A 71,217-nucleotide genomic window follows, 5' to 3' on the forward strand; every position below is an offset into this window, starting at 1 on the left:
TGTTTGTATGGATTGTCACTACATCCTCATAGAATATAAGCCAGAGAACAGAAATCAGGTTAGATTTAATCATGGTGTTAGCCCTAGTTGGTGCCTTGTGATTGGTCCTCAATAAATACCTGTAATTGAATGTTCCCCTTCCTCCTCACTCTTTCCTCTAAGTCTCAACAGGCCGGTCTAACATGAGGAGTGTTATGGGTTGCAGTATGCCTTTGGAAAATGTGTATGTTGAGGTCCTAATCCCCGTATCTCAGTGTGTGACCTCATTTGGAATTAGGGCCTTTGCAGATGAAATTAGTTAAGTCAGCATGACGTCATACTACAGTAGGATAGGCTCTACTCCTACTTGACTGGCATCCTTATGAAAAGGTGACATGAGATAGGCAGAGAGGGAAGACAATGTGCAGATACAGGGAGAAGACCGCCATCTCCAAGCAAAGGAGAGAGGCCTGGAGCATATCCTTCCCTCACAGCCCTCAGAAGGAACCACCCTGCTGGCACCTTGATTTCACACTTCCAGCTCCGAAACTGTGAGACAACAAACTTCTGTTGTTTAAGTCACCAGTCTGTGGTACTTTGTCACGGCAGCTTTAGGAAACTAATACAAAGAATGTTAGATGATTTTCAATTTCTCCCCTTTGAGCTCCCACTGCCTGCTCTTTCCTGGTTCCACAGGAAGGGCTCTTTCCACCATTCCCTTGGGGGAGGGCATATGGCAAACAGAGCTGGCTTAATTAACATTCTTCAACAACTGAACGAACTCGCTTCCCTCAGGTGGTATTAAATTCTTTGGCTGGACAGAACCCTAATTTCTCCACGTTGTTGCTTAAATAATATTTGTTCTACCATTTCCTACAAACAATTTTGCTGACGGAGTTTATGACATGGCTTAAAAGAGGAAGCATTTACTTCCTCTCTCAAACCGCTGTTGCAAGAACTTCTCCAGGGAACTGTGAGTTCTTGCTCCAGCACCAGGGCAGTAACAAGCCCCTCCAGGGCTCCCCTTGACAACCCCAATGGCCCAACTTGGTTTCTGCTTTGGCCCCAGTCCATCCATGATGATCTTCCAGCCAGCACCCGTCATGTCAGAATACATAAGCCCTGGTTAAATCACAACTCAATCTTCATTCATATTTTTCAAGTTTTTCCAAAACGGGAAAACTATAGTGCTCAGGAGACTCGCTGAACAACTTGAGGTTTCTGGCAAACACAAATATGTGCAGATGTGTTTTTCAAAACAAGAGCAGGGCCTCACAAGCCAGTTCACATAGGTCTTCTCTACAGGAAAAAGGGAAAGCAGTAGTTCTGGCACATATACCTGAGAAAGTGTTGCATTCTACATGTTTAGATCTGAGAAAAGGACCTCCAGTTTCAGCTCAAGAAATGTAGAGAGCTGAAAAGATATCATCTTTATAACAAGAAAAAAGCTAGGCAAATTGCAAATTAATGACATTTCTTGAAGTAAGACCATCAGAGAGTTGAGGGCACAAGTCAAACAACTAGCCCCAAATCTGGGGAGAGACAGATATGCAAGGAGAAACAGGATTTGAGTGTTTGCTTACCTGGTACAGACACCACCAGGAGCCATATAAGCTGGTAAGAAGATTCAACTCAAAAATTGTAATGAATTAATAAATGCCACATCTGGGCTAGCATGAGTAAGTGAAATCCCTGGGGAGGAGGAAGTAACTGGAGTTTGGGGGATGTTGGCAGCCTTTTGCAGGATTTTCCTCCACGAAACCCACCAGGCCCTCAGAGGGAAGATTCAGAGAATCCTGAAATAGTCTCACATGGTGATGCTGGATAGGGAAGGGGAACAGCAGCCTTAGTCTGCGGAGCAAGAGCAACACACATTGCAATCTAGGGCACTGGTGGAAACCCATTGCAGCTGGGGGAAGGAAACAACAAAAATAAATCTGTATCCCTGGAGAAGGCCAGGAAAATGGACTGGACCCAACACTATAGCTGGAGAAGGTAACAGAACAATTATTAAGGTCATACCCCTGACACCCAGCTTCACTGTGCCTACTTGAGACTAAGGCTTAACCAGAATGTCAGAGATAACCCATTTCCCCATTCCCCACCACTATACTAACAAACATTGCATAAAAGTAACAGTGGACTATAGCTGGGAAAGTGACAACAAACAGATTCTTTCTGGGGAGTAACACAAAGCAAACACCCAACACCAATCAGCTAGATCCCAAACCAAGCAAGGTGCATACAGTGAGAAAAAAACCTCAGGAGAAATAGCCCACACCCTAAACACAAGACATTTCCAGGGGACTCTGAGTCTGGTGCATTGAGGTAACCAGAGCTACTACAAACTTCAAGCAACCCAACCTCAGACTATATATTAACACGAACACGAATTCCCACACAAAAGGTCCAGGAGAAAGAAAGACATGCTCATATCCAAGCATTACATATATATATATATATATATTTACTATCAACAACAACAACAATAATAGGAGGCATATGAAAAGGCAAAGAAAACATACCGCAGGAGACAAAGCAAGTATCAGAACTAGAATCAGATACGACACAGAAGTTGGAAATGTCAGAAAAACACTTTAAAATAACTGTGATTAATATGTTATATGTTTTAATGGAAAAAGTATGACATGTGAGAACAGATGGGTAATTTCAGAAAAGAGATAGAGATTCTAAGAAAGAATCCAGCAGAAGTGCTAGAGATGAAAACCACGATAACACAGATGAAGAAAGTCTTCAACATGGGTATAACATCAATGGGTATAACACAGCTGAGGAAAGAATCAGAAAATTCGAAGATAGGTTGATAGAAGTTATCTAAACTGAAATACAAAGAAAAAAAGAAAAGTACATCCAAGAGCTGTGAGAGAATATCAAATATTCTAAGACATGCATGGTTGGGATACCAGAAGAAGAGTAAGACAATGGAGTAGAAGAAATACTTAAGAAAATAGCATCCAAGAACAAGTATTTTCCCAATTTAATGACAGACACCAAACCACAGTTCCAAGAAGCTCATAGAACACCAAGTAGGATAAACACCTAAACAATACAGAACAAACAAACAAAAACACCTAAACATATATTCAAATCTCTGCAAACCAAAAGCAAAGAGAAACTCTTGAAGACAGTCAGAGAAAAAAGTGACATTACCTACAGAGAAACAATAATAAGAATTACAGCAGACTTCTCATCAGAAACAATTACAATGGAGTGACCTGTTTTAACTGCTGAAAAAAAAAAAAAGACTGTAAGCACAGAATACTAAGCTAGTGAAAATATCCTTGTAAGCTAGTGAAAATATTCTTCATGTAAGCTAGTGAAAATATTCTTCAAAACTGAAGGAAAAATAAAGACTTTCTTAGACAAACAAAAACTGATATAATTCACTCTAGCAAGCCTCCTCCAGAAGAAATGTTAAAGGAAGTTCTTGAGGAAGAAGAAATACAATATAGGTTAGAAAATTGGGATCTTCACAAAGAAATGAAGAGATTGGAAATGGAATAAATAAAGGTAAAATAAAATTTACTTTCTTATTTTTAATTACTCTAAAAGATAATTGAATATTTAAAGCAATAATAGTACCAATGTATTGTGCATGTATAGCTTATGTAAAAGTAAAATATGTGACAACAATAGGAGGAAATATTGGAAATAAAGGTCCTTATACAACATGTGAGGAGGTTAATATTATTTGAAGGTAAACTTGGATTATTTTTAAATCTATATTGTAAACCCTAATGCAACCCCTTAAAGATTTTTAAAATATTTTATTTAAAATATACATATATATAATACATACATTTCAATAGAAGAGATAAAATAGAAAAACAGATTGGTGAAGATTTCTTTCAACTTAGTCTAAGCAGGCATGGAGGAAAACAGAGCTGGAAGGAGAGAGGGGAACCAGTTGGTTACATATAGGTGTGTTGCTTGGGACCGGTGTTGACAACTGCCTTTTTCCCCTTAACTTATGCAAAAATCCGTACTTACTCTTTTTACCCTAGAAGTTGTCCACTCATAGAATGATTTTTCTTAATAATTTTCTTTATTTTTCAATACTGTATCCAGTCCTTCAAGTCAATAGTGGCCAAGTTATTACGACAAAAATAGCAGACACACTTGATAACCCTTTGCTAAGCAAAACATAATGTACATGATGTGGGATATTGATTAATAACAAGTTACACTATTATTAAAATTATATTTGATTAGTGGCTTTATCTTTTTTAATCCATCTTTACTTCTAAACAATGAAAAATTACCAAATAGGGAATAGGCTTGTACAAAGTTATCTTCTTACTGATGCAACACTAAATCCTTTAAATTCATTTATCCACTGATCATTCATGACTAAAAAAAAAAAAAAAAAAAGACAAAAGAGAAGAAAAAGAAAAAAAGAGTGATTTCTATATCAGCATTTGTCAAAGTTACTGAAATAAAATCCAGAAATAGTCTTTCAAATTTAGAACAACAATTTATTTTAGAATAAATAGATATCCATTTTCAGGAAATTAAATTCCATCAACAGGAGGGAATATATATATATATAAATAAATAATTTCCCAGACATTGACTCTCTTACAATGAAAATTTGGAAATCTGGTCACTATGTAAGCTATCTCAACATTTAAACACTTCACCAAAAGAAGAAAATTTCTCATGAGAAACCAAACTGAAAGCACTAAAATACAACCATGCAACTGTAAATTTTACATAGAAACTGCTTCTCCAGATGGTTGAGGCTCTTGAGGACAGTGTAATTGCTCCAGAGGCTAATTTACTGTCTATATGAACTTGAAATGGTTCTTTTTCAATGAAAGTTAAACTTTGCATTCTGAACATTGGCCATTAATTACTTTACCAAGGAATTTTCTGGACTTTTTCATAATAAAATCAAGATCACAAAAAAATACACCCTAAATATTTTTAAATGCTTGCTTTAAAGAAGTAAATCTTTCCTTTTTTAATATAGCTTTTTTATTGTGAGGTATTTTAAAATTTTTAGTGGTTTTAATGAAAATTGTATATATTTAATGTGTACAACATGATATTTTGATAGACATATACATAGTGAAGTAACACAGTCGAGGTAATTAACATATCCGACTTCCTCACACTATTACCATTGTGTGTGCCTATGTGTGAGGAGAACACTTGAGACCTACTCTCTTAGCAAATTTCAGGTATATAATGCCGTATTATTAACCACAGTCACCATGCAGTGCATTACATCTCTAGAACTTATTCATCCTACATGCCTGGAACTTTATATTCTTTGATCAACTTCTCCCCATGGCCCCAATCTCCCCAGCTCCTGGCAATTACCATTCTACTCTCTATTTCTATGAATTCAACTTTTTAAAAAGATTCCACCCACCAGTTAGATCATGCAGTATTTATCTTTCAGTGTCTGGCTTATTTCACTTAACATAACATCCTCCAGGTTATTATCTCAAAATAGTACTAAGTAATGGTAAAAGTTAGACAAAGGGTCTCAAAGTCTGAAATGGGTATCTAGAAGAAAGAAAGTACGTATGTTCTGGCTGGTAGCAACCATGACAGGATTCCAGAACCTGACCATCAGCCGTCTGTGCTGCAGATCGGAGGCTTCATTCATTGTCCATCCTGCATGTTGCTGAAGTGCAGACTCCACAAACACTCTGAGTCCTCGGGCCTGCCAAGCAACTAGGCTAAGTGCTAGAGCCCCAACATGCAAAAGATACTATTCTTTCAAAGAGTCATATTCTGGAGAAGACAGATTTAGAGGTAATTAAAAATGGCACTTCAAGTACATGTTGTCAAGCCTCGTATCTCATAATTTGTCAAATGAATAAAAGAAACTCAGTCTAGGAAAAAGGAAAAATAATCACCTACATAGAAAGTCTTACTTCATTCCACAATCTCTGCAGACTAGCCCTCATATACACCACAGGTGGTACTGAGCTCAGGGACAGAGCTCTTCACAAAATAAGCCACCCCAAGGCAGAGGTGTCCGGCGCAGGGAAAGAATTCTGAGTGTCCCTAGTACCTTCCAGCATGGAGGGGTGAGGACCAGAAGCTGGAACTCCAGTGAAACTAGAGGGGAAAACCCCAATTTAGCTTCTCCCACCCAAGGCCAATAATCACAGGCAGAAAGACTAAAGAGAAACTGGATACCAAATAGGGTTTTTATTCGCTGTGACCAGGTTTCACTGACAGGAGGGGTAAGATCAGGAGATGTGGTAATATGTCTAATTTTATTGTTTTAAGTTATAAAGTAATGCTAAAAGTCAATTATTTCACTTCCAAATTCTTAGTGATTTTTTTGAGGTGGAAGAACAGAGACCATAACGCAACAAATAGGAAAAAAAAAAAAAAAAAAAAAAAAATATATATATATATATATATATATATATATATATATATATATGCTGTAAGACATAGCTTTGTTGTTCTATTTTAACACTTCCTTGGTGTTTTCAATTTTTCAATTTATATACATATATGTGTGTGTGCATATATATATATATATATGTATATATGTATATATATATGTGTGTGTATATATATATATATATATATATATATATATATAATGCAATAAATATAAATTTATAAACCTAACTCATAAAAGAAAGACTACCAGTCAGGACCAAAACAAAATAACACAAAATGAAATCACATATACTCTACAAAAATTGACGAATATTTCGGTTTATGAACGCCGTAAACTCAGAAATAAATGCTTTGGTTTTCGAACATGCCTTGAAGTCAAACATGTCACACGACTTCCTCTAAATGCAAGATGCTGAGACCTAGCTGTCAGCTATTTTTCGAACGTTTCAGAACTCGAACGGTCTTCCGGAATGGATTACGTTCGAAAACCGAGGTACCACTGTAAAAAGATGTTAGGAAGGTTGAAAGTAAAAAGAAGAGCAAAAATATTCCATTTCAATGTGCACAATAGAAATCTAGGTGTCAATATCATACATAGTTACATTCAGGGCCAAAAAAGAGAATTATGTCACAATAATATTGAATTGTATGCAATTTAAAAGTATTGTACTCAACAGAATTATTCAACATAAAAATATAACATTTTACAATACTCTCGTTCAATTGTTAGTAAACAATGCAGTAAAGATATAGCTGTCAAGAACTTTTATTTATTAAATGGCATAGCACTAATAAATAAAGAAAAAGCCAGGGTAAATAAAATAATAAATTTGTCAAAACACAAAATCATTAGAATACTTTAATATAGCTTTCTCACTCAATCCTGTGTAACAAGAAATTAAAGATGCATAAAATACAGAGACTTTAAATAATATAATTAATTAGATTGATTATATGTATAACACATACCTACATTAATAGAAAAAAACATGTCTTTATTTATATAGAAATATGTCTCCATGCCTTGCAAAGAAAGTTTACATCCTGTTTTATTGTCCATTTTCTTACATTATTTCACAAAGAAAATTCCAAATTAAAAAAGTAATTAATTAATTAAAACTAGCAGAAACCATGTTCTCCAACATGAATAGAGCCAAACTAGAAATATATAACAAATGGTTACTAACTGCCAGTAATAATGAGGAACAATTTTGGAATTATGAAAGTTCTTACCTAAATAATACTTTGGGCACAGAATAACTTAAGACAGCTCATGGAACTTCCTTAAAACAACAATTGTGATACTGTCATAGCTGATATCATAGAAAAATGTGTAGCCATTTAATAGTTTTAGTAATAAAAAATAAATAATAAAAACAAATGAATTAAGAATTCTATTCAATATTTTTTAAATAATTAAAGTCACCAAAAAGAATATTAAACATAGAATCATAAGTGAATTAAGAAGTTAAAACAGAAAAGCCGTATATAATTGATAGTGATACAAAAGATGATTCTTTGGGGAAGGGAAGAGAATAGAATACTAGAATAGAATGAAATAGAACAGAATGTTAATTAGTCCAGTAAAGAAAAACAAAACTAAACTAATGAAAGAAAATGGAAAAGGGAAGAAGTAAGAAGGGAAAAAAAATAGAGTAAAAGAAAGTACAAATATCCAATATGAGTATATAAAAGAAGGAACAGAATTATACAAACATATTATGACTCTGAAAACTGGAATAAAATGTGCTCTTTTCCAGGAAAATACAAATGATGAAAATGGATTCAAGAGGAGATATGTAAGAAAGCCTAAAGAGCTTTCCAAAAACTACACACTGTAAGGTACCTTATCCAAACTTTTTCTGGATGAACTTTTTCAAACACTGAATTTGAACTGATCCAGACTACAGAAATAGAAAAAAAAAAAAAAAAAAGGTCTCTCAGTTATTGTTTAAAAGCTAATACAATTCTGACATCAAAACCTAAAAGAGATAGCACAGAAAAAACTACAGACAACTCTCCCACATATTGATGCATAAGTGCTAAGCTAAAAAACTACCTTAATATTTAATAATATTTAATAATAATAATTAGCTTAAGAATAAATGAAGAAGAAGTGAGGTAACGCACCAATGTCAGCCAATTTTCTCAGTATCTTGCTTGGTCATAGGGTTCAACTGCGTTTCTGGGGCTAAGACCGGGGTCTTATCTAAAGGGACTGGAAGATCCTACTCAGTATCCAAAGCAGGGGTGAGCACTGGGACAAAGGCTAGGCCCAAAGTGCCGGCAAACTTGAGATGTTTGTGGACTGGAGGCTAGGAGTGAGGGGCAGGTGCCCAGACAGACAGATACTCCAGGCAGGTTTGGTTTTGGGAGGTTGGAAACTCCTCTGTGAATTATTCTGGGTTTCTGTGGTGAGTGGAGGGGAGTGCTAGCCCCTGGTCTTAGGGGTGCAATGGGGAATGAAGGCTGGGCTTCCAGTCCAGTGCAGAGATGCCGGAAAGGGGGGTGACTGCAGTGGCCTCAGATAGAGAGAACTCTCCTCTGAGCAGGAACGCCTTCATTAGCTAGTCAGGAGCCTGGAGCCCTGGGGTGGGAAGGGTCACAGTTCCTGAGTACACAGGAGATTTATCTTAGATGGCCTGGAGGCATTTTGAGGGGGGGAAAAAAAGTATAAAAAGTGAGAACATCAAAGCAGCATGAACAGACAAAGAGAACTGCACCATGTTTTGCAACTTACCATGCGTCTTTGCAGCTTTTAGCCTGTTTCTTATCAAGGTTTGGAATATGACCAACCTCAGGGACATGCCTCAGGCAGGCTGGGAATTAGGGAACACACCCCTCCCCTCTGTGCTCCCACCCTTCCACTATGACCAGTATGACGGGTCACAAAATAAGCCACATTTCAGACACCAGCCACCCGCCAGGCCAAGCTTTCCAACCTGAAGTCCAACTTGGCTTGGGCACATCCAGCCCAGGACCTCCCAGGGCCGTCTGAACCCATCCAAGCTGTGACATTGTCCTCCTCCTCTTCCCTCTGCTCTTTGTCACATTTAACTGTGTGGATTCTGCATCGTCCTCAAGGGCCTGGAGAAAGTGATTTGTGTGAATGACAAGGTAAAGCAGGGTTATGGGCAGAGCATGATTGATTCCCTGGGGCTTCATTGTAATAACTTTAATCTCCTGGAACTCATCTGGTATGAATTTAGGAACTGAACGGCGTTTTGCTGAAATTCCCCCTTAATGCAGCGCTGGCTCTGCTGGCCTTGGCGGTTATGGAGTTTGCCATGTTTATGATTTGGCCGCAGGCTCTGTATTAATGGGCCTTGAAAAGAGGGTGTGGAATGTGTAGGCACTTTTAGTGTGCTTTTGTTGAGGAGGAAGCAAACAGAAATATCTACCTTGAAGTGCATCTGGGCTCTGCCTTTCCTTAAAGAGAAGTAAATCACTTGTGCTTCCCGGTCCGCTGGGGTGGGGAAGCCTCTGGCAGCTGTAAGGTCTTTGAGTTCTCAGTGTGTGCACCTTGGGCGAGGAGGCAGGACTCTGCCCAGATCCTTCCACTGCTGCACCCATCAGGGCTGATAAAAAGGCCATGGGGGTTGGGGATCAGCCCCTCTATTTTAACAGCTGTCCTGGTCCCCTCACTAGACCTTGGGAGACCTGGGTCAGATTCCTTCCCCTGCTTACTGACTGGCCAGGTCACCATCCTCTCTCCCCACACCATCCCTCAGTCCATTTACCAAGTACTTCTTGGGGTGGCCTTATGGAAGGGTCCTCCTTGCTTTGCACCCACTGGGCTTTGAGGTATGAAGTCTGGGAGAGTGGAGACTATGCCCCAGTGACCGTGAGGTCAAGGTTACCTCTGAGCCTCCTTCAGAACCTCTTCTGCAAAGCCACCACCTGCAGCGAGACAGGCGCTGCATTATTGGGAAGAAGGGTCCACATTACCCCCATGCCAGGGGCTGCTGTAAGTAAATAGAAAACAAGCAGACAGGCTGGCCCCGATAATGCTGATAGTGCCGTGTGGTGACCAGCTGAGAAAGTCAGAATCGTGCTGTATGCACCGTGCACAGTACTTCACACTCACAGAGCACTTTACATGTACCTATCCCTTGCAGCAAAGGCCTCGACTCGCCTATTTGTAGGTGAGGACATTGGCACGCAGGCTCAGCATTGCCTCTCCCTGGCACAGAGCAGGTGGAGCTGCTCCCTGACAGACACAGGAAGGATGTCCGCACAGGCTTCCATCAGACAGCCCGGATTTACCCCTGGCCACTCACCAGCTCCAGGCTTGCACAAGTTAATGTCTCCTAGGCCCATGTCTTTCTTAGGTTAACAACTGGCAATAAAATTGCCTGCTTCCTAGAGTTTGTGAGTCAATTAAAATAGGTAATATACGCCTGTTTCCAAGGAGCATGCCAACACAGAGCAGATGCTCAATAAACCTAACCTAAGTTTACCTCCCCATTTCCTCCACTACTGTGGTTCATGCACTGAATCATCCCACTGATATTAAAAGACAGTAACCAGAAGAGAATGGTCACCCCGTGGACTCACTGACATGACTGTGTGACTGCTGGGAATACTCAGACCTGGCTCCCGGGTCACCTAGTGGCTGATGTCACCCACGCCGTCCTTATCTGGTAGTGTCTACTGTGAGCTCACAACTGAGGGGCCTGTGTGGACCTGGAATTCCAAAACCCACGGAGCAGCCATGTGAGTCCCCCACTGCCATTCTTCACCCAGGCTGGGCCTTGCCAGGTCATTTGACCCAGAGGAAGGGCATCATTGCCTCTGACCAGAATTCTGAGTAACCTATTAGGTTTAAAAACAAAATCCAGCAGTAAGAAATACGGAGGGAGAAAACCAGCTGTGAGAGCCCAGACCAGGTTCTGACCTTGGCCGCTCCCTGCTCCTGCTGCTGCAAGTTCTGCCTCTGGGCCTGGGCCTCATGCACAGCCTAGTAGTAGCTGCAGTCTGAAGGGGGGACGGGGTTTAAAATACAAGGACCCTCCGTCAGGATCAGGAGAGCAGCCACACAATCCAGATGTACTACAGTCCTGGTTGAGCTGCTGTCACCGAGATCACAGGGGTCTGGACCTCAGCAGGCAGCTGGGCTGCAGAGGGTCTCCAGGGGCAGCCCTCAGCCAGGGGTGCTCTCAGCCATCCTCCCACCTCCACGTTGTCTGTCCCCTCTGCCTGCTCAGGGGCCCACTGAAGCCCCCACGTGCCTCAAGGCCAAACCCAGGGGCGAAATATGGGAGGGGGACCACACACACCCTGTTTATGGAGCAACTGCTCTTCTCCCACTTCAAATATCTGGAAAGGGAAAGAAAGGGAGATCTCACCTTTCCTGGGGCAGGTCTACCCTTCCCTTCTTTCAACTATTAAATTCCCCTGACTTAATTCAGTGGAGTTTTAGTTACTCGTGACTGTTAAAATTGACAAATACAAAATTCCCTAGCAAAAGGTTTGTAGACATTCTGCTCTAACAAGCTGGTGGAATTTTTATATTCCTGCTGTTTCCATCATAAAAGTTTCTTAAAATTATGTTTCATCTAAAACCAGGCCAAATCACCAGTCTGAAAGATGTCCCTTGAAACTTCACTGGGGACCCTGAGATGTTACATAGGTCCCACTCACACAGCTTATCCAAGTTGGCCGCCCACATCCATGAACCTCTTCTGGGCATGGGTTCCTCTCCCAATTCACATCCAGTGCCTAACTGACCAGGTTCCCCTTCTAACAGAAAACCCTTCCTGAGACATGGCTTGGCAAGGCAAGGGTAGACTGTGGTAGATGCAGAGATGGGCTACCAGGCTTCCTTTGGGCCTGAAGGACTTGTTTCTCCCAAGCACTGGGGGTGCCATTGGCTGATGGACACCTGGCAGCCACCCTCTGCTGGAGAGAGCAGCCTCACCCACAGCCATGCCTCTTCCCAGGGCAGTGGCATCCAGAAACTCATCTGGTGAAAGCATGAGGGCCCTCTTCCCTCAGAGTTAGGGCTCCCATGGGGACCTTTTAAGGCTGCATCACAGTTTAGCTTCTCCCTTTGCCCAATCCAGCTTCTTTTCCTCCCACACTGATCATCCTTGGGAGTACATTGTGTATGTTACAAAAATACAGATATAAGACAGATATAAGTCTGTGATCCCAATGGTCCTAGGTGCAAACATTCTCAGAGGCTCCCTCTTGCCTCCAGGACTCAGTAGCATTCCTAGCTGTGGTCCAATGGGTCCAACCATGAAGGTTCAGGTCACCTGGGCAGGTTCTGCCAGAGCTCAACTGGCTGGAATCAGATGGCTGAGAGGGTGTCGGAGAGAAGAGCAAAGTGATATTAAGCCGTAAGTGGAGGGAAGGTGGTGCTGGAGCGGGAATTCTGGTTCCTGGACCAGGCTCCTCTGCCTGAGTCTGAGATGGCCAAACACAGTGGTACAGGTAGACGGGAGCTCTGTGAGGCATCTCATCCTGTGGCAGAGTGTGGCACAGATGAGAAAGCAGTGCCGCTTCACATAGAACAGGGACAAGCACAGCTTCGTCCCTGGCAGCTAGAAAATGGGCACCTTGAGAAGTCTGGGGCTCAGCCTGTGACACTGATGATTACTTTAGGGTTGGTTCCAGCAGCATGACCAGTGTCAACATGTCCTCACATAGCTTTCATGGACCCTGACATGAAAGCGTGAGGGAGCAGGGGCACTGTGAGTGGGGGCTCCAGTGAAAGGGAGAAGAGTTACTGTTTCCTACAGATAAAAACCCATTTGTGCCCACCAGCTAGGAGGGAGGGGACACTGAGAACTGAAGAATTCCTCTGTACTCTTTGGTCAGACACTCAAGCTTTCTGTGAGCTGGTCACAACCTGCCTCACTGCTTAGCCCTATGATTTCCCCTCATGCATCTGCTACTTCACCAAATTAGGATCCTGCTGTCCCCAGCGTGCCCCCAGTGTCCTCAACCTCTCCGTTGCTCCCCCAAACCTCTCCCTCCACCCACCTCCTCTCTACTGTTTACACCATTGCAGTCTTGGACATTTCACTGGAATACACCCTCCTTCATCCAACTGTTCAAAGTGCCTTGTGATTTGCCTCTCCTCCACACTCCACCCTCTCCCTGCTCCTCTCCTGGGACATAGGCGTATTCTTGTAACTCAAGACCCCAAGCTCAGCCACTGAGATGGCCCCTCCACCTGCCCTGAGAGGGTTTGTGCAGCATGGAAGGAGGGGAAAGCCCAGGATTTGTGGTTAAATGTGAATTCAAATCCCATCGTTTCCACTTACTGGTGATAAACTCCCTGAGCCCAGGCCTTGTCCGCAGCAGAGGGACGTGCCAGCACACGTAGGCACAGGTGGACTCCAAGGACTTTCCCTCCAGGTAGTAGAAGAGCTTTGCGGGGTTTGGGCTGTCCGCTCTTACTTCTGCTTGGAAGCCATACCCTTGGGCTCGGCTCCCGCCAGATCTCCAGTCACCTCCTGAAAGGGAAGGAGGAAGAACCCAGGTGACAGCTGGGGAGGGAGTGTGCCCTCACCACTGCAGGCACAGTGGAGGCAAGGGACACCCAGGACGGCACTAGAGAATAAAAAGGGCAGTCCCGGTGCTCAGATGTGACTGATGGCATTGCCAAGATGACTTTGTTTGTGTGGCCACTTAGGGAAGGCAAATACATGGGGCGGGGAGAGAGGGCCCAGGAGGCTTTTGAGCACCCAAAGACAAGACTGGAGGTGACTTTCCTCAACGCAGACCCTTCCATGGTTGCTGGCCCTTCTCACCATTAACCCACCCTCCCGGAGCCAACATACGAGAGGCAGAAAGTGTGGGGTTCATACCCATGCTGGGCTACAAAGCATTCCAAATTTGCAGCCACATAAGCCAATGGGTTCTGTCCAAGGGGCAGGGTGTTGGGTATAGATTGTGACTGACTGCAATGCTGAGTGCATCCTTTTTCTCCTTGGCATTGATCTGAACTGAACTTTGCATCCGCTAAGCACTCCAATCAGTCCTGCTGTGGACACTGCTGCCCCAGGCCCTCTGAGGAGGTGGAGGAGGCAGGCTAGCAAGGTAAAGGCTCTTTCCCGGGGCACTCTGGGTGCGAACACCCACTGGTGTCCCTCCTCTCTGGGAGAGGACCATGTCCTCCTGAGCCTGAAATTGGAAGCAGACCACTGTGACGGCTGACAGGTGGCTTTCTGTCCGGTGCAGCTTCTTCCCTTTACTTATCTGCAAACTAAACACATTTAAACACATTTACCATCTGGCAACCTGGGGAGATAGAGTTCAAACTTTGCAGACACAGAGCATTTCTGCCTGAATAAGCAAATTCTTTTTTTTTTTTTTTAAATATTTTTATTTGGTCCCCTGTCAATCCTAGAGTTAATCTAGCTGTTCACAGCCTGGGCTACCTCCTGGCCCAGATGTACTTTGGGGCAAGAACAGGCACGCACCTGGGCTGGCTGAATGGGGGAAGAAAAAAGGAATGTCTCACTTCTGTGGCCTGGGAGGGAGATGACCGGTCTTGTTTAGGGATGGAGGATGAAGCAGGTGGTAGTGCACTCAGCTTGGCCCTGCCGTCACTGCTCTCCCTGGGGTCCAGAAATCAGAGGATTGCCCCAACAAGGCAGGCTGATGGGTACACACTAGCCCCTTCTCCTCCAACTGGGATGTTGTTTCTAGAAAACTATTCCTACCCTGGACCTTCTCTCAGGCCTTGCCCTTCCCCTCCCCCAATGCTAACTGAGAGCTGATCCTGGGTAAAGAGACCAATTTATCTCTGCTCCTATCTCCCATGGATCCTAGGCCTGCAGACAGCCTGGTTCTCTTGGAAACCATGATTGCCCAAATTCCAGTGGTTGGAGCTTACAGAAAACAAACTCCCATTTAAGAACCTGTTAAAGGACCAAGCTGAAGGCAGCAAAGGGGTAGGGGTGAGCAGCAGGGGCTCAAAACCTGTTTTCCCTGACATCAGGTCTAACCCTGGGGGCCAATTGTATGCAGACACCTGCCTGAAAAGCCCATGTTGAGATTGTGGTGGCTTCAGAACCAGAGAGAGCCTTCAGGAGGCAGGCAGTGCTCATTGGGAGCAAACTATTTTTCCAGTGTCTTGCTAAGGTTAAATCTGCAGCTGGATGAGTTGCTTCTTGCTGGTGGCACTCAGCCCTCAACATCTGCACCAGCCTTTAGAGATCATGCAGCTAAGGGTGTGACAGCCCCCAGCATCCTGCATCTCTACGCATCACATGAGCAACTTCCTGGATCTCTGAGTCCTGGATTCCTCAGCACAAAATGGGGATGAGTATCTGGCCTTACTGCAGTTCAGGGAGAGAGAAATGCATATGACTGCTGCTTGGTAACCCAACGAGAGCTATAAGCTGAGAAGAGGTCAAACATTTTAAAATCATGTAACAATAAATGCTGGTATTCCCTGCACTTACATAGTGCCACCCCAGAGCTTCTCACTTCACCACAAGGGAAGAGCAGATCCTGCCCGCCTTTCAGCTTCTCTGACTGTCCAAGCCCATTTGAGTCACTCCAGTCTAAGAACCTGACATGTGGGCATGGCCTTAGCTGTGTGGATTTTGGGTCTGCGAGGGCAAGGATGAGGAAGGCCCTCTTGAGGAGCCCAGAGAGCCACGCCTGGAGCCCCCCAGGAAGATGCTGGTGGGCATGGAGCAGTGGGAGAACCCTGTCTGGGGCCCACACTACAGCACCCAGCCAGCCTGGGCCTCCCAGGCCCTGCAGAGCCCATGGCAGGCCACAGACACAGATCAAAAGGACCCAGCCTCATTCTGACCTTCATGGTCAGCTCTTCTGTAGGATTATGAAATTGTCTCCTCTGGGCTGTCAGGCAGATCTTAACTGTAACATTACAGACCTGTGCCCCACACCAGCTAATACACCTGCGATGGGTGGAGGGCAGAGGGAGTCTTCACTTACACTCCCAAAGCATTTCAATGCCAGGCACTTCCACATGCAGACTAGGGCCAGGAAGGGAAACACGCAGGCCCTCTTGTGAGCCCTGGTCAGAGTCTAGTCTGCATCACCAGCTCACACCATGTTGGGAAGTCCCTTCACACTCCCAGCCTGGGAGTCTGCGTCTGAAGAGTGGGGTGAACATGCTTACCTACAGTGCTGATGGGGAGCCTGAGGAGCTGGGGCATGCGCTGTCCATGCGGTCATCTGGGTCTGTCTGACATTAGGCCGTACTGCAGCTGTCACCACACACAGGACTTGCAGGCTCATGTGGCTGCCTCAAGAGGCGGCTTGCCACTTGGTCCCGGGAGAAAGATGCCCGTATGTCTAAGTTGAAGCTTTGATTTCCCTTCAGACTTCAAGGTCTTTGCCGGCTGGAATGGGCTCTTTCTACCGAGGTTGCACGAGACGGTCATACAGCTACGACTACCATCTGTATAGCGCTATATCAAAAAGATGGGCCTTCGGACAGCTCTGGGACAAATCACAGCCGATAACTGCACCAACCAGGGGTTCTGTTGGCCCAGGTGCAAACTGAGGCTATCCATCTGGGCTGGTTATAGCAGGGACCTTCACTCCATCCAGCCAGGACCCCGTGGTGTGCTTTTCTTGGCACACTGTGGGCAGGGTGCCTGACGCCTCCTGAGTTATGGGCACTTGGGGTTTAGGCTTCCTGCTCAAAATCTCAACTCCAGTCAACTGGTAGACAGAATTATACCCACACTGACCTGCTGAAGAAGCTGCAGAAGTAAATACTGCCTCGGGTCAGAGCCCCTCCTGGAATCTCAGAACTTTGTTGAAAGCTGCCGAGGCAGGGGTAATACATCACCACCACTCGCCTCTGTTTACAACCGGCTAATGCCTTTTATTACGGCCTCTCTCTATCCTGAATATTTGTTTTATTGCCCCTGTAGGGAGATTTTTCCATTTGGCAAAAATCATCAGATGGTTTCAGTCATGTTAACAACTGCTCATTAAATGCAGAGGAGTAAACACAGAAATAAAGCTTTACTTCTTTTCTATTTTTTTTCCTTTTTTGTAATTAATGAAAGAAAATCACGGATTGGGTGGTAGAGGGTGAAGAGTGCTCAGATGTTGCTGTCCTTGGATCCTGTCTGGGCAGGCATTCCTCAGGAAGCTCTCCCTGCCCTTCAGAGAGGAGAAGGGCGATGGTTTCAGTCTGTTTCAAGGTGAGGGCTTGCTGTGTGATCTGTGAGTTTTGGTCTCTTGATGCTTGATTATTCTTCCCCTGTGGTCCAGAAAGTAGGAGGCACATCTTTCTGTTCCTGGGGGAAATAAGGCTCAGAGCTAGACAACCTGGAGATTATTGGTTTGAAATGGTTAGAGGAGAGAGCCAAGTGGATGGGTGTGTGGATGGATGAATGGATGGATGGATGGATGGGTAGGTGGGTGAGTGGATATATGTATGTATGAACAGACTGGAGGTTGGATATGAAAATGGAATGGGCGGGTGGATGGATGGGCAGGTGGATGGATGGATGCACTTGTGGCGGGTGGATGGATGGGTGGTTGGACAGAAGAATGCACAGATGAATGAATGGAAGGTTAGAGTGCAGATTTAGGAAATCAATACAGCACCTCTTGGTGACACAGCCTAGGGCTCTGAGGCAAAACTTGGGTACTCCACAGAGACAAAGGGAGCCTGGCTGCAATCAACCAGCCTGGCTGCAAACAGAAATTTCATTCTGGGAATATAAAAAGAGAAATGTCGCTGGAAGCTGAAAGCCAGTGAGGCTTCATGGGTGAGGCCTAAACTCTGAGTCAGCATCCTGGATTGCATTGTCAAAGAAAGGGAAAGGAAGGATGGTAGGAAGGAAGGAAGGAAAGAAGGAAGGAAGGAAGGCAAAAAAGAAGGAAGGAAGGAAAGACCCTAATTTTTAAAGTCATTATTTGACAAAATATCCCCAGACAAAAATACCTTTTAATGATCAATTTGTTTTACCTTCACAGTCTGCTTCTGAGCAGTGGGGTAGGGGAGTGGGTTCCTTAGATGCACTGAGCAATCTTCCCCACTTGAGTTCATCTCCCATTTAAATACCCTGGGCTAGGCTGCCAGTGGGGCCTGCCTTTGCACTTGGCCTTGAAAGCCTGTCTGGGCAGCCTCCATGTGCGGTCTTGTCCAGTGCACCAGTGCAGCAGGACTCCAGACTCCCAGCCACAGGTGGAGAAAGAAGTACAAGTCCGTCCTCTGAACGAGAGCGCCAGCAGGGCTGGAATCCTGGCTCCTCTGACGCAGGGACCAGCTGTGCGGGCAGCAGGCCCAGCTCCTCCTCTAAGAACCACCGCAGCAGCTCTGGTCCTCTTTCGTGGTATGCAGTTCCCTCTGGAGCCGGATACTGCTCATGTGATGTTCATTCCTGGGACAATGGCTCCTCCTCTTCCCCACACACAGTGCACGTGCTGCCTGTAACAGAAGGAAGGGTGCCAGGCTTGGCTTCATATCCACCTGCCCTGACCAGAGGGAGAGGAAGACTGCTGAGGGTAGGGATGCATCTTTTTCCTTGGGCATGACCAGAACTATTTCTGGAAAGTCAGGGTTGGGGCTAGTGACCTGACAGCAGAAAGCAGAGTAAAAAGTATCATCCCCGTACTGCTTCACTGCACCACTTTCCAGCATGAAAACACTCTGTTGTGATGAGCCTCAAGAAATCCCCTCCCTGCGAAAGTGGGCAACTTCAGGAATTTCCTTCCCAGTAGCCTTCCCATCGTCTGTCCACATGTCCTGAAGGCCCAGCAAGAAAGTCCACTGAGAAGGGCTCGCTTGTGCTGGGAAGAGCATATACTCTGCAAGATGGTTGCCAGACTCAGCAAATAAAAATCCTGGACATCTAGTTAAACTTGAATTTCAGATAAACAATGAATGACTCTTTTTAGTATAAGAATATCTCATGCAATATTTGGAACACATTCACACTAAAAATTAAATCAAATTAAAATTAAAAAAAAAAGACTCATTGCTTATCTGAAATTCAAATTCAACTGGGTGTCCTGTGTTTTATATGACAAACCCACTCTTCTATCTTTCACCAGCAACAGCCTTACTCTGGAACCAAGATGAATTGATTTTAATCCCGACTTTGCCAAGCAGCAGCTGTGTGATCTTAACTCCCAAACTTGGGGTTAACATTGACTGCATCCCATAGGTAGATGTGAGGATAAAGGAGATGTGAGTAACTCCTTTATAAATATTACATATTCCCCCAGGGGATATGTAATATTACCTGGGGTAATATTACACTTCCTATCACCTGGGGTTCCTGGTAGTAGCAGAGGCTTGCTCCAATTCTAGAAACTTCCAAGGACTCCAGATGCTGAGACAAGTTTGCCCAGAGACAAGGGTAACAGGAGAGAGGGATGGGGTTAGGAATGGCAGAGCAGATCTGGACTTGAATCCACTTATTTGGTGATAGGGTGCAGGCAGAGTTGAGTCAGTGTGTGGGAGCTCGTATGGGGACTGGGGGCACAGCCTTGATGCCTCAGGGCCCTTGGGTCTGATTTGCCCTAGAACACTCGCCCTGGTTGTCCATGCTCCTGGAGGAAGTCCCAGAAAAAACCACGCATGCTTTAGGAGTGTCAGTCGAGGGATTCTTGGGCACAGCCACCATAGATGGAGATCTGGCCTGCTGGATGATGTGCACACTCACCTAGGGTGAGCCATGTTCCACAGCCAGCCATATTCCTGCACTCAGCCCTGCCTGGGCGAGCCCTGGCTCAGTCTCCGGGCTCCTTTCCTCCGTGATGGCCTGGGGCTCATGGAACTTGCTCCTGATGCCAGTTTGGGATCCAGTCAAGGAAAACATAGCCAACCCTATAGCTTCTGAGCCCTGGCCTGGAGTACAAGACTCCAAGAGGGGCATACAAGACGTCCGTGACTTATGTCCTTGCACAAGCTCCCAGGCCTTGCTGATATTCCAGAATCCAGATGCTGGTCCCAGAGAGTTGTGCCTTTGCCGCTGTCCAGCTCTGCCATGTTGGCCAAAGCCTTCAACCACTTTGAGTGTGGGATCCTTGTCTTCACAGCTGAGATATTAGGGCTTATTTTGTGAGTTCAGTCTTTGTAAGAACCAATGTGGCAAATTCAGAGACAACAACTTGAAGTTCTACGTAAATATCTTCCTGAAGGCCTCTCTGTGTCAAGTGGTTTCATACTTGTGTATCCCAGTACCAACCCTGAGAACTAGTACACCCATTCCACCCATGACAGCACAGAGGCTCTGAGGATTTGTCTTTCTCACAGGGCCTCCTGGTTCCCAGGCTAGGACACCTACTCATGAACCCTAAGCAAGATGTGAAAGGTGGGAGAGCAGAGGTTGGGGTGTGTGTGTGTGTGTGTGTGTGTGTGTGTTGGGGGTTACAGCACACGCTGCTATCTCTTGGCTGTGCCCCTCTTGGCCTAAGTCAAAGCTACAAGAAGGAGGACTCATAGTTGGAGTGGTAGGGACCTGGACGTCCAGGGCCGCGGGGAGGGACCTCACATGTCCCCACACTCTTTCTAGGACCAGAGCACTCCTTAGTGAGCCTTTTCCAGCCTCACCTGGATGACATGTGATTTTGCTTTACTGCTTTGGGACCAAATGGTTTGTTTAAAAAGGGAAAGGAAGTGCCAAATAATACCAAAAAAAAAAAAAAAAAAAAAAAAAAATGTTTTTCATTTAGGCAGCATTTTCAAACTTTGGATCTTTTTGTATCGCTGTCTGATTTTTGATATACTCCCAACCACCTATATTATCACATACTATATTATTTAAATCTACTTACTCTTTAAAACTTAAACCATATAATAAGAAATGAAATCAATCCTGAGCAATATCTGAAACATCTGCTTTAATGTGCCAGTTATACTTTTTTTCTCATTATTTTTAAACATAAATATATAAATCTCTGTTTTTAAAAAGAATGTTTTCATAGTACCACCTAAAGTTGCTGGTTACACACTGAAAAACAATTATTTGGTGCAAACCTTCAACTTTGTACCGAGGTCCTTTCCCAAAAACCCAACTATTGAGCCCTGAGGAAGCGAACGGCCCAGGTTGGGCAGAGGCCCTTGGCTAGGCACTGCACGGGCCCCAGGGCTTTCGCTGCAATAACACACAATCCGGCCATAGACACGCACCTGCCTTTTAACTCGACAGCCAGACCCCTGCCTCCCTCCCGCCCTGAACTCCACATGACTAAGAGGTCCCCAAGGAGCAGCAGCGCTGATGCTGGGTGTGAGAGATCCAGCGATCTCACAGGAAAGGTGGCATTGCTTTGGTCCTTGATGGGAAACTGAGCTCCCTGGAAGAGAAAGAAAAGAAAGGTGGAGTCTTTCCAGCAGAGACAGTGGTATAAGCAAAGGGCAGGAGAAAGGGTGGGGGCTCTGCTGCTCTGGATTTGGGAGGTGCCCCTGTGGCTGAGCCCAGGTAACAAAGGTACGATCTGATGTTCCCTGGCCCCCAGAATGTTGGCCTGCACAGAGTTACGAATTCCAATAGCTTGCTAACTGAAAAATTATGGAGACACCTATAATACAGGTCTTTGGCTTCCCTACTTAGGATCATAATTCCCTCCCCCTCCCTGAGCTCCATTTTCCCACAGCACTTAATCACTTTCTACCTTCTATAGATTCTAGTTACTTATGTTTAGTGCAGTTTTCCTCTCCTTCCCCCAAACACCCCCCATATAAACTCCAGGAGGACACGGGTTTGGGTGGCTTTTGTGCTTCCATTACTAAAATATTTCAAAACTTAGCCCGTGTCTTGCACATAGTAGGTGTTCAGTATGTATTTTAGTAAATGGATGGTGAAAGTGGTGGACTCTGACGTGTTTCACAGTAATATCGGTCCTGGGGTCTCAGGGCACCTCCAGGAAGGAGGCCCTGGTTCCCCTCCGCCCCAGCCCACGCGGCCCCTCCTGGTGGCTCCCGTGGGCTGTGGGAACAACACCTGATTTTGCGGCAAGAAGGAGGCAAGCAAGAGGCTTTGACATTTGCTTTGGCCAGACTAGCAGGCAAGGCTCCACACGGCTTCCCCAGGCTCCAGACTCCTTAAGTCCCGGCCGTCCCACTTACGGCAGAGCCCACAGCTTTACCCGGCTTCTCAGTGATGTGGGAAGAGCCTGAGCCTTAGTCCACGAAGACCGGGGGCGGGAGGCAGCCGGAGCGCGCCACGAGTGGGCGAGCCGGAGGAAGAGGGGTGGGAGATTTTACCACCAGAGGGCGACCGAGCCCAGTCGCCGCTCTCTAGTGTCCACAGCCTGCCGGGGCTCCAGAGATAGAAGCGCCCCAGCTCTCCTGCGAAGAAGTGGAGGCCAAGGAGTGCGAGGACTGTTTTCTCCGCTGGATTATTAGTTTCCTCACAGGCAGGAACCAATTCAGTGGGATTCCCAGCACTATGTTCAGAAGAGGGTTCAGCACAGGAGTGAATGAATTAATGCATTAATGAATGAATGACGATGAGTGGTTTCACAGCACACTTAATTGGGCACTGAAGTAGTTTTGGAAAAATAGACACAAAAGACACTCATCCCCACGACTGGAGTCCCAGAGCTCCTGCAGCTTCCTGCTGACCGACTCCACCGGTGGCCCCCAGCTGGAGCAGCTGAGCCCAGGCCCTACCAGCCCTGCCAACTCCCTCAATGACTGGGGCTCTGGGACTCCCCAGGGACAGAAACCTGCACCCACCTTACGCACCTTCGATGGACAAGGGAGTAGAATCCACTCTACTGTCTGGCTTTATGGAGTGGGGCAGGGAGAGGTGGCTGGAGCAGCCTGTAGTCACTAGCAAGACCCAAAAGGGCGCTCTTCTTCCGGTGCCTCCGGCCTCCACTGAGGCCATCTCAGGGTGTCCAGGTTGGGGCACGGAGAACTGCCAGGAGGGCTAGACACCACCGAGGGTCGTCTCCGTGCTGTTTTCTGGACCAGAAAGGCACAGGGAGGGCAGGGGGAAGGGAGAAAGGAAAGCAGAGGAGTTCTCTCAGCACTTTGGGTCACGCAGAGCATTCACTGGGGAGCAGGAGAAAACACTGAAGTTTACACAATTATTTCTAGCTTCTATTTGTTGAGCACTTCTCTGTGCGGAGCGGAGTCTCCTTCAATTCCCCCAGTTTCACCCCCCGGGGTGGGAACGGTGATTAGCCCATTTCCCAGTCGAGAAACAGAGGTACAAAGGGTTAAGAAAACTTACTCAGAGCTTAGGACAGAACTGCTTTTACTTCCTTTCCACGACACAGGATCCTATTTTAGAGCCCCAGTTTTACAGTTAAGGAAATGAGGCTTGGCTAGTGAAGCCATAGCATTGGCTTGGAATCAGAATTGCTCTGAATGCAAAGATCCAGCTCATACCATTTTAGGACGAACTCTGGGGCCATGGCCCAGTGGGCCTGGGTCGGTGGTCACATCGAGGTCCTACACTCTGAAAACAGGAGGCTCTTAGCTACCTCAGGTGCTGCCCACCCCATCAGCCCTCACCCCTAGGGCCGACTTTGCTTTTCCTTGGTTCTCATTCAGTTCTAGCCTATGGAAGTCAGTGCCTCCATCTGGACAATGGGGGCAACAGCCAGCTCTTCAGGCCAACCTCACTATGGGGCTTGGCTCCTCACTGCAAGTCAAACTTACAGAGCAGGGCCCAAGGGAACCCGCGAAGGCCAAAGGCCTGACCACACTACAGACCCAGGAGCACCCCTGGCATGGAGGAGGGGTGGCAGGGAGAGGACAGTTGGAGAGGGCCTGTTGGAGGGAACACCGGGCAGAGACCCTGGCCATCGCGGGGCCAGGCCCGGCCCCGGCGGCGCGCCCCGCCCCTCCCTGCGCTCCTCCCCGTCTCGCTTTCGCCTAAAGGGCTGGGCGCTCTCTCCTCGCCGCCGCACTTTCACTCTCCGCCGCCGCGTTCGCTCCGCCTCTGGCCTTGGTTCTCCCGTCCGCCTTCGCCGCCTTCCGCCAGTGCCATGGATGCCAAGGTCGTCGCCGTGCTGGCCCTCGTGCTGGCTGCGCTCTGCCTCAGCGACGGTGAGTGCGTTCGGCGGCGGAGGCTGGACAGGAGCCCGGCTCCCGGCTCCCGGCTCTGTGCGGGGCCGCGGTGCCTCTGCCTCCTCCGCCCTTCCCTGAGCGAACCCAATTCTCGCGGTTGTGCATAGGGCGAAGCAGCGCATTTCGCCGGGCGCGCTCCCTAGGGATACAGCGTCGAGCCCCGCGCTCAGCGCCACAGCAGTAAGGCATTGCTCTCCGCAGCTGGGCTCGAGTCCTAGGACAGCCGTACGGCCGCTAGATTTAGAGCGGGCTTCAGAGCGAAGTCCCGCAAGATAACTGGGTGTTCACGCCCAGGGCACTGAGTCGGAGCGCCGGAATGGGGGGCGCGCGGGTCCCTGGCTCTTGCTGGCCCACCCAACAACTAGTGCCTTCCCGCGCCCGGCTCGGTTTCCAGAGGCGTATGGGCTCTGAAGCTTCGCTGCGCACGGAGCTGGAGATGCGATCCGCGGTTGGTGTGGGAGGGATCTCCACGCAAAGCTTGATTCGCATTGCGTTGTGCTTGTGGTGGCGGTGCGATCGCGTGCAATAGCGTGGCTGCCCCTCCACTCGGGGCCCACCCTCATTTTGCAGCCCCCAAGCCAGGCTCGGAGGACGGGATGTACCGAGCAGCGGTACAGTTCGCGCCACCCACGCGGTCATGCTTCTGCTCAGCTCCATGGTCCTCAGTGACGCCATGTACCTGGGACTGTCCAGACACGGCCTCCCGGCCTCTTCCCAGGGTCACCCTACGGAGGCCCAGGGTCTGTCCGGGTCGCGCATGCCCTAGCCCCCAAAACACACCTGCAGACAGGCGCCTTTGTGGCCAGCCAAGCCGGTGCTCCACCTCAGAATGAACACTGCCTGCAAAGTTCATTCCAAGGCCTTAGGGCCACTGGGCAAGGTGGTGTCCAGTTTCACGGAGAGGGAGACAGCTTTTTTTTTTCCTATTGAAGCTTAAGTGAATCTCACTGTCCTGGCACAGGACACCACTGCTGCTGCTGCAAACCAAAATAAACTGTTGCCTCTGAACACACAAAACAAAACCATGTTAGTCAGGCCATGCTGCTAGGTCTATTCTTGGCCGCGAAGTTTCCAACAAACTGCAAAAGCTTAAAGGACATTCTCTAGGTGCTCTAGGTGTAGCTGAGGTCTGTGCAGGGCCCGAGCTCCTGGAAGACCCCTGCTGCATTCTGTCCTGCCATGGTCAGGAAGCCAGTGTGGGTAAAATGAGCATGCCTGGGCCTGGGCCAGGCAGGGGGCCTGGGCATACAGGGATTCTTGGCTGACCTCTGGGAAGTGTTCCTTAAAAGTGTAGTAAGTTGTTGGTCAGAGCTGCAGAGGGACCAGATCAAAGGTGATTTAGAATTTTTCTCCTAGCCAAAAGAGTGTCCTAAACTGAGTCTCTAAAGTGACTCCCAGGTCATGGGGGCACCCTGATTTGGGCATTAACAATTGAGAGGTCTGGTGAGCGTGGAGGTGTCATTGCACACTTCTCTGGGGAAATGGTCCTGCTTCTAGCTTCCTCCTCCTCTGGGGAGCTGCAGAAAGGACCTAAATGCAGGGACCCAGATCATTGAGTCTTTGGCATAGCTGATCTGGGGGCAGCACAGCTAGACTCCTCCTGACCCTGGAAAGCCTTGGTTGCTTGCCCCTCTTGGCAGCCAGGTGGTCAGGTCAGGATCCTGGTCTCCAGGCTGGTGTGGTTCTCCTTGCATGCCAAGGCCAGAATGCACTATTGGAACTCTTGGAGCCAGTGTACCCAATGCTGTGTCCCAAGCTGCACTTGGGAAACACGGTATTGAGGCTCAGATTGGGGCTCCTGCCCTCCCCCCACTGGTTGACCTCAGCCAAGCAGTTGGGCCCCTGAGTTCCTGGACTTCCAGGGGTTAAGCCCAGGGTGGGCCCCATTTTCAGACCAGCTGTGTCTCCTATCTCTCCACTAGAGTGGAAGGTTCTCTGGTAACTGCTCTGAAAAAAAGCCGAGGTCACCAGGTCCCAACCCCCAGTAACATTTGGGCTAATCAGGTGTCTTTCCTGCCACATTCAAAACACTTGCAGAAGTTAGTAATATTGACAGAAAGCTAGAGGAAAGGACACAAGGTGGACACAACGCCGCTGAGTTCTCTTGATAAGGGCACTCGGGGCTCTGTCACTTTAAAAAACCTGCTGAAATTCCCCACTTGATAGGCAAGCAACTGGGTCCTGGGAGCAGGAATATGAATTGCTTTTGAAGGAATGGATAATCCCAGGGGATGAAGGGGGGAAGAAGAGAAAAAGAGAAAGCCTGTGTTTTGAGCCCAGACTCAGCTCTGATTTCTGGCCTGATCCCCACTGCACGGTTAGTGGAGCCAGAGCAGCTCCTTGGACATTGGAGAGCAGCAGCCCCCAACAGCCACAGCACTCACGCCTTGTACTTTCCAACTCCCTGTTGCTCTAGGGTTGGGGCCTGTCCTTTCTTATCACCTGCCCAGTTGCTGCTCAGCTCAGGAGGAACCATGAGAATTCCAGGGAAACATGGAGTCTGGACACTGGGAGGGGAGGGGAGACTTTAGTTCCTCCTTTACCCAGGCTGGCCAACCCCCAGCCCTGGGCTGGCTTTCCCAGGTGGTCTGGTCACAGGGCAGTACACACATAACCTGCAAGGCACTGGGTGCAGTTGCTAAAAGCCAGGCCCGGTACAGACTTTCTGGAGTTAGATCGGGGTACATGGGAAGGTGCTCCAGGGCTCTCCAGCACTATGGGTCAGCTGAGTCCCCCAAGCCAGGCCTCCTTCCTCCTGGTTTTCAGGGGGTCGGATTTCATCTTGGGGAGGAGGGATGGTCTGCTTTTACCCTGGACTTGATGGCTAAATAGGATGCTGTACTCAGGCCAGGGCATCTCTCAACTGAATGCAACCTTTAGAGAAAAAAAAAAAAAAATTAAGTCCCTCATTTGCAAGCCTTCTTGCAGCTTCCCCACCTCTCTGGCCCAAAAGCACAGAAGTTCAGAACCACCAGGAGGCCTCTAGGAGCTCCGTAAACAGGAGTACTTAAAAAAAAAAAATTTTTTTTTTTTAAATTTCTGGACTAAATATTCTCAGAGGTACATTTATTCCCTGATGAAAGCATCCACAAACTCAAATAATTTGGGTTATTAAGTAGGGCTTGGATAAAATCTGCAGGAAAAACCCTCATAAGTCCCAGCCCTCCAGGGCTTGCAATTCTAAACTAAAAGGGTGAGGGTGGATTGGGCAGGAGCCTTTTGCTAATTTACACTAATGAGTGTCAATTATGGCATTTTGCAAACTGGTGAATTAGCAAAGGAAGCTATAATACAACCCAGGAGGCTGGAGGGTCCCTGCACTGGCGATGAAAGCTATATTTGACTCCAGACCTGATAATCTCTATTTCTTCTGGGAAGTGCTGGGGAGAAAGTGGGCCCCTGGCCTGCCCCCTGGGGACTCCCAGGTAGGAAGCCAGCCTGGATTCTTTTGTGGTTACCTGGGCTTAAGGTAAATGTGAGACAAGAAGACTGCAGGTGGGAGAGTGCAGCATCCCCAGGAGAGCTGGGGTGGCTCCTGGGACGAGGCTGGGACAGGAGCAAGGAGAGGAGCCTGGAGCCCCCAGATGCCCCCCCACCCCAGTTCTGCGTAGGGAGGGATTTCTTTGTTGGCCTTGGAGGAGTTAATCTTGTGAAGAACTGGGAACCTCAGTACCTTGGACTGAAACAGTTCTCTCCTGTGATTTACATACTGTATCTTAAGACATCTATCTGATCAGGGGCTTCTTATTTTAATTTCCCCACCCTCCTTCCTAGGGTGCGTCTCTCCACAGGTCCTTTTGACCTCTTGCCCTGTAGAAGCTGAGCTCGAGGAGAAGGTCTTCGCCAGGACACACACATGACTCATCCCATTGCTGTCCATCCTCCCATCATCCCACCACCTTCTCCCTGGGCTGCAGACCCAGACGCGTGTGTATCTCTGAGGCCTGGCAGGATAGTAAGAAGCCGCCTTGTTCTCATTACCTCTTCTAGGGAAACCGGTCAGCCTGAGCTACAGATGTCCTTGTCGATTCTTCGAGACCTACGTTGCCAGAGCCAACGTCAAGCATATCAAAATCCTCAACACTCCAAACTGTACCATTCAGATCGTGTAAGTTGGAGCATCATCATCCAGGAATGTGGCATCTAATGGGCACCTAACTGTCAGACTTGGTAAAGCTAGAGAAATGATGCATGCCAAGTGTCCAGCCTTGAACTTGGCAAAATTAGAGGCAGCTGTTACTACAACAAAGACGTTGAGTACACCCGCAGGCAGTAGTTTCCAAAGCCACTCTGAACCTTGGAGCCTTGCTGCGCTCACAGTGGTCGTATCTCTTCTTTCCAACTGCCTCCCTTCAGCACAAGTAATGGCAGCCCATTTGGATGCACCTCTGGCTGGAGAAACAGGCTTCACCAGTCTGTGCTTAAGTAAATTAGCCAGCCCTTGGCTAGTAACGATTTTCTCTGTCCTGCCAGTTTCAGGGCTCTGGTGCTCTCAATGAATCCTTTCTCACAGCACAAACTCACAAGACCCAAATTCAGTTGAAGTCGTCTTTAACCATTTGGTGAAACTCAAAATGATCAGCTCACTTAACTGCAGTGTCTCAAACACCACACATGAGTTTTTGGTTTTGCTAGTGCTAACATCTTATTTCATTCATGTGGGAAACGAGACAAACCAAAATCACACACACAGGAGACACAGAGATCGCGTGGCCTTCAGTGCAGGAGGCTGGGCGAGGTGTGCAAGAAAGTCACACTCGGCTACCTGTTGCTTGGCCATCCTGTGCCCTGAGTACCCGTGCTTACACACAGCACGCTCATGTGTCCAGACACCTGGGAGGTGATTCTGGGGGTCTCCTGGGGAGAGCCCACCTCCTGAAAAGCCCCAATGCTGCAAACTGATGGGGATACAACAGTTAGTATGAAAGCTGCAACTTCCTAAAGACTTTTCTGCCCAATGACTACTGTTTTTAGGTTTGATTTTCATTGTCCCTTTTTCTAGCCTTCGCTGCCTTGATGTGTTTGTCATTTGCAAATGTTTTAAGGCACGAGTAGATTAATGTTTTTTCACTTTGCTTATAATAAAATACTACCTGTCCTTCGAGAAGTATTGATCAGATACTGAATTGAGCGGCATGGGACTGCTTTACTGTACATATTATGCTGGTTCACTTGCCTACAGATGCACCTTGAAGGTGAAGAAGTCAGATGTAATTTTCAGGTCTGGGCAAACACAAAGTTAATAAACAGCGGGACCTAGATTTGAACTTCCATCCACCTTGCTTCAAGCTACAACCCTCTGCAGCCTCCTTCACTAACTGGCAGGTTGTATGAAGACCCCTCTGGGCATCCCAGAGCCACTGTGCTGGCCTTAGGTGTCCTCACAGATCCGTGAGTGGCTGCCAGGAGTGTCCTCAGGCTACTTGAGAGTCCCTGGCACCCAGGGCTGTATGGAAAGGGGCCCAGAGATAAGTCCAGGTCCTCCTCCAGGAGTGTTCAGTCAGGCTGAATGGAGGTGAGAAGTGTCAGGAACTTTTAGAAAACAAGTGAGACCGTAGGACACTCGGTGAACTTGTAAAATCTCTCTGGAAACTGTTTTCTGGCAAATTACCTATCGTCCCCTCCCCCAGCCCTTGCAGACCTCCCCTCACTGCCTTCTCACCTCTCCCCATTCCCCAGACCTGTCCTTTGCAAGTCTCCTGCCTCTAGGCTTACTCTTAAGTCTGTCTTCTACGTACTATCAGGATGATTTGCCAAAACAAAAATCTGCTTCTGTTACTCTGCAGTTTAAAGTCCTCACACGTTCCCATAACCCTGCAGACAGAACCCCTCTCCTTTGCCCTTTCGTCTGGCCACAGGTTTCTCGAGCATCCTGTCCCCCACTAGCCCAGCTCCTACTTATCGTTCAGTGTTCAGTGCAAAGGATCCCTATGGAAGTTCTCAATGGAGTGCCCCCTACAGACCTTTGTCACTCCCCATATCTCTGCTGTGAAGCTTGCCACACTGATCGCATTGTGTTCCCCAGCGCATCTGAGCTCCTCCTGACCCTGAGCCTGCCAAGCAGGCCCCTGGCTCCAGTCAGAGTCCTGACACAGATGTCGGACTAGCAGATGCACAGGTTGCAGCATTGCCTCCTTCCCGCTTGGTCACCTGCACACTGTCACCTCTTGTTTTGGCAGGGCAAAGCTGAAGAGCAACAACAGACAAGTGTGCATTGACCCGAAAGTGAAGTGGATTCAGGAATACCTGGAGAAAGCTTTAAACAAGTAAGCACACAGCCGAAAAGGACTTTCCACTAGAGCCACTGGAGGAAAGCTAAACCTGTATGAAAGACAAAAGGGGCGGTGTGGGGGGAGGAAGGCCTGGGTGTGAGGGCCAGGCGTGCCTGCGGGCGGGCCACTGAGCTGGGGACGGTGGGAGGTTTGCCCAGCGTGTAGACAGCTGCATTTATAGCATATGGTACGATATCACAGCTTATGTGCATTTGCGCCCCTGACCCTTGCAAATTGGCTGTTTTATAACTGGGGTTTTTCTACACAATTGTATTATCTCAATAGCATTTCCCATCAGCCACTTCCCTCATGATCATCATAATCATCATCATTCTCATTATCCTTTTAAATCAGTGATTACTTCAAGATCTGTATTTGGTTTGTTTTGGAGTTTTTCCTCTTCTCCCTGGGGAGTCTGGGCACAGTCAGGTGATGGCCAAGCATGGAGTTCAAACAAGTGTCCTTTCTCCAGACGCTGAGGTGCGGGGAGGACTGGGGGTGCCCCCTCGGGCACGCCCCTCCTGGAATGAAGGCCCAGGGTGACTAGACACTGACCATGCTAGGCAGTGGCCACCACCCGCACCGTTTCCTTCAAGCTCAGTGAATGGACCTGTGGGCTCCATGTGGAAGCCACCATCACTGGGGACTTGTGTTCAGACACCCTCTGCCAGTCGTTCTCAGCCCCTCCCTGCCTCCAAGAGCATGCTTTCATCTCGCTTCTGCTTATCACGTCTGTACACGCTCGCTCCCTCGCTAGCTACGCAGGGAGGAGGGTGATGGCTGGGGCTCCCGCCCCTCTTCCCGTTGCCCTCCTTCCTGCTCAGGCCCTCTGTGAGAATCTATCTGCTCAGGCCTCCTCTGGACTGGGGCTGGCCTTCTGGGGCATGGGACACCATGCCTTCTCCTTCCCACTAAAGACAAGTCTCTGCAGAATCAAATGTAATTTTCAACCTGAGAGCTTGCTTTGAGGAATTTGCTTTCTGTGATTGCCTCTGAAGCCTGTGTGTGCTATGGAGGCTCTACAAACACTGAGGTTTCTGAAATCTGAGGTGAAAAAAATAAGTGAGTAAACGAGCCTCTTGCTACTAACCCCTTCTCCTGAAGCCACAACAGGGTTTCAGGTTCCAATCAGAAATGTTGGCAAGATGAAATTTCTACATATAAATGTGATCCACAGATGGGCCTGGTGCTATTTGTAACTTCTTGCAAGGCATTTTTTATATATTTTTGTGCACAATTTTTTAAACATTTCTTTAGAAAACAAATGTATCTCAGAATATATTTACAGTCGATCAATTCATACATTTGAAGTGGAGCCATATGAATGTCAGTAGGTTACGTTTCTCTATTATCTTAAACTACTGGCAATTTGTAAAGAAGTACATATGACATAGAAATGTGATTGCAGCTTTTTAATGTTAGCCACAATGTATTTTTTCACTTGTACTAAAATTGTATCAAATGTGACATTATATGCACTAGCAATAAAATGCTAATTGTTTCATGATATGAACATCCTACTGTATGTGGGACTTTATTTACCTACAGTAAAACCCATTCGGTAGATGTGGAGTTCTTCCATATTTCCTGAGTTTATGAATATGAACTGGCTTGCGAGTCAGCTGCTGTGGATCTCTTCTGCCGAGGTCACGTGTGACAACACATGGGACTTGCTCAGGGTCAGCATAGATCTGCAACTCAAGTTTTTGTGTCTTTTTTTTATTTTTAACTCAATGGAAGCGGCAGTACTAGTTTTCTGAAGAATAATATTTGGCTCACTAATTTCTCTTCCACTTCGTTCTCCTCAGTTCTCCTAACATCCCCATGTAATCTCTAGAGACGCAACCCTGGTAATATCCAGCTTTCACATTTTCCCATGTAAAAATCCCATAATTCCAACCCATGGTTAATATCAAGCTTTCTGAGGAACAGGTGGTCTTATCCCATAAATCATGAAATACCATTCAGCTTGAATCATTTTAATGGGACAGTCTTGAGAAAGTTGCTCTCATAAAATGCTGCTCACCAGCTCTCTCCTTGCTCTCCAGAACAATCCCAGTCATTCCCAGGGGTCTACAGGCATCCAGAAAGGAGAATGTGATGTGGGCCTCCTTCTTTCCCGTCTCCTGGATGGCCTCTGAACCTTGGGCCTCCAGCTCTGATTTGCAATGCAGAGATTTTTCAGATAAAGCAGAGAGTTCAGCTCTGCACTGAGAAAGAAAGAAGCCCTGGAAAGCAGGTTGGGGTGAGATACAAGACCTTGTCCAGTCAGTCAGCTTGCCTTCACATCCTTTTAGATGTGAACTCCTTTCTCCACTGGAAGCCCCAGGCTACAGGGGAGTCAGGGTCAAGGAGGCAAATTGTCAATTGCTGTAACCAGCTCACAGGTGTTATGGAAGCCCATGTAACATTTTTTTGAATTGGGGCAAATGTCTCATTTACTTTATGGAGCATGGATGGACAGTGCTTGGCCCAGGGGCTTCCAGGGCTGAGACTGAAGACAGTGAAACCAGTGCACGGGCCAGTCGTAAATATTGTGCAGACTAAGATAGATTCTTGTTTATTTCAACATTATTAATGGTTCTACTAATTTTATCGAAGGGGACGCAGAGAAGAAAAAGTGGGGAAAAAAGAAAAGATAGGAAAAAAGAAGCGACAGAAGAAGAGAAAGGCTGCTCAGAAAAGGAAAAACTAGTTACCTACCACCTGGAGATGGACTGCAGTGCACTCTGCCCTGTCCCCGTGCTTTGTAAATCTGCTCTCACCTCCCAGGACAGACACCCTGCCTCCTGAGTGGCCCTCAGACTTCCCAGGGGGAGCAGCACTTTGCAGCCCCTGTGGCCACACTGGCTCCTGCTTTTCCATGCTTATTAAGGTTCCTCTGGGTCTGCTAAGTTATAAAGAAAGTAGTTGCACAGAGACTGGGCTTGGGTCGTGGGACACAGACACTGTGTGCTCTGGACTGTCTAGAACAGCTCGGACTCTAGAATGGCCCAGGACTCTATGCAGAGTGGCTGGGGTCTCCAGCATTGCCCCACGCCCCACCCCCTTATGCCCCCACCCCAGCCCTCCACCCCCTCTCTTAGAAGGCCAAGACTTACAATCTGCCATCCTGTCTGAGACCAGCATGTGGCCGCCTGGCCAAGCACAGGGCAGTCTGCTAGCCCAGCAGCAGAACCTCAGCCAGCAGGGGACATATGCCTTATGTGCTCTCATTTGTCCCTGCTCTTGCCATCCATCCTGGCCTTCTGGGCAGAGCTGGCTGTAGCCATTACATTCGCAGGTGATAATTGACTCCTGTTCCCAAGTGTCCATTGCTTGGCCCATCACCTCTCTGCCTGCTTGGGTGGGACTTTTTCAGCCCCTGTCCCTGTGCCGGGGGCTGTGTGAGCAGCTTTACTTCCAAGCTAGCATGGATATCTGCAGACCATGCAGGGAGAGCTGGGATGAGCCCTGTGCTGCCAGAGAACAGATGTGGAAGTGCTTCTCAGGGAACCTCCTTGCTGGGTAGTTCATTTTGTAGATTTTTTACATGGGTCCCGGACAACATGGAGGAACTTTGCGAAGGGGCTGCAACTCCTGGATTCCTAGCTTATCCCCTCCCCCTCCAAGACCCTGTGCAATTAGGTTGCAGGACACAGCAGCCTTAGTCTTCACTCATGGGAAATATCTGCTTAAAGTGAGCATGGTTCAAGTTCTAGAACTTTCCTCACTCCTCTCCCTACAGAATTATGTGTGAGATTTCTTGCCAAGTCTTTCTAATTTGGACCGGAAGGATGGGATCACGAGGGAGGGGGAGGGAGAGCATGGCCCTGATGTCAGTAGTGCTTTGAAAAAGGATGCCTTAAATATCTACTCTTCTCCCCATCCCCCATCACACGTAAACACACACCTTGCACCCCAGACAGCTGGTTATAATTTCAGTACATGGATCCAGAAAGATGAAGTGGATGGAGGACAAAGCAGATGGACTTCAGGAGAAGAAAACTCCAGGTCCCTGCGTGTCAGACTCACCTGGGTCACACAGCACTGTGTCCCCCTCAAGCTCTAATGTGCTCCTTAGTTATTGCAGCATGGAGCATTACAGCCTACCTTTCCCCAGTGGAGAAGCATCCCACTAGGGCCCTGCAGCCGAAGACCTTTTGTGTCCCACTGCCATCCTTTCAGCTGGCTGTCTCCCAGCCTGGGCCCCTCTTGCCAGCACCGGGGGTAGCAGGCCTGCTCCTGGGTGTGTGGGGATCACTCACCCTGCCCTCCCACCTCTGAAGGCATCTGGATGTTAGCTGAGGTGCCCAGGGCCTCGGTCCTTTCTGAGGAAGCAGCAGAAGTCCAGTGTGTGGGAGCTTGGCTGGGCTAGTCCTAATTCTTAGAAAAGCACCCACGAGAGGGTAAGACCTGCGCCCCCATGCTGTCCTTCATTCTTCACTGTGAAGCAGCTATCTCTGTGCCTAGAGGGTGACAGGTCTGCCCTGTGCACCAAGGACAGCTAACTGGCCTCCAGCAGCCGTAGGTCAGGCCATTGCTGCCCTGAGGTGACAAAGTGATTTCTGCAGTGCTCACGGGGACAGTGCCTCCCACTTGTCGTGGGAGAACAGGGGCTGCAGGGATTAAGAGAGCTGGACACAGGCAAACGTCCTGCCCTCCCATCACTCCACTGGCCCTGCGCCTCACTGTATCTGACAAGTGGGCATAGACCCAGCCCCACTAAAGGGTCCTGGGTTAGTGGGGAAGAGCCAAAGAGCCGGACCTTCATGCCATGGTGGGTTGAAACTGGGCAATGTTCACACATCTGTATCAGGTGAGCAATGAGGGGGCCACTCCTGCGCCCAGCCCTCCAGGGCTACCCCTGGCCAGGCCACTGAGAATTCCCGGGGTAACTATGGGAGTAGGCGGGCAAGCAGTGGGTGGTACCCAGGCCCTGGATGAGCCAGCAGCCTGTGCTGGGCTCCACGTGAGGCCACCTAACGTCTGCACTGGGAGAAAGCAGCATGCCCTGTCCTGTCCTGTCCTGTGACCACTGTGCCAGGCCAGCTCCATGTCCTCGTTCATCTGCCATGCCCTAAGCTTGCTGCACCAGTCTGTCCCCTCCGCTTCCAACTCCCATCCATCCCTCTGCTTTGGCCATGCTATCTCTCTTTACTAGCCTCCCTACCCAGGGCCTCAGAAGGGAGATGCGGCTGGCTGCCAAGATTTGGAATTCAAAGGTCAGGAGTGGAGGGCCGGCTGGAGTGGGTGGGCTTGGCTTCTCAGTGTGAGGCCTGGCCGCTGCGGGAACCCGCCTTAATGGTGTCTCCCTCTCTTCTGTTAACAGGAGGTTCAAGATGTGAGAGGCGCAGGTTGGGTCAGACGCCTGAGGAAGCCTTACAATAGGAGGCCAGGTCTGAGATCAGTGTTAGCAAGGGACCCCAGCCCGGGAAGACTCAGTGCATTTCCCAGGGCTTTGTTTTGCATAGTTTGGCTTACTTTCACCATTTGATTATGTAGCAAAATATATTCTGTTTCTTTTCCATTTAGCTTGATTACCCAATGTCACTGGTGACAGGAACTTAGAGTAAAACCATTATTTTACGTTATTATAATGTCTTTCCCATGGAGCCCCTGGTCTGACTAGGGTTCCTGAGTTTTATGTTCTTCTAAGCTGCATAGGCTGGGATCCCAGACTGAAGGAGCCGTGTCCACATTTTGAAACCCTGGGATGGAGAACGCCCCTCCCTCTCCCGAAGTCATCAAGCAGGACCAGTCAGCATGGGCAAACCCTAGTGAAGGCTCCCTGTGCCACAGGGGGTGATGGAGGGCTAGGCTCCAGAGCACTAGGTAGGAGGCTCACCTTCCTGCAGGTGAGCTTCCCTGAGCTGCGGCAGGCAGGAGGGTGAGGCCAGAGCAGGGCAAGATGCACCTTCATCCGAGCTCTCCTCTACATCCCATCACGTTCTTCTCATCATTCTCTCTCTCATCCATCATCATGTGTATCCAAGACTGTCTCCATGACCCTGGAAAAGGACTCTCTCGAGAAGAAACTTTAATTTAAACAGGGCACCAAGAAGCAAATCAAAATGTATTCTGTTACAGGTCCTGGACAAGCTGCACATCTGTGTCTAGTTTGGAATACTGTGTGTTGTCCAATCCTGTGTTTATGTTCAAAGCCAGTGTCCTCGATGCTGCATGGTCAGTTCCTCATATGTATGCAGAGGCTGAGCGTGAGGACATGCCCCTCGGGGTCTCTGACCAGGCCCCTGCCTAGGGCTGTGATAATTTTGGTGGATGACCTTGTTTCCCCACTGATCAAAGCCATGGGGGTCAATGGAGCCCAGTGGACTTCGGTTTGCAGCAGCACTGACCTCTGAGGACACAGCCCTCAATGTTTCCATAGATGCTGATATGTCAGCACTGTAGTGAGTTTATCTCATTGGATCAAGCCCAGCATTATTTTGGGACTAACAGAAATAAGAAAATAATTCTCAACTTTTTTTTGTTTTGAAATCCCGATCCATAAAATAACCAAGCTTGGGAATTTTTTTTCCTGATTGGACTCTCACCTCATTTTGGGTCGCCATTTGGCAATCCCATCATCTCTTCCCTTACACTGTGGCCCCTGGACCTTGTCACTGCTGCTGTTACCCTGTGCTTCCAGGACGCCCAGCAGGCCATTCGTTTTAGAAAATCATGGGACATTTAAGAAAGCTGGTTAAGGACCCTGATGTTTGGGGTGTTTCTCCTTACCTAGGGCAGTTTGTAGAGTGACATTAAACAATTCAAATTTTTCACTTTTTAAAAAGGTAGGCACTTGAGGGTTTTTTTGTTTTGTTTTATTTTTCATTTGGTCTCACTAATACGTTGCCCCTTTGGTTCAAGATCCTAGTAAACTTTTTAAAATTAAGCAAGTGGAAAAAAAGAAGGGCAAAGCAAGGAAATGTATCAATTGACAGGACATTGCAAATGACACGCAGAAAGTATACTATAGTAAAATTATCTTGAATTGTAGGTGTTTTTAGATTCAGTAATGTTTGGGTTATTAGTAACATGTGTTAGGCATTTACATAAGTGTTCCTTAAAATTGTATATTCATGGTAGAAGGGCAATCCACCAACCAAACAAAAATTCACATCCTCCAAATTATGTTATATTAAAAAAAAAAGTATATGGGGACTTTATTAGTTGTAAGGGATATAGAACTGGTTTCAAAACCCTCTTTTGAAATTAACCTGTCACTACAGGGCTTCTGAATTATACCTGAAGCTATTGAATTTTCAGTGGGAGGGTCATTTGCCAGGTAATCCAAGATATTCAAAAATCTGGTGAAAAATTTGGAAGCATCTTCCCTCGGAATCCATGAACCAGAACCAGTTAAATCTGTTACTCTGAGGAAACAAATACACCCCTAAATCTTGACTACGATTAAATAAAGAATCATTTCTGTTTCTCCCCTATGGGGGAAAAATAGGTAAGAGTAGAAACTGCAGGGAAAATTATTTGTGTAAAAATTCCTCTACTTTCGATCTGCTCCTAAAAGGTGACTTCCCAGCTAAAGCAAATATGCATTTAAATAGGCTATTTGCAAAGGAAAAGGCTCTCCCTGTTGCTTTCAAAATACAAGCCAAGTGCCTCAGGTGTTTAGGAGTTACCCAGCTGTTCCTTCAGGCCCAGTGCTGCCTCTACCCGACATTCCCTTGGGCTCAGCGTAACCTCTAGGGGGTCCTCTGCTGTCAGCCTTTGCATTGCCCAGGGAGGGGGCGGGGCACGCGGGGCGCAGACGTGCTGTGTGTTGTAATCTGTGCTATGTGTTTGCGCTGTTGTTTGTCCTGCTGTCTCAGGCCAGGTGCTGAGACCCTAGCGAGGAGACTCAGGAGAGGCGCTCCTTTGCTTGAGCAGCGGGCTGCGTAGCAAAGGCTGCAGAGCCCCTGTGTGAAGCCCAGAGTTAAGCCTTTCCAATGATCTCACTTCATCCTTCTTTTCTGACCACGGCCCAGTGTGATCACCATGGGCTCCCTGGCTGGGACGTTTATCACCTTTCCCAGCTGTGGTGCCTTTTGCAGCTGGATGAGAATTGTGGGGTCCTGATCCCTCTACATATGTCCCCTGATCCATTCTGAGGGAACCCATCCCTGGGAAATGCTCCCTAGAAATGCCTGCATCCCCTCAGCAGACCACTGACAACCAGGTTGAAAACCCCACAGGAAATGTATTATCCTGCCACCTCGCTGGACTCTCAGTCTCTGACTAGTGATGGGCTCAGTGTTACATGTGATAAATACTGTATTTTGTATTGTTTAAATTGCATCTCCCAGATAATGTGAAAATGGTCCAGGAGAAGGCAGCTTCCTATATGCAGTGTGCTTTTTTTTTTTTTTTTAATAAGTAACAACTCCTTTTGAGAAACAATTTCTACTTTGAAGTCATATTAATGAAAAGATGTATATGCACCTATAATTGTCCTAATAAAGACATGTATTCAAATGTAGCAGCCAATGGATTGAAATTAGTATTATGGTTTGGAATTTTCTAGACTTGATTTTTCTCCCTCAAACCCTGCAGAGAAGGGTGTGTGATCCTAGCTGCAATGGTTAGTGGAAAGCAGGCCATTGTAATGTGAAACATGAGCAAAGATTCTAAGTGCTACCCGCCTCTCTTGGTGCACAAATGTGGAGCTGGGAGAGACATACCCTTTTCTCTGCGTGTCCATAGTTTGGCTGGTGCCCCTCTTAATGGCAAGCTAGTCTTCTGCTCCAGAAGGATGGCTCTGGGTGAAGGCCAGGTGTTTGTCTGACAGCTGTGGGGAAAGACACCACCACAATGAAAATGAAAATTCCATTCCTTCCAGTTACTCAACCTAAAACCTTATAGTCATCTTTGATTTATTTTATTCTCTCACAACTCCAAGCTAAAGCATTAACAAACCCAACTAGTTGCTTTCAGAATATATCCAGAAGTCAATCACTTCTCACCTCATCCTCCGCAGGCTCAATGGGAGATAAGAGGTTATCCCTGAAGGCACTGCTGAGGACCAGCCTCCAGGGCCTTTCCTGTCCTGTACTGGGGCCCTTCTGGCAGCTGATTCTCTCAGACTGTCCTGCACATTGCACACAGATGAGCCCCTCATACAGGGCTCTGTCCTCACAGGGATCACCCCTTCACACTTTCTACCACATTCTCTCTGGTCCCTGTCAACCACGCTGGAAAGGAGAGGCCCGCACAAACACCCCGAATGTCCCAGTCCAGATTGTTTTGCCCTCTGGGCCTCTTGCCCACAGGCCCTGATGTGACCAGGTCACCGCTGTGCTCAGAACCTAGTGTGTTAAGCATAGGGTGACCGCAGTGTGGTTGCTTAGGGGCAGGAGGAAGAAAGGAGGGTTAGAGGAGGCCGCGGGGAGAGGCGTGTGGGTATTCTGCAACGAGTGTGATGTGAAGGTGCGTCTCAGTCGCCCAGCAATGGCACTGAAGCTCAGCATCATCAGGGGCAGGAAGATTAGCCTGGAATCGTGTAGGGAGCAGTTTTGCTCCCTCTCTCAGCTTGTTGCTCCCTGGGGTCCACAGAGCTGGAATCAGCTCACACCTGCCTCTACTTACACCCTCAGCAAAGCTCAAACACCAACTGGAGCTACAAGTCATTCAACTTGAGCTTCTCCCTCTCAGCTGACAGGTGTGGAGAAGCCTCTTGGTAGGGGTCTTGTAGGTTCCCTGAGTGGCTGTGCAGCACTGGATCCACACACTCCACCACTATTCTAGCACTAGGAATTAACCACCTCTGGGCTCATTCTTAGGAATATTGGCTCTTCACAACGATGTCACGTGTAACAAAAAGTCCATGGCCTACCGAGCTCTACATGGCGGCTAGCCCTTATTGCTCAGCTGGTATCTGTGGTGCCAGGCCTGCACTAGGTGGTATGGAGACTGGTGAGCCAGATAACTGGCTCCCTGCTTTCATGCAGCCTATAGTCTGGGGGACTGACTTACAATTAAGTGAGCATTTTCCTAAAGCTGGTAAGTGTAGGACAGATGTCAGGAAGTGAGAGCACCATCAAGGGCCCCTAAAAGTAGCAGTGGTAAAGGGGGGACCTCAGAAACGTAGGCTCTTCTGGGGGTGACTCACTGACACACAAGGACTGCAGTTGGGAGCCCCTGTGCAGCCCTGCTCTGAGTTAGAAACAGGAGCTTATTCTGCTAGGGGTACGGTGCACATAGGAGCCCAGCATGAGGGCAGAGGGAGATGGATTTCAGCCCCTGCACTGCATCCCTGTGTAGGGCACAACCCTCACCGATGCAGCTGACAACTGCCCATCATAGGAATGGATCCTGGCAGCTGGGAAACTCCATGAAGGGGTCCTCTCAGCACAACTGACTGGATGGTGTAGACCCCAGCCCAGTTCAACCCAATTTTCTGTCCCAGAAACAGAGCTGTGATCAAACCTCATGAGGTCCTAGGGGTTTGCTGTGCCTACGACTGAGAAGCTTGCATGTGGGAGTGTGGGTAGTGGTAGCCAGAGAAGCAGAGGGAGCTACGACTGGATGAAACAAATTCAAAGAGAAAAGTGGGGATGAGAGACTTGTTAGCCCTAGAGGTGAGATGTGGTAACTCACAGGGGACAGGAGTGGCTGCAAAGCTCCCTTATGTGGTCCAGCCACATTCCCTGCTCTTGGGGTCTGTGTATTCTAAATAAATCTTAGGCTTGAGAGCTAAAATGAGGATTTTTGCTAATTACACACAAATAACCATCATTGAAGCAACTAGGCAAGCAGAGTGGGCAAGACAATCAGAGAGGAAGGAGGCAGTGGTCTGGCACACACATGTTATGTCGGAGAACTTCTCCCCCTTTCCCCCTCTCCAGTCTCCCCAGGGGTCTTTTCTGGGCCCTCTCCCTTGGCTTCAGCTTGAACTCCAAGGAAAGACCATTCAGGCTTGTGCCTGCTACCCTGTTAGGATTGATAAAGGACCCAAAGGCATGCCCTGAGCCCCTCCCTGCATAAAAGGTGCACAGATTTGGTTACGGCCTAGATGCTCTTCTCTCCATGAAGGCACTCTCCAGCCAACCCTACTTGCCCAACATCAACTGTGGTGAGACAGCTGGACATTGTCAGCCTGTGGGGAGCTCCAGCCCAGCCCCACGTGTGTGGAGGGGTAGTGAGGCTCTGCCCCGTAGCCTGTGCATCCAATGAGACGAACAAACCCAGACAATGGAGTTCTAGATGCATCCACTCCTAGGGCAACCCTGCCAAGCTGTAAGCTCCGTAATGTCTTGTTGGGGATGGGGTTACTTTGTTTCCAGTGCCCAGAAGAGCGCTTGTCACAGTGGGTTTCCTAAGCATTTGATGAGCAAGCTGATGCCTCAGGTTGAGAGGCATCACAGGCCCTAGGGCTGCAGCCTCCAGGCAAGCCACAGCCAAGCCCTGCCATTCCTACTTGACACGGAGCCACTCCAATTTCAAGGAGGTTGCTTTGCTAAGTTTTCAGGAGTTAACGTTCTTTTTAGAGCAAATGAGTTGCATCTAACTCTTGGCCCATAAAACCAAACAAAAACAAAGCAGAGTGAAGCCCTAGATGAAGCCTCTTACACCCTGGCACTTCTGTCATTCCTGTGAAAGGAGGGTGAGAGTGGAGTGGAGAGAGGTGCTTATGGACATATGGACAGGTAGCTGAGTGGGAGGGGCCCTGGACTCCAGTGCAGGTGAGTAGCTGCTCACTGCGGTGCAGCCATCACCCGTTAACTAACTCAGGCCATGCTGTGCCTGCACCTCTGCAGCTGATTGGAGCTCAGAAACAAATGCTTGCTGTCTGGTCTCTGAGTTCATGACATTGAACCAAAGTCAGTTCTCATGCTGCCAGTCCTATCAACACACTGCTGTCCTGTCTGTTCCTGTCTCCTACGTGCTCATTCCACACTTCATTCTCTCTTTAAATCTTCATCCTTCTCTTCCTCTGCACTCTCAGGTTTGGCTTCTATGTCAGAATAAATAGAGCAATAGGAAGAGGATTTCCATGGTCTTCCCCTCTTGTCCACCGCCTGTCCACCCTGTACCCACTGTTCCTGCTGACATACTCATGGCACACTGTGCTCCTGGCTACTCTGCAGTGGGAAGTGGAGCCCAGTACTTCTCACCTGCCCAAGGACACCTCCTGACTTGCCCCTCTCCTGCACCATACTTCTTTTTACTCTATCTCAACACACCAACATGCTATGTCTCCCATCGAGAACAAAACAAAGCAAAAATAAAATCCCTAACTCTGTCCTTCTACACCATGTCCCCCTACAGCTTCTGCAGTATTTCTCAGCTTCTTGTCACATAAAGGTTCTCAGAGAGTTGTCCACTTTAACCCTCCTCTCTGTCACCGTTCTTGAACCCACACTGTAATCTGAACTTGACCCTACCATACACTGCACAAGAACTGCTCTGTGTCAAAGTTGTCACTGAGCCCTGTGGGGAAATCCAATGGTCAGTTATCAGTTCCCAGTTTACTCAGTCTCTTGGCATCTTTAGGATCGTTGCTCACCATCCTTGAAACACATTTTCTGGTTGGCTGTCAAGAGACCACTCCTGACTCTTTCTTTGGCTTCATATCATCTCATTTCTCTTTGCTGTTTCCTTCTCATCCTGTTGACATCTAAACATGAATGCCTCAGGGCTCAGCCCCCAGACACTCTTCTTTAGCTCCAGGTGGACCCATGTGGTCCCTTGGCCTTGAACATCATGTGAACCAGAGTGATCTCTCTCCTGGACTCCAGGCTGGTACACCCAACTCCTCCTCTGAAATGTATCATATGCAAAATGAAGCTCCTAATTTTCACTTTCCTCCCCAACCTGCTCATACCCATTTCTGCAAATGAAAATTCTATTCCCTCCAGTTACTCAACCTAAAACCGTGTAGTCATCTTTGATTTATTTTAATCTCTCACAACCCCAAGCTAAAGCATTAATAAACCCAATTCGTTACTTTCAGAATACATCCAGAAGCTAATCACTTCTCATGACTACCACCCGTTGGTACTAGCTGTCTCTTTCTTGAATCATTGCACTGGTCCCTGAGCTGGCTCACCCTCATATGCTGCATGTCCTCTCACAACAACAAGAGTGGCCTGTCATGATGCCCAGCCATGGAACCCCTACTCAAACCCTCCAGTGGCCAACAGAGGTTACCCCTGCTGGCCCCTGTCACCTCTCAGACTTCACCCCCCCTCTCTCCTCTAGTCACACTGACCTCCTGTCACTTGAATAGGCCAGGCGCATCCCTGGTAGAGGACTTCTGTGCTAGGTGGTCTCTGCCTAGATACCACAGGGCTTACCCCTCCCTTCCTTTAGTCTCTGCTCACCATGACCTTGTCATAAAAGTCTTTGCAGACTTCCCTTTCCTGTCCTAGCCCAACCCTCACCTCCCTCCCCCATGCTCTGACTCTTTGCTGTTTCCTTCTCATCATTATTGTGCTGTCCTCTTCCAAAGCCACTGACCATGTTTACTTGTTTATTGACTGCTTCCCCATACAAGAGGGTTAATATCATGTGGGAAGAAAGGGGCTTGGTCTGTTTTGCTCACTAATTATTCTTTGTGTCTACATAGAAGGTACTAAAGAAATATTTTTGAATGATTATCTGATAAATTAATAAAATGTCAACACACTGGAACATTGCTCATCATTGCTCATCTTTGCTCATCTCTAAAATAAAGATAGCAATGCTCTCCTCACAAAGTCATGCATTTGTTTGCATCCTCAAGGTCACACTGACAATTCATTATTTGGACCCAAATTTATCTTACTCCAGTGTTTATATATTTGTGATCACACACACTGCCCCTTTTCTAAAATCCCTTGACCCTTCTTCCCCCTGGAGTCCCCAAAACATGAAAAATTATAATAATTCATTTTCTGTGAGCCCAGGTGAAAGAATTGTCCCTCCCACATTATTCTCAACTGTGAAATATTTTCCCTCTAAAATAAGACAGAGGTGCCACTCTCGCCACTCTTGTTCAACATAGTATTATTAGTCTTGGCTAGAGCAATGAGGCAAGAAAGAGAAATAAAAAGTATCAGAATTAGAAAGGAAGAAGCAAAAATGTTTCTATTTGCAGGTGACATGATTTTATGCATAGAAAATCCTGAAGACACCACCAAAAAAAGTTAGATATTAGATATAATCAAAGAATTCAGTGAAGTTTTAGGATATAAAATTAACATACAAATATCAGTAGCATTTCTATACATGAATAACAAATTTTCTAAGAAGAAACAAAGAAATAGATTCCATTTATAATATCATCAAAACCAATAAGATACTTAGGAATAAATTTAACTAAGGAAGTGAAAGACCTTTACTCCGAAAGCTACAAGACATTGATGAGAGAAATCAAAGACACAAGTAAATAGACATTAGACAAATAGAATAACATTGTTAAAATGTCAATACTACCAAAAGCCATCTATAGAGTCAATGCAATATCTATCAAGATTCCTATGGTATTTTTACAGAAGTGGAAAAAACACTCCTAAAAATTTATGTGAAACCACAAAAGACCCCAAATAACCAAAGAAATCCTGAGAAAGAAGAACAAAGCTGGAGGCAGCAAACTTCCAGATTTCAAGCTACGGTATAAAGGTATAGTAATAAAAACAGCATGATACTGGTATAAAAACAGACAAATAAACTAACGGAACAGAATTGAGAACACAGAAATAAACCCAAGAATGTACAGTCAACTCGTATTTGACAAGGGAGCCAAAAAATTATCCGTGGAGAAAAGACAGTCTTTTCAATAAAAGGTACTGGGGTATTTGGATATTCATGTATAAGAGAATGAAACTGGACCCATACCTTATGCCACTCATAACAACTAACTCAAAATGGATTAAAAACTTAAATTTAAGACCAGAAGCCATGAAACTCCTACAATAAAATATGGAAATAAAGCTCCTTAATATGGGTCTCGGTAATGATTTTTTGGAACATTTCTTTGGTCATCTCTAAAATAAAGATTTTGTTGTCACCAAACAAAATTGAACATTTGCTTGCATACTCAATGCCACTCCTAAATGATGCCTAAAGCACAGGCAATAAAATAAAAAATAAACAAGTGGGACTATATAAAACTAAAAAGCTCTGCACAGCAAAAAATAAATCATCAACAAAGTGAAAAGACACCTATGGAATAGGAAAAATATTTGCAAACAATATATCCAGTAAGAAGTTAATCTCCAAAATATATGAAGAACTCATACAACTCAATAGCAAAAAGTCAACCCAATTAAAAAATGGGCAAATGACCTGAATAGACATTTCTCCAAAGAAGATATAGGCATGAAAGGCCAACAGGTACTGCAAAACAGCTTAACATCAGGACTCATTAGGGAAATGCAAATTAAAATCACAATGAGATATCACCTCTTGCCTATCACGGTGATATCATCAAAAAGACAAGAGATAACAAGTGCTTGGTGTTGCTGTGCAGAAAAAGAAACCTTGGTGCACTGTTGGTGGGAATGTAAATTGGTGTAGCCACTATGGAAAACAGCATGGAGGTTGCTCAAAAAATTAAAAATAGAACTACCATATGGTCCAGCAATTCTACTTCTGAGAATATATTCATAGGAAATGAAAACACTAACTCCAAAAGATATCAGCACCACGTTCATAGTAGCATTACTTACAATAGCCAAAACATGAAAACAACCTAAGTGTCCATGAATGGATAGATGGATAAAGAAGATGTGGTATCTATGCAATGGAATATTATTGAATCAGTCATACAAAAATGAGAAAATCTACCATTTGCAACAACATGGATGGACCTAGAGGATATTACGCTAAGTGAAATATGTCAATCAGAGAAAGACAAATACTATATGATCTCACTTATACGTGGAATCTGAAAAAAAACAAAAAACAACAACAAACCAAACTCAGAAAAAGAGATCAGAATCTTTGTTACCAGAGACAGAGGGCAGGGGTGAGGGAGTCTGGGGAAGTGGGGATTGGAGGAAGGTGGCCAAATGTACAAACTTCCAGTATAAGGTAAGTAAGTACTAGGGATGTAGTGTACAACAAGATGAATAGATTTAACACTGCTCTGTGACACACAAGAAGTTGTTAAGAGTATACATCCTATACATTCTCATCTTAAGGAGAACGTTTTTCCCCATCTTTCCTTTTTTCTTTCTTTTCTCTTTTTCATATCTGTATGAGAAGATACATGTTAGCTGAACGTATTGTGGTAATCATTTCACAATATATGTAAAGCAAACCATCATGCTGTACGCCTTAAACTTACACAATGATATATATCAAGATTTTTTGATAAAACTGGACAAGTGAAAGGATCACTCCTTTCCCAGAGTCACCGCCTTCTGGGTGCTCCTCTCTCCTGTAGGTGAAACCAGAGGCCAAACGAGTCCGAGGCTCATGCTGCCTGTGCCGCTCGGCCAATAGACTGACATAGGAGTTGGCCACAGAATAAGTACTTATTATCAGAGTACCGGTGGTCTGAGAAGGCAGTGGGTTAACACCTCCACAAACTGCCTTAACATTCTCAGGCTGGCTTGGAGTTTTTAAGGGAAAATCTGGGCATTCCTCCAGAGGCTACATGAAGGTTCTGGGGCTCTGCATAGAGCCTTCCCTCTGGGCACAGGATTCCACGGTGGAGTCAGCAACCCAGGAACAATGATGGGAGTAGCCTGGTGGACCACTGAGATTGTGCAATAAGCCTAAGGGTATTAATCATAAGTTTCATGGTAATTTTCTAAAACAGGATCTGGGTAGGACAGGCGACATTCTGAGCTCAAGCCACAGTGAGTTGATGTATTGTTAAGTTATAGGCAGGTCAAGGAAAGGTGAGGTGGGGGACACGGAGAGGCTTCTAGTATGGGAGTGCCACCTGGGCCGTTTCATCGGGACCTGCACGTACTCTCTGGGCAGACCACAAGGTGGCCAGTGCTGGGCCGGAGTCCGGGGGGAGGACAGCCACAGCCACCGCAGGTCCTCGGGGGGAGATGCCTGCTGCCATCACGGGCCTTGCTTGGGGCAATGGGCCACTGGCTGGGCCTCAGGACACAGCCTGGGCTTAGAGGAGCCGGACTCCAGTCACCGTCAAGTGGAACAGAACTGTCAACAGGATCAGCTACTGGAAACCAAGACTGTGTACTCCCACAAATGAACACGGCTGGGAAGCGGCAGAATGGGGATTCCAACTTAGGTCTGTTTGGCTCCAGACAGGAGCCCTTACCCATTAGGATTCCCGGCCTTATTTCTAGGGTTCTCCATGCCTTTCCCATTTTCTTGCCCAGGTAGAGGCTTCAGTCCATCTGACTGCTGCTGGCTTGGCCTGAAGTAGATGCTCTCAGCAGACCTGGGAGAGACAGCTGATTCTCTGGGGAGCAAATGAGGGAAGGGGCCAATAACTCAGCAAGCACTGGATGCAGCGGTGGCTGTGCTCACGTTTCCGGAACATTAGCTGAGCTCTCTTCTACAGCCGGGGAAGGTGCTCATGAGATGAGGGACTGGTCAGTCAGGAAGGCCCCAAGTGTAGCCACAGGCTCCTCTTGTCCTGGCCTCTTCCCAGGCATTTTCCGGAACCTGGGACTATCAGTCCAGGTCACATGGGCTTGTAAGCCATGAAGAAGCAACAGTTGTGAGCATTTCTGAGCTTCAGGGGAGGTGGCTCCCCTTCAAGCCACTATGGGAACCCCCATAGTGGGCCTTGGTACCTGGGAATCAGGTCTGCCAGGGACCAGCTCTGTCCAGTTCTTCCACTGAGAGAGCACCTGCCCAGCGGCTGTGAGGGCTTGCCTCCGACTCAGGCATTGAAGGGGGACTACAGGCTAATGCATTCACTGCATGGTTTCTTAAGTCAGCATGACAGAGTTCCCAGCGGGGATAAACAAACACCCTGGTCAGGTGCTTTCCATTCAGCTGATATTTTCAGGGCAGCCTGTGACAGCCAGGCCTGTGGAGGTACTTTCCAGGTTGTCTTCAACCTGCCCAACATTTCCACCAGAGACCAACACTCCCCTGTGTGATGGACACAGAGACTGAGTCCAGGGCGGCTGTAGATCCTCCATGTCTCAGAGCTGGGACATCTGAGGGCCAGATCTGGTCTAGGGCTGTTGGGCCCCAATGAGACAAACCACCTGTTCTTACACTTGCAAAGCGGCGCCCAGGCAGAGGTGGGCTAAGTTCCAGGTCTGCCCTGTATGGCCCAAAGGTATTTCTGGAGTTTCAGTGAGAGTCCATCTAGAGGAAATGCTGGGCAAACTCAGGCTGGGCAATCAGTATAGCCTGTCAGAAGCAGCAACGTGAAAAAAAATGCAGTGGTATTGAACAGAAAAGAAAGAAGAATGTGGGAAAGATTGGCAAATGTCACACCTACCAAAGGGTAAAACAATTTGCGTGCCTGCATGTGTGTGTGTGTGTGTGTGTGTGTGTGTGTGTGTGTGTGTGTTTTATAATGTCAAGTGCAATTTTTATTGTAGATTGTGGTCAAAAAAGCGGACTGCCCTTGTGTACATAAAACCCAAGGATGAATGTGACACCCTCCCTGAGCAGAAGTAAAGAAGTTAGAGGATGACACTAGATTTCCTTGATTTAATAAGAGTTTTAAAAACATTCTAATGGTTATAAAATCAGGATACATTTTACAATTACAGTACACATCTAATGGCTATTTTTTTCTTTCCATGTGCTCTGTAGGCTTTACAGTTAAATGATGATACTCCGGAAGCAGAACACCATGTTACAGCTGCTACCCTACTTGGGGCCTCCTGTTCTGTGCTTTTATATCACTATTGACCTAGTCCTTCCAGAGCGTCTGACTAATATGCCTTATGACGATACCACAGCTCTGAGGCCCAGGTGAGGACTGAGGCTCAGAGAGGTACAGGCAGTGTCTGGTGCCACACATGGGCTGCAGCTCTGGAATCTAAGAGCAGGATCTCTGTCTCTGAAGCCCACCTTTGCGCTCTCTGGGAAAGGCTGGGTTTGAGCCACCCCAGGAAAGGGGCAGTCCTTGCTTGCTCTGTGCTTGTCTAGAATAACAAAGCAGATCTCACCCACAGGACACTTTTCCTGTAGCTGCCAAGGCCCATGTTCTCAGGTGGCAGCAGGCCAGGACCAAATCACCAACACTGTGCCTCTTCAGGGACCTCAGTTCCAAAGGGGCGGGACTCATGGAGGCCCCTGCTGACCTCCCCAAGCATGGTCGTTGTGGACCTGTGTTCTGGGTCTACACCTAGGAAGCCCTAAGGGGCCAGGGCCTGGAGACTGGGGTCCCAGAAAGGGAAGGACCAAAACTCCAAGATTCCCCCTGAGGGGATTGTCCCCTGGGCAAGCATGGGTATCAGTGATGCTATTCAGATACCTTTTCAAAGTCCTTAAAGAATGGAGGAACCATGTACCCCAATGTGCCTGATTAGTCCCAATGTCTGCCTGTGTCCCAGAAAAATGACAAATAGTGCCCTTTTTTTCTCACAATGCCCTAGTTTGATGATAAATTCTATGGCCACCTATCAAAGAATGAACGAGTCTGGGAAGTCTGCTGAGCTGGTGCCTAGAATGGCAAAGCATTCTGCCCCTTCCCGCCCTCTGCCTCCTCTGTCCCCTCCTCTCACTCCAGGAGAGCCCGGACCTCAGCCTCAGCTCCATGCCCCATTTCCTCCCCTAGCCCTCATCTCCTTTCTTCACCCAAACCTGGAGCTGCTTTGTGGGGCATCCAAATGTCCAGCCTGGCCTTGGGCTCCTCATCCTACCAGACACAGGACCGGAAGCCTGGCCCAGGATGAGAGCTCAGAATCCAGCTTTGAGAAGGGCCACAGGACCTGCGCTCAGTGCCCACCCTGTCGCACTCCACACCTGAGACCTGGGACGTCTCTGGGCCTCCCTGAGTACTGGTTTCCTTGTCTGTGGCTCCTCCTCTATAGCTCATGACCCGGAGAAGGACAGCCATAGACTGCCCCAGAGGTGGGTCAGGGCTGGTGCCTGAGTGCAGGTAAGGATACCAAACTAAAGGTCATGGTACCTTTCCAAGGGCCAGGCACCTGACACACACTAACTTATGCTCTTTGCTCCCTGCAAGGGAGATGGTGTTCCTGTTTTGCAAACGAGAAAACAGTCAAGTTACAGCATTTTCCAAAAACACATGATATAAAAGTAGCAAAACTTTGAGTCTTCTCATTTCGTATTGAGCGCTGTGCATCACCAGTTAGCCCTCCTTCCTGTGTGTCTCACCTGTAGCCACCTAGAGATAAAAGGGAGGTGTGTATGTGTGTGGGGGGCTGTGATGACCTGAGGGAGTCACTTTGACCCTAAAGGGTACTGGCCACTCCCAACCCATCTGCTGGGGGCTGCCCTGGGGTGCATGTGTGACGTGAGAGACTCACATGGTGTCTGGCACACAGCAGTTTTGTGGAAGTGTCAGTGTGACCATGGATGTGACAGTGCTGACATACACACCCTCAGTCATGAACAGCCATGGGCTCAGGAGGCTGGGTTAAAGAAGTGCACTCTTGAGCTGGGAAAAGGGAGAAGGAGACCCTGCCCTAGTCAATGGGTATGGAGAAGGGAGCCAGGGCATAGGCTGATCCAGTGACAGGAGTAAGAATCATAAACACGATGCCAGCATGTGTTCTGCCGGTGCTGATTAGTGCCGGACTCAGGGCTGGCTGCCCTGGACGCGTGACATCACCAACCTGACACACCAGGAAGGAAGAGAGCGACTTCTCAGGGCCACCTAGGGTCAGGAGCAGACCTGGACCTGATCCTCTCCATCTCCCTGTGGCTTTGGTTCCAAGGCTGCTGACTGGAGCTTTGTGGCCAGATACCCTGAGTGCTAGAGAGTGCAGTGTTAGGCTGGGTTCTCCACTGCTTTGCCCCGCAACACCTGAGAACATGCAGCTCTGTCCCTCATTTCTCAGAGCTGCCCTCCGCCCTCCATCAGTAATCAAACCCATGTTTTAGTGAAGTGCCAGGCACTCCTGGTGAGGTTTGTCCCATCAGCGGTCCATGTTGAAGATTTCTTTGCTGGAGGCCAGGCTGGGATAAAGGACAGAAGGCCCCTTACTTCGGCTTTTGCCCCAGGCCCTTCTCCCAGTGGCTCCTGATAGGGTGGCCTGGATTTTGAAGTACCCAAGGGCAGGACATTCTCATGAAGTCAGGGTGTAGGAATCTTAGGGGTCCGGCCTTGGCCTTAGGATACATAGGCCCACCGTCCACTCACACTGGGCTCAGCCTGTTGCTTCCCTTTGCCTTCCCCATCCCCACATTGCTCTCTGCTTGTGTGGCAGACTCATCTTCAGGGCCCCTAGCTCCTAGCTTGGCCCTCATCTAGGGCTTTGGGCCTTGTTTCTCTTGGCCCTGGATCCATCAGCAAGAGTCACCAGCTCTGTCCACATTCATGGTAGTTCCCAGCTCTTAAGTCTTCATCTGGGGTCCACCACTAACTCATTGCAAAAAAATTTAATTACTTGCTGAACTGAACATTTAAACAAACCACTGAGGCTATGCAGTTGCCACCCACTGCAGCTCCCTGACCTGCAGCTTCAGAAGGGCTGGGATAACAGTGCCTCTGGGCCTGACCCAGGGGCTCCCGAGAGCTGCCTCTCTGTGAGGCTCTGGCACACGGGGCACACCAGTTATGTGCCTGCTGCCAAAGACGTGTTTGAAAATCACTTTTGCTCCTTTACCTGTGAAATAAACATCTCTCATCTTAATTTCACCATTTTTTAAATTTTGCTAGTGATTCACAAACTACAAATCTCCACAGTTTTGAACATATGTGTTCTTGGGAGTTCCGATTCCCAACGTTCATCCTTCAATCCCAGGTGTTCCAGCTTCAGCAAATTCATTCCACCAGCTGTGCTGCAGGGCCCCAGCGCAACCTCACACCAGTATAACCAAGACAGATGGTCTGCCATCCAAAACAACAACAACAACAAAAAAATCCAAGTAAGATAAAACTGATGACAGACAGAGTCCTCACCAGGGTCCCCCCACACCTACCTCTCAGTGTGGTCCCCACCTAGAAGTAGCTTAGGAGGCTATACAGACATGTCCATGCAGCTTGGAAATAAGACTTCCGTTTCCTCTTCCTCTAACACACATGGTGAGCTGTTATACAGAAATCAGGTCGAAATGGAACAAATGTGTGAGGTTCCTAGCACTGAAATTCTCCTTTCCCACTGTTTTTGTTCACATGTTCACACCACTCAGCATGAAAGTGAAACAAAACAAGACAGAAAGAGGCATCTCCAGCAGGTTTGGGCTTGAAACTAAGGATACTCATGAGAAATCCCATCATAGAGACCCAGCCAAACCCAAACACTGTATGACCCAGGGCCACTGCCAGCCTTTGGGAACAGCTCCAGCCTTGATTTGCAACTCTTGGGGCATGTCTCTGATGCTTAGTGCAATGAAAGGCAAGTTGCCAGATCTTTGCGCTTCCCAGCACCCAAAAACAGAAACACAGAAGCTTCCTGACTCCTTGGACATGGCCAGTGAAGGTCATCCGTGGTCAAAGGAGACATGCAGAGATTTCAGGAGAGTCTGGAAGAAAAAAACAAACAACAGCTGAAATGGGTGGAAAATAGAATTTATAAAACAATGTAAAATATTCAGCTTTAAACAATGTGAGGAAAGCCTTCATGATGGTCTAGAACTATTTAGAATTTTGAATGTAATCAATTTATTTCTTCATAGAAGACTGAAAAATACCTCAAAGGTAGCAAGGTGTTAGATTGTGGAGTAGAAAGCTCAGCCTCACCTTGCTTCTGGGTTCCCCGGCCGGTGCCCGTGAAGTGTGAGCTCACAGTGAGCACTCAGTTAAGTGTTCTGCACAGGTTTGGCCACTCCTTTGTTTGAAACCCTCCAAGAACCTACCAGGCACCCCTCTCCAGTCCACTTCTCCTCTTCTTTCTCAGTCACGCCTTCTGGCTCCTGCCTCCCTCAGGGTCCTCACATGCAGCTTTTCTTTGCCCAAGGCCTCTTCCCAGACCTTCTGCCCCATGACTCCCCTTATCATTCAGCTGGACCCTCCTGCCCACCAAGATGCCTCCCCTATGTCCTTCCTAATCCACAGACCTCTGCACCATCTTCATTCTTTTGCACACGTGTCTGTGGTCCATCCTCCTCACTGGCTGTGAGCTCCAAAAGGCAGTCCGTTTCTTCCACACCACAGCCCAGCTATCCCTGCTGGGGCTTCCTCTGAGGACAACTGGCCCTTCTAGTCTCTTCTCCCTAGAAGACTTCTCCCATTATAGCTTCTAGCCCAAGTTTGTCTGCCTTCTCTTTGGTCAAACCTGACTTGCTATTCCAAGAAAGGAGGCAGCAAACCTACCACATGTTAACTATTTACAGAGCAGTGCCTGGGTTTTGTTGCTGTTGCCCATATGCCCTGAGAATTATGCATTGGCCAAATTACCATAATCAGAATAATATGGCAAGATAATATCTCTCTAAACACTTTCATGTGGTTATAGTTGCAATATATGTTAATATATGTTATATTTACATAAACTACTGTATTCATTTTGTTTAAAACAATTTATTTTAGCAAGTTTAATATAGAACACTGTAACTCCCCCAGACTACAGACTGAAGCATTAGGAAAAACAGAATATACTGTTTTTTGTTTTATTTTTCAGGTTTCTTTTTTTAAATTGAACTTTATTGGGGTGACAATTGTTAGTAAAGTTTCACAGATTTCAGGTATACAATTCTGTGAGACATTATCTATATATCACACTGTGTGTTCCCCACCCAGAGTCAGTTCTCTTTCCATCATCACATATTTGATCCCCCTTACCCTCATCTCCCACCCTCCACCCCCATTACCCTCTGGTAACCACTAAACTATTGTCTGTGTCTATGAGTTTTTGTTCCTTCATTCGTTTGTCTTGTTCTTTTATTTATTTATTTATTTTATTTTATTTTTTTTATTAAATTTATTGAGGTGACAATTGTTAGTAAAATTACATAGATTTCAGGTGTACAATTCTGTATTACATCATCTATAAATCCCACTGTATGTTCACCACCCAGAGTCAGTTCTCCCTCCATCACCATATATTTGATCCCCCTTACCCTCATCTCCCACCCTCCACCCCCCTTACTCTCTGGTAACCCCTAAACTATTGTCTGTGTCTACGAGTTTTTGTTTCTCATTTGTTTGTCTTGTTCTTTTGGGTTTTTTTGGTTTATGTACACGTATCAGTGAAATCACATGGTTCTCTGCTTTTTCTGTCTGACTTGTTTTGCTCAGCATTACTCTCTCAAGATCCATCCATGTTGTCACAAATGTTCCTATATCATCTTTTCTTACCGCCGAATAGTATTCCATTGTGTATATATACCACAACTTCTTTATCCATTCATCTATCGAAGGACATTTTGGTTGTTTCCATGTCTTGGCCACCGTAAACAAAGCTGCAATGAACATTGGAACACACGTGTCTTTACGTATAAATGTTTTCAGATTTTTTGGGTAGATACCCAGAGGGATTGCTGGGTCATATGGTAATTCCATTCATAATTTTTAGAAGAACCTCCACACTGCCTTCCATAACGGCTGCACCAGTCTGCATTCCCACCAACAGTGTATGAGGGTTCCTTTTCCCCCACAGCCTCTCCAACACTTGTTACTATTTATCTTGTTGATGATAGCCATTCTGACTGGGGTGAGGTGATATCTCATTGTGGTTTTGATTTGCATTTCTCTGATGATTAGTGATGTTGAGCATTTTTTCATATGTCTATTTGCCATTTGTATGTCCTCTTTGGAGAAATGTCTCTCCAGGTCCTTTGCCCATTTTTCAATTGGGTTGTTTGTTTCTTTGTTGTTGAGTTGCATGAGTTCCTTGTATATTTTGGATATTAGCCCCTTATCGGAGGCACTGTTTGCAAAAATCTTCTCCTATTCAGTTGGTTGCCTCTTTATTTCATCGATGGTTTCTTTTGCTGTGCAGAAGCTTCTAAGTTTCATATAGTCCCATTAGTTTATTTTAGCTTTTACTTCCATTGCCTTTGGAGTCAAACTCATAAAATGCTCTTTGAACCCAAGGTCCATAACTTTAGTACCTATGTTTTCTTCTATGTAGTTTATTGTGTCAGGTCTTATGCTTAAGTCTTTGATCCATTTTGAGTTAATTTTGCTCCATGGTGACACATAGAAGTCCAGTTTCATTCTTTTGCATGTGGCTATCCAATTCTCCCAGCACCATTTATTGAAGAGGCTGTCTTTCCTCCATTGCATGTTTTTAGATTATTTGTCAAAAATTATCTGTCCGTATTTATGTGGTTTTATTTCTGGGTTCTCAATTCTATTCCATTGGTCTATGTGTCTGTTTTTCTGCCAATACCATGCTGTTTTGATTATTGTTCCCCTGTAGTACAAGCTAAAGACATGGAGTGTGATACCTCCAGTATTGTTCTTTTTTCTTAAGATTGCTTTGGCTATTCGGGGTCTTTTGTAATTCCAAACAAATCTGATGATTTTTTGTTCTATTTCTTTAAAAAATGTCATTGGGATTTTGATGGGGATTGCATTAAATCTTTATATTGCTTTGGGTAATATGGCCATTTTAACTATGTTGATTCTTCCAATCCATGAGCATGGAATGTCTTTCCATTTCTTGTGTCTTCTTCAATTTCTTTCAAAAACGTCGTATAGTTTTCAGCATATAGGTCTGTCACATCCTTGGTTAAGTTTATTCCTAGGTATTTTATGCTTTTTGCTGCAATTGCAAAAGGAATTTGTTTTTGTATTTCTTTTTCTGAGATTTCATTGTTAGTATATAGGAAAGCAATGGACTTTTGTGCGTTGATTTTGTAGCCAGCAACTTTACTGTATTCGTTGATTGTTTCTAATAGCTTTTTGGTGGAGTCTTTAGGGTTTTCTATATATAGCATCATGTCATCTGCAAAGAGTGATAATTTAACTTCTTCATTCCCAATTTGGATGCCTCTTATTTCTTTCTCTTGCCTGATTGCTCTGGCAAGGACTTCCAACACTATGTTGAAAAGCAGAGGTGATAGGGGACAGCCCTGTCATGTTCCTGAACGTAGAGCAAAGGGCTTCAGTTTTTCACCATTAATTATGAGATTGGCAAGAGGGCTTGTCATATATGGCCTTTATTATGTTAAGGTATTTTCCTTCTATACCTATTTTCTTAAGTGTTTTAATCATAAATGGATGTTGTATCTTGTCAAATGCTTTTTCTGCCTCAATTGATATAATCATATGATTTTTGTCCTTTATTATGTTTATGTGATGTACCACATTGATGGATTTGCGGATACTGAACCATCCTTGTGCCCCGGGGATGAACCCCACTTGGTCGTGATGAATAATCTTTTTAATGCATTGTTGTATTCGATTTGCTAGAATTTTATTTAGGATTTTTGCATCGGTATTCATCAGAGATATCGGTCTGTAGTTTTGTTTTTTTGTGCTGTCCCTACCAGGTTTTGGTATCAGTGTAATGTTGGCCTCATAAAATGAGTTAGGGAGTACTGTCACTTCTTCAATTTTTTGGAATAGTTTGAACAGGATTGGTATTAGATCCTCTCTGAAGGTTTGGTGGAATTCACTAGTGAAGCCATCTGATCCCAGACTTTTGCTTTTGGGAAGGTTTTGGATGACTGATTCAATTTCGTTACTGGTGATCAGTCTATTTCAATTTTCCAATTCTTCGTGATTCAGCCTTGGAAGGCTATATGTTTCTAAGAACTTGTCCATTTCTTCTAGGTTATTGAATTTGGTGGCATATAGTCCTTCATAGTATTCTTGGATGATCTTTTGTATTTCTGTGGTGTCCGTGATAACTTCTCCTCTTTCATTATTATTTTGTTTATTAGTGTCTTTTCTCTTTTAATCTTAGTGAGTCTAGCCAAGGGTTTGTCAATTTTATTAATCTTTTCAAAGAACCAGCTCTTTATCACATTAATTTTTTCTATTGTCTTTTTGTTCTCTATTTCATTTAGTTCTGCTCTGATTTTTATTATTTCCTTTTTTCTGTTGATCTTGGGTTGCATTTGTTCTTCTTTTTCTAGTTCTTTAAGGTGTAACCTGAGGTTACTTATCTGGGATTTTTCTTGTTTCTTGAGATAGGCCTGTAATGATATAAATTTCCCTCTTAAAACTGCTTTCATTGCATACTAAAAATTTTGGTAGGATGTGTTTTCATTCTCATTTTTTCTGTGTATCTTTTGATCTCTCCTCTTATTTCTTCTTTGACCCAGTCATTCTTCAAAAGGATTTTGTTTAATCTTCACATATTGGTAGTTTTTCCTGCTTTGTTTTTGCAGTTGATATCCAATTTCAAAGCCTTGTGATCAGAGAATATGATTGGTATGATTTCAATCTCCTTAAATTTGCTGAGGCTAATTTTATGCCCCAATATATGGTCTATCCTTGAGAATGTTCCATGTACGCTAGAAAAAAATGTATCGTCTCATGTTCTTGGATGAAGTGCTCTATAAATGTCAATTATGTCCTTTTCATCTAACGTGTCATTTAGGGCTGCTATTTCATTATTTATTTTCTGTTTGGATGATCTATCCATAGCTGTCAATGATGTATTTAAGTCCCCTAGTATAATTGTGTTTTGGTCAATTTCTCCCTTTAGTTCTGTTAGTAGTTGCTTGGTATATTTTGGTGCTCCCTGATTGGGGGCATAAATATTGATGACTGCTTTGTCTTCTTGTTGTATAGTCCGCTTTATCATTATGAAATGTCCATCTTTGGCTCTTGTTACCTTTCTTACCCTGAAGTCTGTTTCATTTGATATCAGTATAGCTACATCTGACTTTCTCTGGATACCATATGCTTGGATTGTCAATTTCCACCCTTTCACGTTGAGTCTATGCTTGTCCTTATAGCTGAGATGTGTGTCTTAGAGAAAGCATATGGTTGGGTTTAGTTTTTTGATCCAATCTGCTACTCTGTGTCTTTTTATTGGTGAGTTCATTCCATTTACATTTAGGGTGATTATTAATATGTAAGGATTTCCTATCATTCTGCCTTTGTTTTTCTGGTAAGACTGTGTCTCCATTGTTTCTTTGCCTTTTTGTGGTTGTCTACTATTTCTGTTTGGTGGTATTCCATGATTTTTCCCTCTGTTTCTTCTTTTATTACATTATGTTTTTCAGTCCTGGATTTTTTTTAAAATTTTTTTTGAGTCGTTACCATTAAGTTTATGTAAAAGAAAGTTTGATATTTGGAGTATTCCATTTTCTTCAGCACACTTACTTTCTCCATTCCCATATTCCAGTTCAGGCCTTTACTCTCCCCCTTTTTATGTTTTGGTTGCCACAAATTGTCCCTGTTGATGGTGGTCGAATAGCCTCCTTTAGTATTTCTTATAGTGCAGGTCGTGTGTTAGAAAATTCCCTCATCTTCTGTATCTCTGGAATTGTCTTTATTCCTCCTTCATATCTAAAGGATATCTTTGCTGGGTATATTATTTGGCATATAATTTCTGTCTTTCAATAGTTTGAATATTTGGTTCCACTCCCTCCTGGTTTGTAGAGTTTGTGCTGAAAAATCTCATGATAATTTAATGGGCTTTCCTTTGTACGTTACCGTCTTATTCTCCCTGGCTGCTTTGAGGATTCTTTCTTTGTTGTTAATTTTTGACAGCTTCAATACAATGTGCCTTGAAGAAGGCCTGTTGGGATAGAGGTAATTAGGTGTCCTATTTGTTTCTTGGATTTGAGGATCCAGTTCTTTCCACAAGTTTGGGAAGTTCTTGTTGACTATGTGTTGGAATATGCTCTCTGTTCCTTTCTCTCTTTTTCCTCCTTCTAGTATTCCCATGATTCTTATATTGCTCTTTCTAATGGAGTTGGAAAATTCTTGTAGAGTTCTTTCATTTCTTTTAGTTCTCAAGTGTCTTTTTATTCCTCCATCCATGTCATTTCCAGGTTTCTATCTTCGATGTTACTGATTCTTTCCTCCATATTGTCAACTCCTCTACCTCAGCTGGCTATTTCATTCTTCATTTATTTCATTGAGTTCTTAATCTCTAGAAATTCTATTTGGTTCTTTTTAAAATTTCAATCTCTTTGGTAAAATGTTCATCTTGTTCTTTTATTGTGTTTCTGAGTTAATTAAACTGCTTGTCTGTGCTTTCTTGTATCTCGTTGAGTTTTTTAAGAACTACAATCTTGAAATCTCTGTCATTTAAATCACATATTTCCATGTCTTTAAGTTCATTTTCTTGAGACTTTTCATTTTCGTCCTGAGCTGTCTTGTTACCTTGGTTATTCATGGCAATTAATTATTTATTATTTATCTTCCTAGACATCTACAGTAGTGGGTCTGCAATAGGTTGATAGGAAGAGGTTTTTCTTTTGTTTTCCAGTAGGTGTTGGTAGAATGTTTTATTTTCTCTCCCACTGCAACTTTTTTTTCTCTCTCACACTGTAGTGTTATGTTTTCTCTGCACTATTCCAGCTTCTCACACAATGGGGGGATTCCCTGGAATGTGGGCTTCTCCTCTGTGAACAGTTCACCTATGTCATAGGGTGCCGCCTCCGTGGTGGGTTGTGGAGAGCTTTTGAAGTTCCAAAGCTCTTCCTGCACCAGATGCAGAGCCTGTGTGTTTCAGCAGTTCTCTTTCATCCTGCAGGGAGAAGCCCAAATAGGTGGGTATGGATGGGTGGTTTGTGAGAGGTGGCCCAGAGCAATAGTGGGGACCCCCACCACAGCCAGTGTTGCTTCCACAGCTCCCTCCCCTTTGCTGGAACTAGTTGGGCTGTGAATGTGTGTCTGTGGACCACAGTTCTCAGGACTGCAAATATTCTGTTCTTTTGATCTGACACCTTTACTTCTCTCTTCTAGCACCGGGCAGGTGGGGCGGGGCGAGCTCTGAGAGGATAAGGAGGAGGCGGCTAGTCTCAGTGCCTAAGGCTTCCGTTTTCTGCAGCATGGAGGGCTTAAACCACCATTTTCAGCTTTCTTCCCTCAGTCTTGGCTCCGAGGTCTCTGCCATGAATGTTGGGTTCAGCCGTGTTATATACTGTCCTCTCAGCCCTGTGGGCCATAAGCAGAGCCCTAGCAGTCTGAGTTCTTCTCTCTCTCACAACTGTGGTAGTTCCCGGATGCAGGGAGCTCGGAGCACTGAGCTAGGTCTGCGTCCTGGGCCCACGCAGCCCTGTCTATTCACTTCTTCTCTACCTCCTCCCCTGCTCGAGCAATTTGCCCACCTTTAGGTGAATTCAGTAGTGAGACTCTTCATCTTGCCTGTCTGCTGTGCAGGGAGTCCTTTGTGGGGTTATAGTTGTGCAATTTGTTGTAAATTCCTGGGGAGATTTCAAGAGGCTCACTTCACGCTGCCATTTTTATGACGTCATCTCTGGAATATACTGTTTTTAACATGCTGTGCAAAACCCACAGACAAAGGAATTGCTCACAAGCATCTACCTTGTTTAGCATTTTTTCCTCTGTAAGTATTTGAAAAGGAGATTATCTCCCTAACCCTTTTTCAGTGAGTAGATAAAAGAAAAGAGAAAAAAATCAAATCCAAAATGTGGATTTAGTAAAAGAAATACAAATGCAGAGAGACATGGAAACCGAGTCTAGAGGCAGCAGCATGATCCTGGGTAAGGTCTGGGCAGGACTCTTAGCTGGAGCTACTCTTCTGATCCTGAGTCCCAAGCTGTCACCAGGGAATCAGAGTGGGGGCAGGGGAAGCCCTGTGGCAGCACTGTTTTTCTGTGTAGGTAATCTCAGAGTGGGAAGTCACTGCTCTGGACCAGAGGCTCTCAGATTTGGGAGATTATTAGAATGGCCCAAGGGCTTCTCAGGACACAGGTTTCCTGGCTGCACCCCCAGAGCTCTGGCTCTATAAGACCTAAGCAGGTGAATTTCTAACTGGCAATATACTGCAGATCCAGGACTGCAGCGTAAAGAGCCTGTTTTGGGGGCCCCAGTCATTAAGCCTTATTAAAGGGTTTGGATGGTGCACAGATGGCAACTATGTACTGTCGCAGGGGCCATGGGAATCACAAGGCTTCAGGAGTGGAAGACATGCTCTGCCTCTGGAGTGTAACCTTGCCTGTTGGTTACCCCTCCACAGTCACTTGTCCCCCGCAGTGCAGGGAGCTCCCTTTCTCCCAGGGGAATCCAGGACATTTCTTCCAGATATTATTATTGTGGAATCCTTAAATGGAGCTGAGTTCGGTCAGCCATACCTCTACTTGCTGATCTTAGCATACCTGGTAGTAACAACTGAATTGTCCAGGTGATGTGAAGACCAGAGCAGTTAACACCTTGGCTTCTCGTTTAAATGTCTCTGCAGTACCTCTTGATGGACTGCCAGCGCTGTTCCCTGGTTTCTCGCCCATGCCAGCCCACTCCAGGCCTGTCTTCAGCCTTCTCACACTCCAGTATCTCCTCTCCTCTCCTCTCCTGTTTTGTCCCCCAGGAGGGAAGTCCCAGTGACACATTCCATTTCTAATAGCCTTCCCCAGCCAAACAGGGCACGCTGGGCTGGGAGGTAGGGTCGTGTGAAGTTGGGCACCAGAGAGTATTTAAAATTTGAAACTGTTTCTGTCACGGTGAGACCCTATTAAGTCCCTGCTTGTCCCTGAGCCCTAGTGACATCCATTTACCTTTGCAGCCAGAAACTGAGTACTGGCCCTTATCACTGAAAGAAACCACCTACAACGCCAAACCCATTAGCTACTTGAAGCATCTTCTCTCTCAACTTGTGGGATGAAGGGCTTTGTAGGGCTGGGTGGGGCTGACCCCACACTTTCTCAAAGTTAGCCCGAGAGGTCTGGTGAGGGCCCCTGGTCCATTCTGCCCCCTCCTGGGTCTTGTCAGTGAGCACAGGCCCCTGGCTCCAGCTTGGAAGCTCCTGCCAGTCCCCTTTCTTTCTGATTTCTTTCCACACCGTTTGCTCTGTCCCAAATGCCCAGAAATACCTCATCCTGGAACCATTTGGTATGCCCTCTCCTTCTAGCCTTCCTATTCTACCTGTCCTGGGATTGCCAGAAAGAGAGAGATTGAGAGGGAGAGGGAGAGGGAGAGGGAGAGGGAGAGGGAGAGAGAGAGAGAGAGAGAGAGAGAGAGAGAGAGAGAGAGAGAGAGAGAGAGATTCCACTCGAAGAAGAAGGTGAAACTACCCAAACCCTAGTGCTGAAACCCTCAGGGTGGGCACCCCTGAGGTCCAGGTGCTGATGTCCACATGCTGAAAATCCCACATGTGTATCTCCCATCCTGATACTCCCATCTCACTGAGTTTCAAGCTCATTTATTCAATTACCCACTTGGATATTAAAGGCATCTCAAATTTTGCATGTACAAAACCAAAATCTTGATTTTTCACAACCCCCTTTCCCTAGTCGAGTATGTTTTGCTCCCAGTTTTCCTATCTCAAGCATCACACAGGTGCGCCAAAACACCAGATTCACCCATGATTCCTCAGCTGCACACCCCCACCCCCACCCAACCCATCAGCAAAGCCACAGGGCTTGTTTAAAAACTAAATCAAACTCAGACTCTAACTGCTTCCTATAGCCCTCTGGGTCTGCACACTTGATCCCATCTGCCCTTGCCCATCGCCTCACCTGGCTGAACTTTCAGTGGGTGTGGGGATAGCAAGCAGGGTAGGCAAGTGGCGGGGTGGGAGGGGTGTTCAGAGGTGGGGATGGGGAACAGCCCTAGAGCCTCACAGGGCAAGCATCCTGCTAGTTTGCTGGTTCTAGCCTGGGTGCACTCCTCCTGTCTCCTTCCAGGCCATCATTGTGCACCCAGCCTCTGTGTTGCTGCGTCGTCACACACCCCGCCCCCTTACTAATATTCCCATTGCTCTCATTCAACTAATGTGATTCTCTGAGTACATTCAGCAGATTTCATCCTATTCACTCAGTTCCCTGCAGAACTGAGGGCAGCCAGCTGCAGGGACTTACGTGTGTGTATATGTGCATGGGGAATCCAGCTTTAGTGAGAGTGCTGGGAACTTAGTCCCGAAGATGATGTTATAGACAGTGCCACCAAAAGGTTACTTTATGGGATGGGATTCTTGGGGGCTTGTGCAGAGCATCTTCTGTCACTCTCCAGACCCAATCCCAGTCCTCACTGGCAGGAGGGGAGGACAGTGGGAAAGTTGAGGCCAGGATGTTTCTTGCCTGGAATCTTCAGATCAGGTGATCCAGGCTTCTCTTTATGAAAGGTTAGAGCTTTGTCCAGAGGTGTGCCCTGACTTTGCATCTGGTGACTGCTCCCTCTCCGCCCCTGCCCACGAGGAGGCAACCCTGTGCCCTGCCCTCACCTTTGTAAGGAGTCCCTTTATTAAACTCTTCTGAAGTGACCTTTACTGTGCCATCTGTTTTCTGCTGGGACCCTAATTACTATACTCGCTTGCACATTGTCAGATTATATTTTCCCATGATGCCTACATTTCTTATAACAAGTCTGTGTTACAGGTATAATACAAGTAAACAGCAAAGACAAAGACAAAGAAAGGCAGCATTCGGCACACTCACAGGCAGGGGGCTGCTCCCTGACTTGGCTCAACCTGGCCCCAGGTTTGAACCCCAGCAGGAACACAGAGCTGACCCAGCATAGCATCTGTGCATAGAAATACCCGGAGGGTGTGGAGTGTAAGTCAGTGAGTTACGATGATGCCAAAGGGATTTGCTGAGAACGACTCAATTCACACTATGGAGTGAGAACGTTGTAACTTTAGTCTGCTTTAATTCCACAGTCTGCATCATGCTTGGAGGTTACAAGCCCAGCCTTTGAAGATAGGCAGACCTGGGCTCTAGTCTGGGTTTAGCCTGTGTGACCCCAGACAAGGCACCTAAACCCTCTGAGCCCCAGCCTTGTCATTGGTAGAATATTACCTGTGGAGAGAACTCTATGAGATAATATGTTTCAGATATTTAGCATAATTAGCAGCCAGTAAGTGCTCAACACTTGGAGACAATTCTCATTATAAGTGCTATTTCATATATAGAGCAATTAATGAGTACAGTAAGGTGGGTGATAGTATAGCCGCTTCTAGTTTATTTTTCACAGGGGAAGTGTGGCAAGAGGGTGCTTTCTGTCCCATTCCAGCCTGGGCTCCTCTCATGATCTTCAGCCCCTATGCTGTCCATCCTCTACTGTATGGCCCAAACTGCCTGGGGCCCGATTTGCTCTACTCTGTGCTGGCCAAGCCCTCTTGCCAAGATCTTTGTCACTGTTGGCAGAAAATCTGCAGCGTGGGCATCTGCAATCATTCCGAGGTTTCTTCATGCACAGAGGTGCTACCACCCAATGTCTGAGGAGGAGCAGTCCCTCTGATGAGCTCCCCAGAGCTCCGGCTGCCAGGCCAGATGCTTGATGTGGAACAGGCGACTTGTTGGTCACCAGAGGGCTTAGTGTGGTGTTGGGATCATTTTAAATGTCTGCTGTTTAGGAAGAGTCTTTTCCTGAATGAAACTCAAGCTGAGCCCCTACAAGGACACGGGAACAATTCCTCTGTAACAGCACCCTGTCCTGCTGTCCATCCACCTACTCTGCTCACTGCTACAGGGCCCCACTCATGCTTTAGAGTCAGCACCATGCATTCCATGCCAACCATAAGGGGTTCATCAGCTGTGAAGTTGGGAAATATCAACCTGAAGCTGTATGTCCCCTGGCCGAAGCCCCTTCCTCATCAATTCCCATCCTCCACAGAAGGGCCAGGAGCACATGCTTATAAGGGAGGGTTTCAGGACGTCACCTGCGGGACAGTGGTGCCCCTTAGACCATACCACACTGTGTTTCTGTACACCCCAGCAGCTTTCCTTTCTGCCTATCTAGGGCCCAGGTGCCACGGAGGATTGAAGAGGCCACCTGTGCCGCCTCCATGTAACTCGGGCTCAGTTCATGGTGTCCATCACATGGTCCCGGCCCCAGCGACATGAAGCCTGAGGAACGGGGGTTGTCTGTGGGACCAGACACTCGACCAGGCACCCTCAGCCCCACCAGCCGGTCTGAGCATTCCAACGTAACACAATTCACAGCCTGCTTGCCGAGTGAGATTCCCCAACAGCTTTTCTGTGCATTTAGAATAAAACCCAAAGAACTTTCCGGAGCCTACAGGCCCAAGGAGCTCGCCATGGTCACCTGCCAGCACTGGTTAAGCCACCCCTCCACCACCCCCTGCAGCCCACCTCCCTGCTGCTGTCCCCGGCCCCTTGGCCAAGCACAGCTCTCTCCCTCCTCAGGACACTTGCACCGACTATTCCTCTAGCCTGGAGCTCTGCCCCTGCATCTTCCCATGTTGCGCTCTGTTCACCCCCAATGTAAAGAAACACCCTCAGCGGTGTTTCTCCCCTGGTCAGGCCAGGCCAACTCCTCCTCATCACCTCCTGCCTCTGTTCCTGTCCAACCGCCACCACACCAATGGTCATTATCTGACAGTGTCCATTCATTGTCTATCTGTGAACATAGTTGTTTGAGGGCAGAGAGCCTTGACTTTTTCCATCATGTCACCAGGGCCCTAGAAGAATGTGGGGGACATAGTGGATATTTAGTAAGTAAGTGAGGGCTGGACAGTTAATGATTCCAGGTGTCTTTCCCATGTACAGATGCGGTATCTTGGCCCCAGGACAGAGGGGCCGGAGGCGCCTGGGCAGCCACGTGGCTATGGAGCTGCTGCACACAGGGCTAATGGAGGCAAGAAGCGCTTGGCATGTCCTCCTGAAGAGTGCAGGCCCACGTGCCCCTGATGACGGAGACGGGGGATGCGTGAGGAGTGGGTCCAGAAGCCAAATTCAGGTGTGGGGAGCCCTGGGTGGGGGAGACATGGGCACTGGGGGCTTCGGGGGCCAAGAGTATGAGGCTGGGCCTGTCATCAACTGACAGGAGCCTGGGCTTTGGAGCTCGGCGGCTTGCCGAGGCCACAGCTGGCCAGGCTCAGCTGAGCCTCCAGGGAGGAGAGCTGTATAAACAGGAAGTCCAGGGCCCAGATCCTGATGTGCTTTGATAACTGCTAAATCCCTGTAGGTCTCTTTCTCCCAAACAGTTTCTCTATTGGTTTGAAGCCACAGCTCTGGTGCAAGAAAACAAATGCTACACTTTTCTCTTTCCTGACTCAATCACCACGCAGGAGAGAAGGGGGGGGAGAGGGGGAGTCCACTTCTGTGGACTCCCTGTTTGTACAATGTGCAAGTCAGAAATGCCCTCCTTCCAAAAATGTGTCTCATCAGAAATCCTGTTTTCTAGCATGTATTCTCCTGGGGGGTGGGGAGTGGGGGTGGGAAGGGCAGCCAGGTCCCTCATCCACTGGGAACCAACATCAGGTGTGGAGTTTCTGTCATGCTAAGGCTGGTTATGCTTGGATTACGTGGGTCCTAGTGACTCTGTTCTCCAAGCAAGAAAGGCAGTGTTGAAAGGTGGAAAGAAACACCTCCTGGAGGTGAGACCACACAGCTAGTAGCTAGCTGCATGACCTTCAGGAAGTCCTTCAGCATTTTGAACTTCAGTTTCTCCATCTGTAAAATGAGGAGAATGAAAGTATTGACTTCTTAAGGTCATTGTCAAAGCTCAGGAGGAACAAGGCAAGGACAAGTATCTGTAAACAGAACATCCTGTGCCCCCAGGGAAGTCAGACCACAAAGTTGCCTGTAGGCGACAGACATCTACCGTATGTGGCACACCTGAGTGGGTCTCATGCCAGCAGACCCAAGGAAACCTGTGTGCTCCCTGCATAGAAGGGCGGTCTGATTGACCTTCCACCTGTTCTAAGTGCCCAGCCCAGAGCAGATAAGTCTCCCAGGTTTTCAAGACTAATCTGTGGAACTTCATAAACGAGGCATTTGCTACATGCTGGGCCAAGATGAGTAACAACAGCCGCCGATTACTAATTGCTTGCTTTACACATCTGTCTCCTTTAACTGAACCTCCCCCGCCCATCCTATATGGTGGGTGTTTTCTCATTTGCCAGAAGAAGTTCATTGAGGTTGAGTCAAGTCCAGAGGCCATTCAGTCAGCAGGTGGCAGAGCCCCTAGCATCTGATGATTGCCAAGCCTTTGCTCATAACCACCAGGTGAAGCTGCCTCGGAAGAAGAATAAGACACATTGTCGTGCAGGGCGGCCTGCGGGGTCTCTGCTCCCGCTCCCTGCACAAGAACACAGGTGTCATGCGGGGCGGCCTGCGGGGTCTCTGGTCCCACTCCCCATATAAGAACGCAGGATATGGCCAGGCCCAAAAGGAACACCCACGGAGCCATAGGTAGGGGAGTCAAACCACTGTGGTCTCACTGGAGGCTGGGTTCACACGACGTGCGACCTGCTGTCCGTGTTTCTGCCAACCGACCGACAACTCTCCTCCACTCTCCTCGACTCTGCTCTTCTTCCCTCCGTAGCCGCAGCAGTTATATTAGTGGCCAATGGCTCAATGGTTACAGCTGACGGCCAACTAGCCACAGCTGACAGCCATCTACCACCCGAGCCAGCACCCCTCCATATGAGGCCGAGAGCCTGGAAACTGCTCTTTGGGGCTCTATCCCCACACATGTCCTTGACTTTGAGGAACTTGGGAAGAAAATAGATTGAAAATGAGCAAGATGTTGTTCAATGAGTGTCATGGGAGTGGATGAGAGTGCAGGGCCCAGCCTGCACAACCATCCACAGGGTGAAGCAACCTCACAGGGTGGGGCGCATTTGGTCCTTGGGGGAGGGAGGTGCAAGGAGCAAGAGAGGGGAAACCTAGCACTTTAGGGAGAAACAGTGGCAGATGGAGGTGGTGCAGGAAAACAGGCCCACCTATACACCTGAAGGGTCACCCTTCCCCTGGCCTTAGTGTCTGCTCTGATGAGCCCGCATCAGTGCCACACACTTTTAATCAGTACATCCAAGACCCCTTCAGCATCTCCACTTGGATCATGGTAACTGGCAAAGCCAATAACGCTTGCCTCGCACAGACATGTGCTAGCACTTGTCTCAGCACTTTATAGAGCGTAAGTAGCTCTGTTAATTCTCCCAACAACCACAGGAAAGAGGTACTATCATTAGCCCCTTTCACATATAAGGAAAGGAAGTTGTAACTGTTGATTTTATGTGCTAATTTGACTAGACCATGTTGACCCATTGTTTGGCCAAAGGCTAATCTTGATATTTCTCTGAAGCTTTTTTTTTTGGATCTGATTACAACTTAAATCAGTAGACTCAGTAGAACAAGTTATCCTCCATAGTATGGGTGGGTCTCATCTAATCAGTAGAAGGACATAAGATAAAAAAATTGAGGTCTTGGAAGAGAAAGACATTCTGCCTCTAGGCTGCCTTAGAACTCAAGACTGCAACCTCACCTCCTGCAGGAATGTTCAGCCTGCTGGCCTGCCCCGTAGATTTTGGATTTGCCAGCCCCTGCAAGCATGTGAGCCAACTCTTTAAGTTAAGTATCTATCTCTCTGTCTCTCTGTCTCTCTAATTCTCTCTCTCTGTATATGTATGCACATATGTAAGCTATACATGTACGTATGTGTGTATATATCTCCTATCAGCTCGTTTCTCTTGGGAGCCCTAATACAGAAGCACAGAGAAGAACTTCATACACTTGCACAAGGTCACACCGCTGAAGTGTTGAGGAACTACCATTTGAATTCAGGCAGTATGGCTTCAAGCCATCATGAACTCATTACCTTCCTTCCTTCCACACTCAGATGTCCCACGAGCTGCTCACACTGAGCATGTCCAAATTACATCTCCTCTTCCCAAACCTGGTTTTCCTTGGCTTCTGACCCAGCAAGGGCCCACTAGCCAGTCAGTCTCAGTCCAGAACCAAGTGTCACCCAGTCCTGTCAGTTCAGCCCCATACGTAGCTCCCACAGTCTTTCTCTCTCCTTGTGCACGTGGCTGCTCGGGCCCTCGCCACCTCCAGGTTGGAGATTTGCTGGTAAGTGAAGTACATCCAGTCCTCTTAGTACAAGCAGTACCAGGGCGTGTGCTGGCCTGTGTGGGCTGCACAGACAAGGGTGTGCAGACCTTTTGGAAGAACTGGGTCCAGTGCTCTTTCTCCGTCTCTCTGCTCCGTTCTCCTCACAGAGCACCTCACTGGCCTACCACGGTGTGACCTCCCACACTCCATCTTGACACCCGAGTGAGCGTAGTTTCAGGCCAGGGTCTCATGGGCCTGCTTGGGTCTCCTGCCCATCACTGGACAGGTACTGTGCCAGATGATAGGGACACTACCAGGAGACTAGAGTCATATGCTCAACCCTGGATGGTGGGAGTGGTTGGTATCTGTAGTGACAATGTCCTAAAGACCACATGAACGAGGAAGGAACATTGGCCAGAGGAAAAGTGGGGGTTCTGTTAGCAAAAATGAGAGTGGATTTTTGAAAATCCAAAAATGAGAGCTGGGCAGGCCAAACCAACATGTTTCTCCCCTTTTTCAGCTGAACTTCTCGGGAATCACGTCTTGGGAGAAGGTTAGATGCCGTTCCCAGGTCCCTGGGTTTCTCTGAGTCAGTCTTTCCACAGCATTTAGCTAAGGCATTGTGCGTATTGTCTGCTTCTCTAGACTAAGCTCCCTCAGGGCAGGACTGATGACTCTCATCTCAGCATCTTCAGGACCATGGTTCAGTAATTTTTTTTATTATTAGTTTTTTAAGTAGAATGAACCCTGACAATTCTCTGAGCAGGGGGTTAGCATGATCCAATTTGTGCTTGAAAACCAGAAGGCTATTCGAGGACGGAATGCAATGGAGGGAATGCAATCCAGGTGGAAGACCAATTCAGAGGCCATAGGTGACCACAGCATAAGAGATACTAGGAGGGTGGAGATAAGTAAATTATCGATGTTGCAGTATGTTAGTGGAACAGCCAATAGGCAAGCTCAGCTGAGCTCTTGGACCTCCACTGACCAGAGAGTCATTACAATGTATCACTGTGTCTCTAGCTGTCTTGGTCTAAATCTGCACCTCCCTCCCCCAGGAAAGTAATCACCTCTTGGCATTTTGGACTCACTGAGAGGTCGTAGTTGGAATATCTACCATAGAAATTGTGTAAAATGTCCAAGTGTGATAGGCTGGGGCAGGTGGTCTCAGTAACTCTGACACATAGGGAGGAGTGTCGTTTTGCTAAGCACTGTACTTCGTGGACACGTAATAGATCAATTGGTATAGCACAACTTGTAATAAAAACAGCTGCCTCTGCCCACGAGCCATGCACTGACCCACTCCTTAAGGCAGCCTCTTCCTGTCATTGCTGTTTCTGCTTCTTTGAGTTTGTTTATTCCTTGTTTAATAAACTTTATACAAGATCTATTGGGCCCCAGGATTTATCTCACTCCACTAACATTTCCCACTTCTGCCAGTGTTAGGTTAGAAGGTTAAGTTGCCAATTTTAATTCTTACATTATATTTGTAGATTAGAGAACAAACAAACAAAAAACACATATTATACTTGTGTTCCTCATTCAATCTTCACTCATGGTCTCAACTCATCGCTCTGTAAGAGGACACTCACACCCTCTTCCTTCTCGTCTTGTTCTATCAGCTACAGTTTTGCACTGACGTTTTACAAGGCTCTAAGTTGTTACCTGTATATAGCCACAGTTGTCTTTAGTGCTTTGCCACAGGTTGATTCTAAAATTGAACAATAATAGAGTACATTTAAATTATTATGATAATGTCAACATTTT

General features: G+C 46.9%; 1 protein-coding gene and 1 long non-coding RNA gene across 5 annotated transcripts; one reads left to right on the forward strand and one right to left on the reverse strand.

Moving 5' to 3' along the window:
• Nucleotides 1–6,645: 6,645 nt before the first annotated feature.
• On the reverse strand, nt 6,646–19,029 carry LOC148755197 (uncharacterized). Of its 2 annotated transcripts, XR_016018940.1 has the most exons (4): nt 18,299–19,029; nt 16,487–17,621; nt 13,650–14,593; nt 6,646–10,275 (listed from the first exon to the last, which is right to left on the reverse strand). It is a non-coding gene; the product is annotated as an uncharacterized LOC148755197 (long non-coding RNA). The 2 variants fall into 2 exon arrangements; XR_016018939.1 differs by having other exon boundaries at nt 6,646–14,593.
• Nucleotides 19,030–24,194: 5,165 nt separating this feature from the next.
• CXCL12 (C-X-C motif chemokine ligand 12) lies at nt 24,195–39,091 on the forward strand. Of its 3 annotated transcripts, none has more exons than XM_019716566.3 (4): nt 24,195–24,340; nt 28,352–28,469; nt 30,541–30,627; nt 33,235–39,091. In XM_019716566.3, the coding sequence occupies exons 1-4, from the start codon at nt 24,280–24,282 to the stop codon at nt 33,326–33,328; spliced, it is 360 nt and encodes a 119-aa protein (XP_019572125.1). In that variant the 5' UTR covers nt 24,195–24,279; the 3' UTR covers nt 33,329–39,091. The 3 variants fall into 3 exon arrangements, with proteins under 3 accessions (XP_019572125.1, XP_019572126.1, XP_088648277.1); XM_019716567.3 differs by having other exon boundaries at nt 35,945–39,091; XM_088792151.1 differs by lacking the exon at nt 33,235–39,091 and having other exon boundaries at nt 30,541–32,146.
• The last annotated feature ends 32,126 nt before the right edge of the window (nt 39,092–71,217 follow it).

This window comes from Rhinolophus sinicus, chromosome 15 (assembly GCF_057876585.1).
Source record: "Rhinolophus sinicus isolate RSI-liver-muscle chromosome 15, RSI-T2T, whole genome shotgun sequence".
NCBI classification, from domain to species: domain Eukaryota; kingdom Metazoa; phylum Chordata; class Mammalia; order Chiroptera; family Rhinolophidae; genus Rhinolophus; species Rhinolophus sinicus.

What these genes read in the sequence shown, in the direction of transcription:
- CXCL12 (XM_019716566.3), top strand. Translation starts at nt 24,280, where the DNA reads ATGGATGCCAAGGTCGTCGCCGTGCTGGCCCTCGTGCTGGCTGCGCTC. An exon ending in AACTGTACCATTCAGATCGT is followed by an intron (nt 28,470 to 30,540) that starts GTAAGTTGGAGC and finishes TTGTTTTGGCAG; the next exon opens with GGCAAAGCTGAAGAGCAACA. An exon ending in CTGGAGAAAGCTTTAAACAA is followed by an intron (nt 30,628 to 33,234) that starts GTAAGCACACAG and finishes ATTTTATCGAAG; the next exon opens with GGGACGCAGAGAAGAAAAAG.